Source organism: Triturus cristatus, chromosome 11 (assembly GCF_964204655.1).
Source record: "Triturus cristatus chromosome 11, aTriCri1.1, whole genome shotgun sequence".
Classification (NCBI taxonomy): domain Eukaryota; kingdom Metazoa; phylum Chordata; class Amphibia; order Caudata; family Salamandridae; genus Triturus; species Triturus cristatus.
Genome location: NC_140594.1, coordinates 389,499,450 through 389,571,538, shown reverse-complemented (window position 1 = coordinate 389,571,538; position 72,089 = coordinate 389,499,450). Strand labels below are relative to the sequence as shown.

General features: G+C 47.4%; 1 protein-coding gene across 1 annotated transcript; it reads right to left on the bottom strand.

Moving 5' to 3' along the window:
• Positions 1 to 48,476: 48,476 nt before the first annotated feature.
• On the bottom strand, positions 48,477 to 56,268 carry LOC146784249 (transcriptional regulator protein Pur-beta-like). The gene has a single exon (XM_085634826.1). It carries the CDS (start codon positions 55,507 to 55,509, stop codon positions 54,595 to 54,597), a length of 915 nt encoding a protein of 304 aa, XP_085490952.1. The 5' UTR covers positions 55,510 to 56,268; the 3' UTR covers positions 48,477 to 54,594.
• Positions 56,269 to 72,089: the final 15,821 nt, after the last annotated feature.

The window sequence follows — 72,089 nt, the reverse complement described above, 5'->3', positions numbered from 1 at the left end:
AATAAGGATGTGTAGTAATGTATGCAAAGCAGCAGGCAAGCTGCAGTGTGCTCATGCTAACTTAGTGAAAACGACAAAGTCCCTCTGGGCCACGTGACACTGCCACCATCTTGGAGTAAGGCAGCAGTCACATTAAGTTCTGCTTCTTCATTATCCATTTATTGATCTGTTGCAAGCATCATTTTTTGTTGGACCAGCGTTTTTCATTTTTGTTTCCATTTGGTTACAGACCAATAATGGCGGGAAAAGTTATTTGTCACACTATCTTAGGTACATCACATGATGCCTCGTTTTATAGTTGGACATTACATCATATATAACTAGGTGGAAGCACTCATTTTTCATACCACTCAAAATAGATTACACGTTACGATAGAGAAAATCAACATGGTCACACTTTTGCTCATTAATATACCGTTTCTGTGAAGAACAGACTAGAGGCTTAATGCGGCACCACATAGGTTGGGTTTATAACACATTGAACAATAGCAGATAAAGAGGACAACAAGAATACTTAACGTGATGGGAGCCGCACGCACCCATCGACAATCTTATCCATAAGTTTCTTAAGAGAAACTCTAAACAATTGACCATGAGCTCTTTCGAGAACCACGTTGGCACGTTTTGGTTTGGAACTAACATGTTCCTACTGTCTACGCTAATGTTTTCCTGCAGGTTTTCCCCGTGTTCTCATATGGTTACATATGTCATATTTACTGTATTGATACATCATCAGAACCCCTACACCCTACCACCATTAGGTATGTCATATAGTTCACCTGGATTCCCTACCCTCTGTACAGTACTTACGCTGATGTCACAGCTAGGTTAGTACTGAACAGCTAGTTAAAAAAGCTGTATTTTTAAATATATCCAATCAATTGCTTTAAAAAAAGATGGTGTTTTTGACTGTTTTGAGGGAGCCTTTAATCGGGTGAGAATGTGATGGCCACTGCATTATCAAAATGGTCATGTTTTACCTGACTGCTGCGTGCACAAGAATGCAATTTTCTCTCCTTAATGCACTTCTTACAATTGACCCTGGTACTCAATGGAGCTGGGAAAACAAGTTATTGGTCTCAACGGAATGACAATATCAAAATATCGTGCATGCAGGATACCTGGATAACACTATAAACATCCAAAATATCCTGATGGTTTTGACTCCGATACTTCACCTGCTCAAAGGAGGTGATACTATATTTGATATACAGCTTAATGACACTGTCACTCCCAAGAGCCAGGTAAACTCTATGTATATATTTAACATGATTTAGTTTAGATTTCAGATTACTAATTGCCTTATTGTAAACTTACCACACGGGGCTCCAATGTCAGTCAGTGATGACATAACCTATGACTCTGTACAGTGTGACAACTTACAACAAAAACAGCTTATTATTAATCACATACATTATATACTGGATAATCTTTTGATTGTGCTGCTGAAATGTCTTTACAACACTTACAAACCTTTAAGCTACTCTCAGACACCACTCACCATGCACACTCACCCACTGTTTACTTTGCAGTCACCCTGACATTGCGCTGGCAGTCAGATACTCCTCACCCACCACTCACACAGAGCTGACTCTGCACTCACACACAATTGACATACCTCTCACCCAGCACTTTCATTCAACTCAGCCCAAACTTATACTATTGACATACTGCTCACCTTATACTCACACCTCTTACCTTGTACAGTGTAACATCTCTCACGCTGTACACTCACACAATTCTCAGTGACCACACATCAATCACCATGCATTGAGGTACTTTCACCCTGCACTCAGACACAACCTTCATTCATGCACCACTCACCCTGCACTCATACACTGCTCCCACACCTCTTAACTTATTATTAATCCCATATGTGAAATCTAATGCACTTACCAATGATTGTTTTTGTTTTATTTGAGCCAGGGTACCCCCGCCCCTTAATATATCAAAGGACTCAAGAACCAGGTCCTAAAATGATGGCTGCAACTTTTCCTTCGGGTTGCGACAGCCGCGCCTTTTCCATCAGGTTGCAGCCAGCCATCGCAACGTGGTGTGAAAAATACATACATTTTGAGCCTTAATTCCTCCAAAAATACTGAACAGATTTACACCAAATCACAAAAAAAAGCATGGTTTCTGGATCAAGATCTACCTTTCTTCTAAATTTTGAGTAATTCCATTAAGGAGTTTTTGAGGGATAACTGCTCAATTTTCCTATTGAAAATTACATGGAGAAAAAGCGTTCTGGGACCCCCCCCACCCCTTTTTTCCTTAGCCCCTGCTTAATGGATCACTCAGAAACAAACCAGGTAGTAGATGAATTTTAGGTAGATGATACTTTTTTGGGAAAGTTTCTTGAAGATTCATTAAACGACACTAAAGTTATTAGCAAGCAAAAATAATCAAATTCCTAAGTAAACGTGATCTAACGTGACAGACATACATTACCCCCCTAACTCACCTGAGGCATGGAGTCGGCCAAGTTAACTATCACAGATGATGAGTGTTGCCATTAAGAAAAGGGGTTTCTGGTCATAAGTATAACTATGATCTGCATATCTATATTTACAGGGCATTCTCACTAATGATTCTGTTATGATATTTTAACAGAGTTTGAACATTACCTAACTAAATGTAACTGGAGAGGAATACAATTAAAACACTTGCAAAAGCTCACAATGGCATCAAGCAAGAAGAAAAGATTAGCAATGCCAAATATAGAAAATATTATAAGGTGATACAAATAGTTTTTTAGGAGTCTCCTCAATGATCAGAAACAAGATAGGGAGATATACAGTTACAAAAAACTGGGATTAAAAGATACACATCTGGAACATCATCTACTCTACACACAGGTCAAAATCATTTGCTTCTCTGCAAATGCCTGTCTTTTTCACTCCAGACCTATTTTCTGGCATTTGGATGCAAGTGGCTGTCAGTCCTGGAGGTAATGACCTCAAAACATGTTTGATAATAGACACATTTAAGTAATTTGAGAGGTAAACAATAACATTTGGACTAAATGAAAAAGATTCTAAAATGCAAGCATTTGGGTTCAACAACACACTAGGCTATCCGGGAATTAAACTATTTTTGACATAATGCACATGAGGCCGCAAACGTACTCAATTATACTGATTAACAAACATGAAAGAAGACCACGCATGACACATTTGGAATCCATAGCACAACATTATCCTGAGTGAGGTGTAGGTGCTCTATGTGTAGATTGGTGTAATGTGAATTAGTGGTATTACAAATAGCTAAGAGAACCCCAATTAAATGTCATAGGCGGGTTCTCTTGTTATGATTAAAAGGCAATGGATGGCTGAATGTAGAAATAACTGTCGTGTCCAGCTCATAAAGTAGTGGGTGTAGGTCAACATGTTTCTTGCCTCATGTGTCGTTATCGATCTGGGCAATTCTTCAGGACCGGAAAATGAAACCTAATCTAATTGCAGTTGGAGAAAATGTATGTACCATTAGCAAAAGGTACCTCAATCCTGCAATCAAATCCTCACAGTAAAGTATGCCTGAGGGAGATCTAAAACCTGACCTAAATTCGGTAAGCTACTGGCCCCTTAGGTGATAAAAGAGACCACGCTATTTGGGGAACAAAGGCTTTCCAGTGCGCTGATTCAGCGGTGACCTACCCCTTTTCTGACACCCTGGAGGTGCTATTGTTCCATACCATTGTTTTCACATTCAGCCAACCATTGCCATTTAATCATAACAAGATTACCCAGTAATTAACATTACACTAATCTACACAGAGCACCTACAACACACATCAGCATCTCTTGCTCAAAAGACCTCCAGCAAAGAGTCCCCTCGGGGGGCCCGTTGGGGATTGCAGCACCGGACCAATAAGGAGCTGCCAGATAATGCAGCATGACACCCACAGTGGTGAGTGAGGGCTCTTGCTTCTGAGCAATCAGCTCCTCAGATCTGTTGTCTCAGTTTCCCTGACCTAGATCCTCTTGTCCTTCCCTTCCCCCAGGAACTCCATACTTTTTGTATACACTGGAACCTAAGGGTCATGCTTTAGTTCCAAATGTCACATACCAGTGACAACAGGCACTTCTGAGGGCCCAGCGATAAATTTAATGTTTTGAGAGATATAAAAAACATACTAGCCCATTATACATGACAGTAATCACAAGCTTAGATCCATGCACATATTATGCAAAGGACAGAGGATTGTACTATTTTAAAAACACGAGATATGCAGACAGTATGCGAATGCAATCTCCACAATGTGGGAACACATGCAACAGCAACGACATAAAAAAAAACTGTGCCAGAGAAATGCAGTAGCACAGGGAAACACTCCTACACCCACAAAAAGAGGTGAAGTAGGCCCACCCCCAAATTCTCCCAGAAAAAGGAAAAATCAAAAAGTGAGGTAGGGCACAGAAGTGAAGAAAAGAATCTTGGGAAGTGGAGATGGCCGGCACCACAGAGGCGCATTCAATCGAATCCTTGTTTTAGGATCACAGCCTGCCTCCATGGCTCACTTTGCTTTCCACAATAAGAGATTGATAAACAACTTGCAATCAGAAGCGAAGGGGACATAAAATTAAAAACAAGCATTGGCATTGCCAATAGGTCTCACCTTTGGGGCCTTATAGGTGTTTAGCCATGCAGCACATTATCCTGGGTGCAGTGCTGCCAGGAATTGAAGAGCTACACGATTACTACACAGTGGGTCAGGCAGTCTGATTCAGGAATACATGCTTGCCTCAGGAAACATTTATAGATACATTACAAGGCTTTTTAACGCACCGACAGAAAGACAAGTGCCTCAATGCAAGTCAACAGAACTATAACATTCTGTGTGTGATTGCATCACTAGAGTACTGAACAGTCTGTGACAAAAGCAGTGAAGTACTTTCCAATGGCAGAGACGTCTCATCCTTCCTCCCCCAGGCCTCTATTCACCAGGCGCCTTTCTCCAGAGTTTTCCATTAAAAACACTGCTTGCACCATCCGTTTACCAGCAACCTTCTGATCCCGCCCTCTATCTCAGACCATTGGGTATATGAGCATCTGGACATAGCAACAAGAAAATGCTCCAATTTGTCAGGTAGTAGGGCAATAATGTGGTTACTTGCTAATACATTTATATCCAATTTTCAAATGAGCGCCACATCGGTTCTTTTTTGGTGAGACAAGGCGGACTATCTAGTCATACCCACCCATATGTGTTCTTAAATTTATAAAATCAAGCATTCCAAAATCCGGTTGGAAGCCCACCATTCTAAAATAGCTAGGTGGGACTAAAAGTCCAAAAAAGTGTGAGATGGGTCAGGAAGTGGCTCACATAAGCAGCACCAATGGAGCTACTGGTAGGTACTCACCAGTTAGCTCACTCTGTCATCACTGGTACTGTCCTGACAGAAAAGAATGTGACCTAGCTCCTAATTGAGTGTAAAGTGAAAGAGACGGGTGTATCAAATAAAGTGATATGAATCTAACATCCTAAAATCTAAAGCCCCGTCGTGCAAAAGAGTTCGCGCTCTATAAACATGCCCCCAAAAAAGAATCTGACATTGAGCAATGTAACTAGTGCTCATGTAAAGTGCTACAACACCTTCGCTTCACTCGAGTTCACATTATATAAACGAGCATCAGAGCAAATGCAAAGGAAGTTGCCAAAGCATTTCCTTTAACTGTGATGCAAGGTTAAGCTGCTGAAGGTCAGGTGACTGAGGCTCGCTAAAGCAACAAGGCAACGCTGGAGGGGTTTGGGGGAATCCGCACACTTTGAAGTCAGAGAAACTTAGAGACGCCCTTGAAAACAGCACCTGACATTTTTCATCTCGGTATTTGATGGGGAGCCGAAGCTGAACCAATGAAGATGGGCTAAGTGACCTGAACAGAATTTTGTTTTAAAAATAGTTCTACAAATAAACACTAAGGCATAATGTTAACAGTAATTAGGTGTTGCTCTGTGGGAGGCAAGCAAACACAAACAAGCATTGGCATAGCCAATAGGTCTCGCCTTTGGGATGTTATAAGTATTTAGTTATGCAGCAGGTCCCAAAGGCGAGACCTATTGGCTATGCCAATGCTTGTTTTCTTTGAGTTCTGGGGCTTGTAGTATTGTGTATTCCATTATAAAACAGGACTATAAGTCCCAGAATTCAAAAGAAAATACCTGGACTAGACCTAGGACACTTGTCAGCCATGCGGAGTATATACTGCAATTATAGACCTGACTTACACTGAATGTAGTGTCTGTTTCAGGCAGGAAGTCAATCGCCCCCTGGGCCCCTCCCTGCTCTGCGGGGCGTGTACGTGCGGGGAAGAGGCAAGGACCGAGGCCTGAAAGGGATTTCTCATCAGCAACAGCCAGCACCCTGCGGCGGGCAGGACCGTGGGTCTGTTACCGGAGGCCTGCGCCGGGCAGGGGAAGCCGGGGTCTGTGCAACAGGGGGGAGGACCGTACAACAGAAGAGAAAACACAGGGCAAGGTGGAGGAAGTTGGGGTGCGGTGGTAGGCATAACAAGAAAGAGAGCAGGAAACTGGGGTAAAGGATGGGAGTCCTAGGGTGAGAGAGAGGACAGCAACACGTGCGAGGGATGGTCGTAAATGCAACAGAGGAAGTGTAGGAGGCGGGCCTGACAACACCGACCGCAGGAAAGAGGAGAAAGTGCTGCGAAGGAGGTGGGCATGAAAACACAGAGCAGAGGAACGCATAGAGGAGGGGCTTACAACAGAGAGGGGGGAGGCAGGTGCAGGAGGGAACCTACCAGGGCAGAGGCTGCTGTGGTAAAACATCGTAGGGGCATCTGATAAAGGAAGGGCACGTCAAGAACCACGCATAGCATATGTCTTTTTTTTAAAAACAGATTTTATTTGTCAAATTAGCACATGAAATGCAGACCTCTGAATCCCAGAGGCAGCTGCCGCATGTAAGATACAAAGAATTGACTCTGACCATTTGTCATTGTTAAGGACAGGAGAATATGAAAGGCAATATAAATAAAATCAAGTCCTGCAAACAACCAACTCCCCAACCTCCCTCCCCACCTCCCAGCACACCGTCTCCATATTCTGGAACAACATAGTACTGACCCAAGCTGCCATCAATCTACACCAGAGCGAAACATCCACAATATCATTGTCTACTAAGGAATCACAGGCCATACATAAGGGAGTGCAGGGGGCGGGAAGACCAATCGGTCACTCTGGGTCACAACCCCGGTCACCCCGCGGCGGCTCCAGCTCCAGGCCACGATAATCCGTCCAGCGCCTCCAGATCTTATATTGCTTCTTAGGGCACCCTCTAGCATCAAAAATGGGGAGCTCGAGGCCCAAACTGAAGTCGAGACCATTTTTCCAAAGCGAGACCGAGGGGGCAACCACCGCCTTCCAGGCTCTAGCTATCTCTCTTCGCTAAGGTAAAGCCTAGGAGCATGAGATGTCGCTTATAGATGTTGCCCCCGATCCCCTCCATCACATGAAGGAGAACTAGTTTCGGTGAGTGAGGAAGCTCCCACCCCAGAACTTCAGAGAGACAGGTCAGTACCCCCCTCCAGAAGCGTGCTAGCGCTGTGCAGTGCCATATAGTATGTTATGTTATGTTACGGGGATTTATATAGCGCGCGATTACCCAAGGGTGTCCTGGCGCTACCCATTATTCCTAAAGGAGGGGACAAAAGCTTTCACACTACCTATTAAACAACCAGGTTTTCAGGCTCTTCCTGAAGGCCAGAAGATCAGGGCACATTCTAAGATAGGGCGGAAGGGCGTTCCATGCCTTGGTGGTTCGCAAAATGAAGCTTCTTCAGCTCCAGGAAGCCTTCCTTATCCGTGGTACTATTGCCAACCTGGCTTCCATTGACCGTAACGTCCTTTTAGGATGATACCATTGGATGTTTTGTTTCAGGAACTCCGGGCCCATGCCCTGAAGTGCCTTAAACACAATACAAAGGGCTTTAAAACAGACCCGCTTCCTCACAGGAAGCCAGTGCAGTTTGCTAATTTCTTTGGAAATTGGCGCAAACTTAGCTGTACCTGACAGTAGCCTAGCTGCCGCATTTTGAAGCGTTTGCAGTCTATTCATATGGCATTCCTGTAGGCTCAAATATAGACCATTACAATAATCAATCTTGGCCATCACGAGAGAAGTAACAACTGTACGTTGACTCTCAGGCGGTAAGAAGGGGAGGATCTTTTTGATCATCCTAAGGATAAAAAAGGTTGCTGATGAGATAGAATTAATCTGGTCACCAAAATTAAGCTTGGCATCTATCAAGATTCCTAAGTTTTTTTATGTTCTTTTAAGACGGTGTGGGAAGAGAACCGTGAGTGGTAGGCCAAAAATTAGGAGTCCAGAAGTTTACATCATTCCCAAACAGGATGACCTCTGTTTTACCTGAATTCAATTTAAGGCAGTTGCGAGACATCCACGTTCCCACCGCTTCCATGCAATCATGGAATTGTTTCCCAACTTTCAAATCCTGACCTGGCTGTAGTGACACAACAATCTGTGTATCATCGGCATAGGAGGTCAGTTTAAACCCAAATGAACTAATCAGTGAGCCAAGAGAGGAAACGTAAACATTAAAAAGTGGGGGACTAAGAGACGACCCCTGATGCACTCCACAAGGCAAGGAGAAAGGCTTAGAGTGAAAATTGGCCAATGCTACTGTCTGTGAACGATCTGATAAAAAGGACTTTAAAAGCAGCCAGACTTTCCCTTGAATACCACAATCTGACAGACAGTCCATCAATAAGCCATGGTGGACCGTATCGAAAGCTGCCGACAAGTTCAGCAAAACCAAGGCAGCCTTCCCTCCCCCATCTAAGGCCTCCCTAATCTCTTCTGTTGATTTTATAAGTGCTGACTCCGTGCTGTGACCCTCTCTAAAACCGTATTGCGTGGGGTCCAGCACTTTGTTATCCGGTAGAAAGGCACTTAGTTGCCTATTCATTTCAGTATTTCGTATCAGGGTCCCCTCTTCATGCCCACAGCGGAGACACCCCGGGGAAGCCACCAAGCCCGCCCTCCAGAGCCTAACCCTGGTAAAATAAACCCAGTGGAGGTATTTAAATTGGATAAGCCGCAGGCACACTGCAATGGCCGCCCCACGTGGGGAAGCCAAAGCTTCCGTCCAGTCCTCTTCTTCCATCTGGCCCACATCTCCCTCCCAGGCCTCCCTCAGACGCTGCAAAGAGGGGGAACAGTGCGTAAACAGAGACTGATAGATTTTGGAGATCTTGTGGTCTAGGAGATCCCCCATAAAAACCTTAGCTTCCACCGGACTGAACTTCGGCAGGGAATCCAGACCCTCCAAGCTGGGAGCGATGGCATGCCAAAATTGTAAATATTTTAAAAACTAAATCTTTGGCATCTGAAAAGCCGTCTGGATGTCTTGAAAGGATTTCAACACCTTGCCATGCATAACGTCCCCCAGGGTAGAGATCCCGATGTTATCCCAATTGCGAAACCCAGAGAGACTCAGCAGCTGCGGAAAACGGCCTTTGTGCCATAACGGGCTCTCCCTAGTCAATCTATTCCACCAGCCCATCTTACGCAATGCCGACCGCCCGATCTGAAATACAATCCGTGTGGCCGATGGAAGGAGACGCCTCAATGGAGCAGAGTAAAGAATAGTGTGTAGGGAGTGGTCCTCCATACAGCGCCGCTCCACAGCGTATGCTGGGTCTGCCCCTGTCTCCATACAGCCACTCGTTTAAGACAAGGAGATGCGATGTAACATAATAGGACCAGATATCAGAGGTAGCCAGCCCCCCGCTATACGTAGATAAGAAGCACGTCTGGACCGCCACCCTCACCGCTCCACCCTCCCAAAGGAACTGTCCCAGAACTGAATTCACCTGCCGGAACAACCGCGGGGGAGTGACACCATCTTAAAAATAGTTGACCGGTCGTAGATGGACAGGGGCATGTGGGACCAGGTCTTAATGTCCTCGCGCACCCACTCCTATATAGGTGCAAGATTACGCTCCCAGGCCGTGGCGGAAGAATCGGACAAGTACGGAGGGGGGCTAGGTGGCGCTACACCAAGATGGCCGCACTATCGTGAGGCTCCTGCCCGACCGGGCACTTCAACATCCTTCACTCCATCCTGCCCTCACTATCCTGCAAACAGACCTCACTGGAGTATCCAGGGGAGCCTGCTGGTCACGGCGGTGTACTTCTCGGCGTGCTCCCGTGCTGGAGGACGGCGCTGTCGGCTGCGTTCTGTCCGGCGGAGGCTGCTCCCTGCGTGCTGCCCGGAGCCTTGCGGCGACGCGGACTGCTGGGTCCCGCGGCTTTGGGGCCTGCCTTGGCCTGGTGACGCGGCGGCTGCCTGGTGACTCCGGAGCTCGGGGTGAGTGGCTCTGCCGTGCGGGCTGTCGGAGGACTGCGGAGGGGGCCTGACCTGGAGCCCCGGACCTGACCGCGGCCTGCTGCCTGGTGCTGTCCTGGACTGCGGGCGCTGGGCGAGGTGAGGAGCGCCGCCATTGCCGCCTCTCGCTCCCTGCCTGCCACGTGACATCCTTCTGCGCCGGACCGCCCCTGGGCTGTAGGAGGTCCGGCTGCCTGTCCGGTCTGCCGAGATTCGGCTGCTGTACCCTGCCACGTTACGGGGCCCTGAGCTGGGAGGTACCTAGGGCCCCGGCTGATCACCGCATGGGGACTGCCCTCTGGAGCCCTGCTGAAAACTTGTTCTTCCCTGCGCCGCCCTCCACTCCACGGGGTGGCGAGCGCCTACCTTGGCCCTGTGGGGCGCACGCTGATTCTCCCGGTGGCGAGCTGCGAGTGTGACGTGGCCTGCACTCGCTCCTGCTGTGGGGGGACCCTGGGATTGCTCCGCGACGGAGGGCCCCCTTACGCCTGACAACTGGTAGGCCCTCTGGCCTAGACCCTCCTGCCGACCGCGGTCTACTGCCATCCCCCCCCACCGCTCTTGCTGCCTGCCTTGCTGGGTGCTGCCCCGCTTGCCCTCGCGCCCCCTTCGGGGCCCTGGATGCCTTTCCTCCTGCCTGTGGGCTCTCTCCTGCACAGTTCACTGCTGCCGGGGGCTGTGGCCCGCCTGCTCCCGGGGGGTCCACACTACTAGCGCCCCCCTCTGGGCTGCGGACCGTTGCCCGTCCCCGGTTGGACTCCGCGTGGTGTTTTGGGACGGCGCTCTCCCCATACCTTAGCCGGTCTTCCCTTCAGGTGCGGTAGCGAGTGGTGGGAAGGTCCCCCCCCATCGGGGCGCGCCATGGGACGCAATGACACCCGCCAGTCCCGGCTGCCGTTTGAGACCAAGAAAACCCCCCCTCCGCCGACGCCCGGGGCGGATGGCGAGCCTTCGTCCGCCGTGGCCCCTGAGGAGGACTGGAAATCTCTACTGCTTGGCATGAAGCAGAGCCTCTCGACTATTGACTCCAAGATTGACACCATTACTACCCGACTGGACGGGGTCGTGGCCAAACTTGATCAACATGACGCCCGCCTTCAGGAGACCGAGGAGCGGATCTCTTCCTTGGAGGATGGCGCCACCTCCGCAGGCAAACAGATATCGCAAATGGACCGTCTTCTTAAACTAATTGCGGACAAGAACGAGGACTTGGAGGCCAGGTCCTGTCGAAATAACGTCCGCCTTTTGGGCCTTGCGGAGACCACCAACACGGGGAAAATGGAGGCCTACGTTGAGAACCTCGTGATTGAGTTATTTGGGAAAGACTCCTTCTCCCCACACTTGATCGTTGAGAGGGCGCACAGGTCTCTGGCGGCTCGACCTCTGGGGCCCCTCCGCGACCCATTATCGCACGATTCCTGAACTACAGGGATAGAGACGCAGTGCTCCGCCGAGCACGGGAGATAGGTACAGTGCGACACGGCAATGCGACATTATCATTCTTCCCTGACTTCACTGCATCAGTACAAGAATCTCGACGCAAGTTCACTGCCGTCAAAAAGAAACTACAAGCCCGTGAGATCCCCTATGCTATGCTCTACCCTGCGAAACTGAAAATAACTCATCAAGGCAAACAACTCTTTTTTCAGCAGCCTCAGCAGGTTGAGGACTTCCTTAAGCGGCATGGGAGAGCAGAGACTCGAGAGAATGAGGCGCCGCACCGCTCCAGGTCGCCCTCACCAATGGGACAACAGGACTGATCGCACTCGCGGTGGTATCAGGGTAATGTACACATGCAGCTCCAGGACTCTCCCGATCCAACTACCAAATGTACCGGGTGAGGTAACCCTTTATTAATATGCATGTCTGAATGGGTGATTGCTTACTTCAGTGCTCGGTCACCCACCTCCGTCCCACGCTAAGAGCGCGGACTAGTCGTCTGGACTCTTGTGGGTGAAAGTAAGGAGCTGGGTGGCAGGTTGGTCGCCCCTAGATACTACCCCCCCTACGGGCGAGCCCCTATACTCCCTCCCCCCTAGCGGGGTAGGGGTGGATGCTTTACTATTTCCTTTTCCTGGGTTGGTTTTGTTAGGGATGGGGAGGGATGGGTGGGACCAAGATTCCCGGCCAGTTGGGGTTGCCGGTGTGGGAGGGACTCAGTTTCTATGTTACTGTTCTCGAGCCACTGAAACACGAGTGATGTCTGGGCGGAGCGGGGAAAAAGGGGAGGTACCTAGAAGGGTCCTTTTTGATTGTCATGCTTATTTCATTGTGTTGTACCATGCTGTGAACAACTATAGCACATTACGGGGCCGGGAGCAATGGAGGATGTAGGGGACACGGGGCCTATGCAACAGTTTAAGCTGATCTCCTGGAATGTTCGAGGGCTAAATGACCCGAGAAAGAGACGCCAGGTCCTGGGGTACCTAGATAGGCAGGGAGCGTCCATTGCCATGCTTCAGGAGACGCACTTACGGCCTGGGGGGACCCCTCATTTGCGTCACGCTGGCCTGCATGCAGGGTGTTCTCGTCCTACTCATCTTATGCTAGAGGCGTGACGGTGTTGGTACGGCGCGGGCTGGGTTTCATACCAGCGGGAACCGAGGTGGGTCCCTGTGGCAGATATTGCATGATTTGGGGGAGGCTCCACTCTCACACTATACTGTTCGCTTGCTATTACGGCCCCAATGTTGACGACCCGGCGACACTTCTGAATATGTGGGGGAAGATACAGACACTAGGCATATCCCATGTAATCCTGGGTGGAGATTTCAATGCCGCACTTCGGCCCGCCATGGACCGCTCACACCCCCAGCCGTCCCACTACTCGCATACCCAGCGCGCCCTGGTTACTTTAACTGACGAACATCGGCTGACTGATGCCTGGCGACACCTCCACCCCTCCCTTCGGCAGGGCACGCACTACTCTGCTGTACATTCCACTTGGGCCCGCATCGACTATATATTTCTATCTCCCGGCCTTACCCCGTGGTTGGTCGAGGCGAATCACCTAGCGCGCACATTCTCCGATCACTCCCCGGTGTTGGTCTCCCTGCGCGTTCCCCTTGATGTGTCCCCATACCTCAGCTGGTGCCTCAACCCTGCGCACCTCACAGACTCAGTGTTCCTTGCAGAAATGGAAGATGACATCACAGACTTCTTCACCCGCAACACTGGCTCAGTCACCGAGTTCACTACTGTATGGGAGGCTTTTAAGGTTACTGTGAGGGGGTGGTGCATAGCGAAAGGTGGGGGGATCCTCAGGTGCCTGCGCGGAGATGTGCATCGACTGGAGGCTGAACTGCTGCTACTAGAGCGTGAGCAGGCGCTGAACACACAAGACCAGGGGATCGCAGCGCGCCTCAGAGAAAAACTGAATGAGTATACAGACGCGGCTGCTAAGGAATGCAAATTTCTGGGGAAGCCTTATGTTGCGAGGGTGTACGGAGAGGGCGACCGACCCGGCAGAGCACTGTCTTCGGCGGTGCGGCAGCCCCGCTACCAAAATTACGTGTCCTCTCTGCTGGATAGACATGGGGTCCCGCAGAGAGACACATCTGCCCAGCTCCGCGTCCTTACGGATCATTACATTGGACTGTACACCTCCGGTAGACAGACCCCGGTTGCACTCCCGGAGTACCTCGATGATACCGCAATAGCCTGGTTGGGTCCATCCCAGCAGAAATTTCTGCACCACGAACTGGAGCTGGACGCGATAATGTCCATGAAGTCAGGCAGGGCGCCGGGCTCGGACGGCTTGCCGATAGATTTTTACAAAGCCTTTATCCATGTCCTTGCCCCTATTCTAAAGCAACTGTTTTATTCTGCCCTTGAGGCGGGTATCCTACCGGGGACGATGCGGGAGGCCCTCATCACCTCCCTGCTGAAGCCGGGCAAACCCCCGGATTACTGTGACTCGTATAGACCCCTCTCTTTGTTGAACGCAGACAGTAAGATACTCGCGAAGGTCCTCGCAACACGGCTCAACTTGCTGATGGAGCGCCTTGTTCTTCCCGACCAAGCCGGGTTTGTCCCGAATCGGTCGACCTCCCACAATCTTCGTACCCTGCAGGCGGTGATGCAAGACATCGACCCCCACTGCGAGGCGGCTGCGATCTTCCTGGACGCCACCAAGGCGTTCGACTCCCTCGAGTGGGATTACTTACTGGCCTTGTTGGAGCGGATGGGAATTCCCTTCAGCTTCCTGGACTGGATCCGGCTGCTATACCGCCGCCCTAAGGCGGCGGTTCTGCTCAATGGATCCCGATCTGCCCCATTCCTTATTCACAGAGGAACTCGTCAGGGTTGCCCTCTCTCGCCGGTCCTCTTCGCCCTCGCTATTGAGCCGCTTGCGGCCAAACTTCGCCAGCACCATAAACACCGCTCTCTTATGTACCCGGAGCGACAATTGCTCATTGCATTATATGCGGACGACATGACGCTATACGTACATAAGACGCGAGACAATCTCAACACATTGCTGCGGGAGGTGACTAAATTCGGGGCCATAGCGGGCATACAAATAAATTGGGCGAAGTCTGCATTATTTCCCCTGACTGACAATACCACAAGGTTCCCGCTAGATTACCCCTTGCTGTGGGAGTCGGACGAAATAACTTACTTGGGGGTTAAGGTGACCAGGAACCGGGACGCCCTTCTTAGAGCAAACTATGGTACGGTCATGGACAAACTCTCCGACAAAATCTCGCAATGGATCCATCTTCCGCTGTCCATGGCGGGACGCATCTCCCTGATCAAGATGGTAATACTTCCCAAATTGTTGTACCTTTTCACCAATATACCATATAGCCCAGGGGCAAACTTCTTTCGGACCCTCAATTCCCAGCTGTCCCGCCTGGTTTGGGGCAGGAAACAGGCCAGGATCGGGCTGCGCACACTAATGTTGCCCTACCATCAGGGTGGGCTCGACGTTCCGAACTTCCAACGTTACTATGACTGTGCCCAGGGCCACTTTGCGGTGTACTGGTTTCACCCCCCCCCTTCATGGCACACCTGGCGGTGGAAGACGGGTATATGAGACCCGAGAAACCTGCCGGGTATCTGTACACGGAGACCAGGATGGGGACTCGTGACCCCACCACGGTAGATTGCACCGTACAGGCCTGGAAGCGCATGGCAGATTGTATGGAGGTTAAGTTTCTGTACTCTCCACGTATGACTTTGGCCCATGATCCCAGACTCAGTATTACCCGCGAGGAGCTTGGACGTCGGCTGCTCACACGACTGGCGATACATACATGGGGCGACCTATACCACCAGGGGACCTTTCGTGCTGCGTCCCACTTCTTCGGAGACAACACCCCGTCGGCGATGGATACATTCCTATACACTCATCTCCGGCACAATATTCGGGCGGTCACTCCTAATTTCCCGGATGAGCCGGACGTCGTGGCGCCTTTGCACACCCTGCTCCAGGCGACCACCCCGACACACGTGGTCTCGATGCTATATAAACATGTACAGGTGGCGCCTTCTCTCCCCCCTCTTAGGGCTCGGGCGGACTGGGACAGCGATCTGGGTGCACCGATGACAGACGCCCAGTGGGAGGAAAGCTGCAGTCACACCAATGCTGTGACGGGCAATGCCCGCCTCCGCTTGCTACATTTTAAGTACTTACACCGTCTTTACTTCACTCCGGCCAAATTGCATCGCTTCGGACTCCGGGATGATGATCGCTGCCTTCGGTGCCGTCAGCCTGGAGCGGACTTCATACACCTGGCATGGTCATGTCGGCCCGTGGCTGAGTATTGGATCGCGATCTTCGCGGCCCTGTCTATAATGGTTGGGATGGACATATCCCCGTGCCCAATGACTGCCCTTCTGGGCCGCTCCTGCCCCTCGTTAAGGGCGCACCGGAAATTTTTCGCGTTGGGACTATTACTGGCTAAGCGTCATGTGGCGTGCAGATGGGGTCGGGGGCGTGGGCCCAAGTTCAAGACCTGGCTGGCCACAATGTCGACCTGGCAGGAACACCTACACAGCTATGCTGACCTTCTGCCACACCGATCCCGTCCCAAAGACCTATGGGGACCACTCACGACATATCTTCTGCGCTCTCAGGCCTCGACTGACGGTGGGGGGGAGCTTAGGGAGGACTCGGAGGGAGACGTGCCACCTACCCCGCGCGGGCCAGGGTCTCCCCCCCCGGATGGTCGGGGCTGATGCATCACCTTGCCCCCGCTTACGCTCTCCCCTTGCACCACACTCCGCGCGCAGTGCCCCCGTCCTGCCCTGCCTTGCTGCACGCTTTCGGCTGTGTCTGCGCGCTCCGAGTCGGATGCGCGGGATGGATGACCGGAGGCCTTCTTGCTTCCCCTGACCCCTAACCAATGAGATCCTGTTTCTTTAATGGACGGTGCGTCATGGCGTTCTAGATGGCGACACTATTCTCTGGCTCCCTGACTCGCTCACATTACCCCCCCCCCAGCGCGATCGACCTGGCTATACGGGGCGGCGCTGTGCCGCTTTGTGCGCCTACTCCATTCTCCAGTGCGCCTTGCTGTGCAGCGGCCCTGCGCCGCTCAGTCCTTTCCGCCACATGTTGGGTATGGTGGACACACCCTGGGAGGGAATTGAAGTTTGATGTTTTTGTGGCTCCTAAGTTGGTTATTATAGATAAACGAAACCTCAACTACTCACTGTCGACTTTGCACCGTTTTGTCACAACACGTCCTTGCATTTCTGAGCGGTGAATGTTTTATCTCGCTGCCGGCCCTTCAGGGTTGTAGGCGTTCAAGCTGTGTTAAATTATTGATCATCGTCATGCAATGTTCACTACTCATTATACTGCACTACCGCTCCTGGCCTGCTCATTCAGGTTGTAGGTGACAAGCTGTGTAAGATTTGATTGCGCCCAATAAAGGTTTTTCAAAAAAAAAAAAAAATAATACACAATCTACAACTCTGCCTTGCCTGTTGGCTCAGATACCACTGATTCCTTCTTGTCTTCAGCCCACTCACCCAACATATCCCCTGAAGAACGATCTGAATTAAATGGTGCTATCACCCCATTCGAGATCCAGGCCACACATGCCCTCGCCACAGGGAGGATCCTAGGTCCGGACGGTCTTCCGACCAAATTATACAAGGCTATGCCCCACTCTTGGACCCCGCCTGCAGATGTACGATGAAGCTCTTCAGGCTGCCTATTTGCCAACATCACTTCGCGAGGCACTGTTCATCTCGCTGCCCAAGCCAGATCGAGACCACTCTGTCCTAGGTTCATATCAACCTTTTGCACTACTCAATAAAGAATATAAAATATTGGCCAAAATATTAGCTGACCATCCGGCCCCTATTGTCCCTGCGCTTATTCGCCCTGATCAGAATGGTTATGTCCCGGCCCGGAACACTTCCCTCAACCTGCGGAGATTCTTTAGGATCATGGAGCATGCCCCCTGCACTTGGCCACGTTATGGCTGCCTTGTGCGGGGTTTAGAAAAGGGATTTTATACCTCAGAATGGGCCTTTCTGTTTGCAGTCCTTCCCAATTATGGCCTGGGCCTCAGATTTAGTCGACTAGTGAAACTACTCTACACCCACCCTCTAGGGAGAGTTAAAACTGGAGCCTGGATTTCTGACCCCATCACGATCCACAGAGGAACCCGACAGGGATGCCCACTGTCCTCTTTTTCGTGGCTTGGGTGTCCCGCTAGGAGACGTTCTGCACTCGGACTCACTCTATGCCAACAACTTACTCCTATACCTACGGGACACACATGCAATTCCTCCAGACACAGCGCCCATATTTGATACAGGCCTCAAAAAATCCAATCGCAACGTCAAGTGAGATTTTATCAGGTCAAGCTATTTTTAGCATTTAATCATCCCTGCTGGTGAGTTAACTTAAACTGGAAGGAAAAGGTGTTCTGTTCATTCAGAAAGGGAATGAGCAATAAAGATTTCTTTAAATCTTGATTTTGTCTTGACACATTTGCTGTCTGTTGAAGGACAGAGGTCAAATGTCAGTTAGTCTTTTTACTAAGGGTTGCTTATCTGTTCCTGGAAAATGGTTGGTGCTTTTTGTCAAGTGAGTTATCTGACATTAATTGTGAAACAAAAGGCTGTAAAATGTCAGGTTTTTTTCTAACACAGCATTTAAATAGCTTGTAAATTAATAGTACAATTATTTTAAAATGTATCAGGAATTATGAGAACTTTTTTTGTAATTCAGAAGTTTGATGCAAACAAAGATTAACATAGGTGCAAAACAAAATCAGAACACTTTACTTGGTGATGAGCAAATGACACATATTTGCAGAAACTCGATTTCCAGACATTGTACACATTGTATATAGTTTTAAAACCATATGTCAGTGGGAAATTGTGGGCATTTTAATGTAAAATCTGCTGATTGCAAATGACAGTGTGCTGCTACTTTATGTTTTAGTTATGTATTTATTAAATGAGACAGTTTAAAAAAAAAAAAAAAAAAAAAAGAATCGGACAAGTACACCCCCAAATATTTCATGCCCCCATGTACCACTTGTACAGACGACGCCCAAGAACCGAGCTCGCCCTGACCTCCCAACACCCACGGAGTGGACTTCCGAGGGTTCATATATAAACCGGACGTTTCCCTGAAGATCTGCATGATATGCAACAACCGAGGGCCTGTTCGTTCCAGGTTGGTAAGAAAGAACAAAACATCGTCAGCATAGAGGGCGATGCGATCAGACAGTCCATGCGCCCATTCAAACCCGGACACTTGAGCGTCCATCCGCACCCACGCCGCCAAGGGTTCCATTGCTAAGGCAAAAAGATGTGGGGATAGTGGACACCCCTGTCTGGTGCCCCACCCAATATGGAGTGCAGAAGAGACGAAGCCCGCTACTCGCGCCGAGTATATAACAGGGTAAAATAGGACATGAAACGCGGTCCGAAATTCGGCCGCGGCAGGAGCGCCAATAAGTAGACCCAACTCAAGGAATCGAACGCCCTGTCCATTTCTCTGACGGAAGCGCAGCCTGTTCCCCCAGTCCCTGGATCGTCGAGACTGCCACATGCACCTACCTAATATTGTGGCGGGTTGCACGCTGGGGCATAAACCCAGCTTGGTCCGGGTGTACCAGCAAGGCTATATGAGGGTGAAGGCGGTTCGCCAAAGCTTTAGCTAATATCTTAGCTTCCACGTTCAGGAGGGAGATGGGGCGATACGAGGCGTGATGTTCCGGCGGTCTACGGGGCTTATGAAAAACTACTATCTCCGCATGTCGCCAGTCGCTGGGCAGACACCCCCGTTCCCTGGCCTTCTCAACCACGCTGTGGTAGTGGGGTCCCAACTGCAAAAAATATTTTTTAAAGAATTAGCATGGAAAGCCATTAGGGCCTGGGGCCTTGCCAGAATTAAGATCTCCCAGGGCTGCCCCCAGTTCTTTGTCAGTGAGCAGGCCCTCCAACTCCTCCCCAACGGCATCCGAGAGTGCCTTTGGTGGAAGATAGTCCAAAAAAACGATCAATGACTTCCGCTGGGAGGCATTCCGTAGGGGCATATAATTGGGCATAATACTCTGCAAAACTGTCGCGATAGCCGACGCGCCCCACACAGGGAGCCCATCCAACCCAAAAACACCCGGGAGGGCCTGGGGGCAAAGCGAACCTTGACACAATCGGTGTAGCATTTTACCAGATTTGTCACCCCATTGGTATATCCTACTACGAGTAGCAAACCAGGCCTGTCGAGCCTCATTTAAGAGGATATGAGGATATTCCTGCTGCACCAGCAGTAGCCGACGACGAGGCAGCCGCCCGCCCTCTTCCCTGCTGCGCGCCTCCAACTCAAGAATAGTAGCTTCCGCTCGAACCAAGGCCTCTTTACGCTGTCTTCGGGCTGCGGCGCAAAATGAGATGTCCACCCCCCGAATGGTGGGCTTCAGGGGCCTCCCAAAGAGTCCCAGCACCTGAGACCGAGCCCACGTCAGTGGCTTAATATTGATCAAGGGCATATTCCATTCGTTCCCTGTAGTCCTCCTTCTGAAGATTCCAGACTGAGAAGCGCCATCGGAATGGCCAACAGGCTCCCCCAGCCCGTATAGTAAGTGCCACCGGAGAGTGGTCAGAGAGTCCGCGCGGGAGGATTTCGGCCACCACCACTCTGCTGTCAAAGACCCCTGGGATGAACAGATAATCTAGACGGGAGAAGGAACCATGGACTGCCGAGAGATACGTATAGCCCTGTGTATTACCATGCATCCTGCGCCAGGGGTCTACCCAATCAAGACCTATCACTAAGGAGTACAATTTAGTAGGATGTCTGGTCTCACACAGACCCCCCGACCTCCATCTATCAATGGCCATATACATCACATCATTCCAATCCCCTCCCACCACCGCAAGGCCCTCGGGTATATCTGTACACAGAGTCAGAATCTTTACGGCTCACCCCCAGGAAAGAGGCGGGGCATAGACACGCCCCAGTACAAAAATCTCACCCCCTACCATGCCCTGCACAAACACGTACCTGCCCTGAAGATCTCCCCATGTTTTAACATGTGTGTATGCAACCCTACGGTGTATTAAAATAGCAACCCCCCTGGAGCCTCTCACAAACCCGGAGTGAAAGACCTGTGTAAATCCGAAGCGCTGGAAGTATACTGCCTTAGTCTCCATGAGGTGGGTCTCCTGCAACAATAATACATCAGCGCGAGCTCGCTTGGCTGACTTCAGAATTGTCCCCCTCTTGATCTTGTCTAGCGCCCCTCTAACATTCCAGCTAAAACCCTCACAAGACCAGAGGCCGCCCGTGCACTAACAGACATTCGTACTTCGGGCAGATCCTATGCAGTACCATGGCAGCAACAAGGATCGTCCAAAAGACGTAACAGAGTCCAAAACACAAGTAGACAGTACAGCAGCCCCACCAACCCCCCCAAAAAAACCAGAACCCAACAACTCCCACCCCACCCTGTACCTCCAAAACAATGAAGTACCTGTCGCGGCAGGCAGAGCAGGCTGACCCCAACAGGAGGTCCCACACCTCACCCACCAACGGATCCCCAAGTCACAGCCCATTGTCAAGTGGCCTCCTCTCCTTCTGTGGAGCCCCACGGAGAGACTGGCCAACATACAAGCCCCTCTGGCCCGTACAGAATACTCAAATTTGGAACGTTACATGGTCATTCTGGTGTCAGTCCGCTGAGACACGTGGCCCTCCCGGGCCGCGGGACCTGCAGACTGTGAGCGGCGCCTGGATTTGGAGCGTCTGCCCCCTCTTCCCCTCGGTCCGTGATGATTCCGGGCAGGCCCACTTGAAGAGAAGTCGTATTCTCTTCCCGGGGGAGAGTGAGGAAGTAGCCGCACAGTTTCATCAGTCCAGTGAAACACCTCCTCCGGTGTGTCAAAGAAGTAGGTGCGGGACCGATATACTACACGCAGCCGGGTCGGATCAAGCAGAGCATAAGGGAGCTTGAGTTCATGGAGGCAGGCCTTGGCAGCTAGGAATGACTGCCGTCGCTGTTGCACCAGCTTAGTGTAGTCCGGCAAAATTAAGATGCGTGAGTTGAATAGCAATGGTTCCTTAGCCCAGGCTTGTTTCAGGATGGTGTCCCTGTCGTGGTAATTGAGGAGCTTGGTGATGACAGGCCGCTGACGGGCACCCGGGGGAGGGGGGGGGTCTTCTGCATCAGAGCCCTGTGTGCACGTTCCACCACAAAGCAAGTCGAGGGTTCAACACCGGGGAGCCAACCCTCGAGCCAGTCCGTAAGAAATCACTCCATATTCCCCTTTTCTCATTCCTCCGGGAAGCCAACAAAGCGCAGGTTGTTGCGTCGCGCCCTCCCCTCCGCGTCTTGCACTCTCAATACTAGGCCCCGTTGGGTGGTATCGAGTGACGATGCTTTCTGCTGCAGTGTGGCGACCACATCTTCCACGCCTGAGATTCTTGTCTCAGTCTCTGTAATGCGGGCTACCGCATTCCTCAGGTCCTGGTGTAAGTGCATGACATCAGAGCCAACCGCTCCGATCTTGGCTCTCAATGCGTCTCTAGATTGCGTAATGGCGGCCATGAGGGTCACATTATCTGGTATAGAAATTTGAGACCCCCCGGGCAGCGCCGCTGGAGCCCCCTGGTCCGTGAATTTATCCATGGTACTCTGTTTGGTAGAGCCACCGCCGGGCTTGTCTCTAGTCATAGTGGCCCAATCACTGCCACCGACCCCGGTCTGAGAACCCCCAGGATGTGAATATGTAGCTGTTCAGTTTGAGGTTGGGGTCCCACGCCCGATATCGTCCATGTGGAGGCAGGCCGCCCCCCAAATCGCCTTTCGTCTGGCCGGCCCAGCTGAACCCCCTAGAGGCACCCCCAGATCGGGGTACCCCCCTGCCGCCTGACACGGCCGCCGAACCCCTGGTAGTTCTATCCCCAAAGAAATCACAAATGGGAAGGTGCTGGGGCCCCAACAAGAAATCAAGGGCGCCGACCCCAGCGGCACCCCCCACCGCGACCCGGCCTGGCCGCCGACTTCCCCAAGATGCCACACTGGTCGTGCCAAGATCAGGAAGATTACCCCAACCCCAAGTGCTCTCGCTGTCCGGCCGGCAGCCGGCCGATGCGACTGGGTAGTCCGTGGGGGCTGGGAAGGGAGCACAGTGGCTACTCTGGCTAAACCATCATGTAGGATCATCCCTTTTCCAATGCCACTCCCTCCGAGGCAATGCAGCGGAACTCACGCGTTGGGCGCCCGATTGTCCCGGAAAGCCCCCACTCCACAAGGAGCTGTTCAGGCAGAAGCTGTGGCACTAAGATGGCAGCCAGCCGGCCGTGTCCCGCACTCCCGGCGTCTCCACCACTCGACACCGCGACCCGAGAAGGCCGGCCGGGGACTGCAGGACCATCAATGTTGAGGGGGGGCAAGCCCCGCTCCGCAAACCTCATCCGAGGCTCCCACCGCCGCTGGCTCAAGGCGCACCCTCTCTGTGGCCGCGGCTGCGACCGGGCAACACGGCAAGGAAATCTAGGCGACATCGCGGCTCGGGATACGGCTGCATCACAAGAAGGCCTCCGCCGATCACCGCACCTCTGCCTGTGACCCTCTGGTGGCACCAAAAACCGACTCCGGGGATAATTTTCAGCAGGCAATGTGGACGGGACAGCCCAAGGACTCAGTTAAGCGCCGAAGAGGCAGGATAAATTAAGGATCAGTGTGAGGCTGGACGGAGCGCGCTCAGCTCACGTCCGCCATGCTGGCCTGACAAGCCGCGCCCCCAACACTTGCCTGTTTTTGGAAGGAACCAAAGCAGAACTATGAACTAACTGATGGGCGAAAGCTCGCATACTTTGAATGCAGAGTAACAAAGTGCTTTACTACTGCAGAGAGACCCTGAGGTGTACGGAGTACGGTTGCAGCACGGCACTGAATTAAGGGGAATACACGGCTTAAGCAGATGGGTGGAGTGATGCTATCAGCCGAGTGCTAAGGAAGTGGAGGGCAGAGATGGAGAGCAATGAAAGGGGAAGTGGGCTACCGGCAGAGTGGCAGAGGAAGAGAGGAACGGCTGAGAGGGCCGAGAACGCGAGAGCTGGCCGAAGTGTTGAGAGGGTGCGGCGAGCAGGCAAGACCTAACAAGCCCGGGAGTGGTGCGTGCACAGTCTTCACTTTTCAAGCACTGCACTCGTGCTTGTGGCATGCCGCTGCTCGCTCCCGCAAGGTGGATGCTGCCACAAGCACGAGTGCAGTGCTTGAAAAGTGAATACCGATGGCTAAAGGCCCTCCTAGGGCAGCGCATGTGCGCTGCCTAGGCGAGACCTAAAAAGGAGGGACAAAGAGAGTAAGCATGTTTGAACAATCAAAGGGACGAATAAAAAGGCAATGGGCAGGCTATAAGCCCACAGAGTGAAAACCGCATGTCTCAAAGAGACAGCGCTTGGGCTGCATAGGCTCGACCTAATTATGGTACACTGTGGTACGAAAGTGAGAAGAGAACCTGCACAGACAACAAAATTAAAAAAAACATGATACTGAAAGAAAACAAGACCTAGCCACCCTATTATTCTGATTACATTTGGGAACCCCATTGTTATGGAATATTTGACATGTATTATTAGACATCTGCCATACAAGTAGGAAAACGACTATAAACCTGGACTACTCATGTCCTCAAAGGCTGTAGAGCAAAAACTGACATTAACAAATATACTATGATAAAAAAGAGAAACATGTATCAGTAGGGGTGGGGACCTCCTGGCATATATATTGCAAAGTTTCAAAACTGTATTTATACAGAGCTATGAAATTTGGAATTTGTTTGGGGATGAAGCCCAAAAGTTTTCCTGGCTTTGGTAGCATCTACAAATATGCTGAATATCTACATCTACCCACCCCTGTACTAGTGCAACTTTTGTGTTTTAATTTGTTTTTTTAAACGAATTTGGGGAATACACATTACATCTCCACTCTCAAAAATTGTATTCAAAGACACAGGAAAAGTCTTAGGCACTGGCAATTTACACCTGAGCAATTTCAATACTTCAATCAGATGATCGAAGGGACACCCACTATTTACTCTGGGTGGGACAACCTGAAGCAGTAGAAATATGGGGTTCCCAAACAAATCGTTGGTCCATGCAAAAAGTAGAAACGCTCAATATCATGAAAGCAGGCGACAACCTCCACTGATCACGCACTCCACCCCCCCTTCTCAAGTTGCTATTTTATCAACATAATGTAAACTTTCCATTTTAAAAAGAAAATTACAGCACCACCTCTTCCAGAAGGAGCAGATTAAGGATACTTTGGGATTGTTGTTGACGTATCCTCTCATTTACAGCATTACTTAAATCCACGATTATCGCCTCTACCTTACTATCTTGATTTGGTATGGTGCCAAATGGCTCTTTTGGAAAGAAACCAGCAAGCTTAATAAGCAGGGGTAATGAGCTGAAGGATTAGAGCGGAAAACAGACTTTGGAATTTACTTTATTTGCACTTTAATGCAAACTCTGAGGAGGGGAGGAAGGATGGCAGCTATCAGGTGCTGAAATTAAAGCTGGACTGCATTTTATGTACAGTCAAAAGGAAACAAAGCACAGCAGCTCTTCTGTACATATAAAGCACTAGGGCATTTGAATATCTGACTTTCTTACATTTTGATTTGCCTGTCTTTTTGTGCAGCAACACCATACCCAGTAAATACCATTAACACAGAGTACAGTATTTACCAGTTGTGGTATTCGCTTCGTGTTGAATGTGATTAGCAGAAACAACGCTTTTTACATTAATTACCCCATGTGTTGCCTCTTTCTGGGTATTTTTACAGTTTCATATTTGCTTGGTCTTTCCAAGTTCATTATAAATGGGCAAATTACCCGAAGAGCAACCTGCCCCACAAGTCCCAGCCTCGACACAACTACCCATATCGATTTGTGTCAGAATCAGGATTATCACAAGACTTTTCTGCAGTTGTAGGTTTATGGGTTTTTGCTCTTTCCGTTACTCTACAAGCTGCTTGACCCAAAACAAGGAAATACAATCACTGATGTGGCATAATTTTAAACCCTTAAATGTGTCCGTTGGCCACACTCCCTCCCCAGTGCATCTGTCTGCCATTGGCGGATACTGGGGAGAGTTAGAAAGGACCCTCTGGGGCTTTGCAACAGAGGGTTTCCTTAAATTTTCTGCAGCTTGGGAAGAGGTTCCCAAGCAGCCCAAGTGTTTTTTTACTTTATTTATAATGACGATCAGCACACAAGGCGCACAGGCCCCATTGCATTCCTACAGTGAAAGTAAAACAAGCTGATGGGGTCCTTTTACTTTCACTGAATCAGTGCTTGGGGGCATATTGGAGCCCCTGAGCAGATTCTCTCAGAAGAGTTATTATTGGAAAGGGGAGAATCTCCCCTTTTCAATGGTACCTCTGCCCAGTAGATCCCTGCTTGGAATCTTCCCAGGACAGTGATCCCCAATCAGGGATCCACCCACTAAACAGGGATAGGGGGAGCAGCCCCGTAGGCAATTAACCCCCCCCCCCCCCCAAATTTAATTTTTTTTCAATTTAATTCTATATAGTTTGATCAATTAAAATCTTACAATATAGTAACAATAAATCCTACTGTAAAAGTCTGTTAGAAATGTAATTAAAATGTAAATAAATAAGTCATCCTTATTGTTAAATATAGCAGACTTAATAGTTCTGACTTCATAATACAATTTACATGTTATATACATCCTATATTACATCTCAGTTAATCTTGCTGGTCTAACTCTGTTCGTTTTAATAATAAAAACTTTACAAAAACTGAGTACAGTGTTATGTCATCTGAATGCAGACATCTTATCAGTGCTGATCTACAAGTCTGAATTCCTCAGGAATTAAAATGCCGCTTGAGTATAGATTTTCTTTCAGCTTTAAGAACATACACAGCAAATGATTATATTCTCGTCTCCCGTTTTGCATAAGCGACAGAGCATCAATTCCAGTGTTTGGAGCCAAGGCAATACGTGACATAAGCCAGGGAAGACACCAAAACAAGCTTTTAAAAAAAACTTTTTTGCTTCCAAGACCATGGAGTTTCTAGATATGATTGGATTCTCAATTTTCTATACCCATTCATTAATGATCATGCAGGCTTTCTATTTGCAAAAGAATCTTTATCAAAATAGTGATAGATGTTTTATTTTATTGATAGATTTTTTTAAATTAATCTGTAGCTACTGGCATATCCCAGATCGAATGCGCTGCATATGCATCTAAAGCAGCTTGTAAATACTTCCATAACTGAGACTTCTGATTTGTTTTTATTTCCTGCCATAACAGATTGTACATTTGATTTACATTATCCATTTTCATTCTTTTCCATACTTTTATAAATTGGCCTTTTCGTGCAATTAGCTGATGATTATAGAGTCTTTTCCACACAGTGCTTCGCTACTATACGTTAGCATTGACAATAATTTTTGACGATATTTCTTTTAAAAGCGGTAGGTAACTCGGCCCTCCTTGCTGTTAATAGGGTGTTAGCTCTCCTTTGCATATCAACCTTATGTGGATGAAATGTTCCTTTATCGTCAAATAGTACACCTAGATATTTGTATGATCGTACTTGTTCTAATTGCAACTTATGCTTATAGTTGACCTTAGATTTTTCTTAACCTCCATGATTTTTGTCTTCGTTTCATTAAGAACCATTCCATTCGCTCGTGAATACCTTGATATCCGATTTATCAGGCGTTGCAGCCCGACCTTTGTTTGGCTTACTAGGATAACATTGTCTGCATATAACAGATTTGATATCTGAGTACTAGCTAATTTTGGAGGGTAGGTATTCACTTCATCCATCGCTTGTGTTAGATCTGATAAGAACAGATTAAAAAGCAATGGGGCCAAAACACACCCGAAATGGTCAGTCTTTCTGGGCCCTCCCCCCTTTACCGGTGCAGAGAGAGGTAATCACCCCAGATATGCCCCCCAGAGGCAGGTGGGGGCCTACTAGAAAGCAGGGACTTGAATAAAAATATAGAACCAGGGCTGCCCACCTGGGCATGACCTTGCTCCTACCCCTTATGTATAGGGCAGCAGTCTTTCTGCCCCCCCAGTGGTGCAGATGGGGATGATTACCTCTGATCTACCACCAAGCCCACAAGATAACAGGAATTTCTTTTCATTATACAAATATAAGGATGGGGGGCTACAGTCTTCCTGCTACCCTTGGGGGACAGGTGGGGCTATCTACCCCCAATCTGTGCCCAGGGGAGCAGAAACCCCTTTAGGCGCTACCAGAAGTGTTTTCTTTATTAAATAATATGGGGTTGTGGGCTGCCAACCCTGGGCATGGCTATTCCCCCACCCCAACTAAATGGGGCACTTGTCTTCATGCCCTCCTCTCCTACTGGAGGAGATGGAGATAAATACCCCCGATCTCCCCCCGGGGGTGGGGGGCAGAAATCCCACTATATGCAACAGTAACTGATCAAACCAAGGTCAATAAGAGTCCCCTCGCAAGAGGTCCCGTTGACTGTGAATTGATCTGCTATTGTGGCAGGCACTAGGCCCAGCCACATAAGTGGTGCAGCGTTTGTATCTACATAAGTGAGTTTACGCTGGGTCATAAGAATGCTATGAATTCCTGCAGCGTCTTGAAACTTCCATCACAGAAACGTGAGAAGAATGTGTGATTGCAGGCAAAGTTTGAGGTTTGCAGGGTATGTGAGTAAGAGAATATCAAGGGATTCAAACAAGGCACACCACCCTGAAATCCCCTGGTTGTCTAGTTTTCAAATAGTTACAGGTTTGCTAGATTACCCTAGGAGCCAGCTGAGAAAGGGCCAAAAATCACCGCACCATGCAAATAAAAAAGGGTTTGTTTTGAGTGGAAAAATTTGATGTATCCATGATACATTTTGGGGCATTTCTTGTTGCTGGTTGTTAGACCTGGCACCATTGGCGTGAGTCTCCCTTCCATTTTTCGCTGTGTCTCCTCTGTTTTTGCTGGTTACAGATGCTCTGGGCACTTTGCCAATGCCATTCAGTGCCACAGCGCGAATGCTCCCTGTGTAAAGTTGACATGTGAATTGGTATATCCATGATTGACTTATTTGGTTTACCTGTTAGTCCCCAGTAGCGTGGCCTGTGTGTGCCCAGGGCTGGTAAACCAAATGCTGCTGGTGGTTTGTAAAGTGTGTCTCAGACCTGCCACTGCAGTGTCTGCGTGCAGTCCAGAACTGCCATCTTGGCTGTGAAGTGCACCCACTTCCCAGCCCCTGAACCTTCCCTTGGCATCATGTAAGCCACCCCTATGGTAGGGTGCATTGTATGTGTAAGGTAGGACATGCTCTGATGTGTGTAGCATGTCCTGGTAGTGAATTACACCCAATTTTCACTACTGTAAGGATACCTGTTCTTCATAGGCCAGAATGGGAGGTTTGGCTATTACATTCTATAGCCCTAACTGACCCACAGAACATGGTAGAAAAACGAATTTAGTATGCCTGAGCTCAGAATATTAAAATACATATTTTAGTGAAGTTTATTTTTATATTCTGTGTTTGAAAATACCACTTTTAGAAAGTAGGTATTTTCTTGCCTAAGCCTTCCAGTGTGCTCTGCTATTATGTGTATTGGCTGTCTGGTTTTGGAGGGACAGGGCACGCTGAGTCAGACCTGGGTTGAATAGAGAGATCTGCATTGGAGTAAGGGGAAGGGTAGCTCCTGGACCTGAATAGGGTTGTGCCTGGCAAGGTGAATGCTGGCTCCACCTCCCACTGTGCGTCTGATGGCAGAGCCCCTCTTTCTGAAAGGAAGGATGCAGCCTGGTAAACAAAGTGCTGCAGGGCTGGGCAGAACTGGTTCTGGCTGGGTTCAGTGACTTGTAGCTTCGGAGAACAAAGAATTGTGGGGTATAAATATCTGTGCCCCAACCCCTACAATTGGTATTGCTCCTGAACAACAAGAAGAACCTCTCTCCGTGTAGCTGAAGGAATCTGCAGGAGAAGACTGTCCTTGTGCTTGTGTGCTGTTTTTTGGACTGGCCTGCAGTGGTTACTACTGGACTTGGAAGAAGAGGAAAAGGACTTTGAAGGAACTTTTATTTTTGCTACAGCAATCACCCAAGGGCTAGAAGAGAGCTAGCCTCCTGCAGGAGTCTCAGGCACATCAGACTCCACCACCAGCCTCCTGTTTCCTCCCAGCGAGGATTTCTATCTGCAGGTGAGGCCCCTGTGAGTTTCAGGGCCTCTAGTTCTACTGTGGAGAAGAGAGTGCTGAAAATTGTCGCTAACGCCCGTTAGCGAGCCGCTGCAGAGCATAAGGAAAATCGTCGCTCTGCTGCCGCCGGGTGCTCACGACCGGAGATCATCGCATCACCTGTCTGCGGGCCTGAAAACGCTCGCTAACCCGAAGATTATCGCATTGCAGGTTTGCGGGCCTTAAAACGCTCGCTAACCAAAGATCATCGCATCAAGTTCATCGCTTCACGACATCGCAGAGCGGACGTCGAGCGTTCGCCATTTTCATCGCATCGCATCAGGATCGTCGCTCCCTCACAGAGCGCCATTTTCTTTCATCGCAACAAGATCGGCGCATCATCCTCACTTCGTGGCAATGATTTTATCGCATCCCTGGCTTAGCGTGCAGAAGTTTGTCACTTTGTCCTGCCCACAAACCAGCGCATCATCCTCCCTTGCGGCAAGGATTCAACGCATCGCTGGTTAGCGCAAGAGAAATCATCGCTACAACTCCTTAGCGACATTTTTGTTGCTTTGCTACAGAATCCAGGTATCTTGTGAGTAAAAGGGTCGCAGAGACCACTGCCCTGAACTGAACTCCTCTTTGCACACCTTGAACTATTTTTGCAGCATTTTAAGAGTAACCCTATTTTCTAGTATTGTGGATTTTTACTGTTATTGTTCTTGTGTTAAGTCTACATATAAAGATACTTATTTTTTATAACTACTTGTGGGGTGTCCCTTTGTAGTGTTCTTCACTGTATTACTGTGTATGGTCATAAAATGCTTCACACACTGCCTCTGAGATAAGCCTAGCTGTTCATGCTACGTTACCACAGGGTTGAGCAGGGGTTATCAAAGGGTGTAGTCTGCTTACTCTGACTTAAGAAGATGGGTCCCTACTTGGACAGTGGCCAGCCATTGCCAACTAGAGACCCCCATTTCTAACATTGGTGGTCAGCGGTGAGGATCTGGACTTGCATTTATGATTGCATACAGTAATTATAGTGTACACTACTAGTGAGTGCAGACCATAACATAACCGCATAAGTTTTTGAGGTTTCTGTTCTATTTTTGATTGATATTGCCAGTTATTGCTACAATGGGCAAGCGCAGATCCAATGCCTCTGAGGATCTCTCCTGGGAAGAAGAAAAATTAGAAACCTACAATGCCAAGCAGCTCAAATTTTTTTTGCAAACGCTTCACAGTCCCTATCACAGGTCTCACTAAAAGGGAAGAGTATTACAAGGCGCTGAAGGCCTGGTTAGAAGCCAGGGATGCCCCTTGGAATATGGAAGAGCCTGTGGAGGGGGGGGGGGAGAATGCTGGAGAGCAGCAGGATGAAGTGGTAGATTTGGTAGGGAATAAAGCAGTTTCCAGCCCGGGCACTAGTGTGTCCTCAAGGGGTCTGACTCCAGAAGAGATGGAGGACAGGGAGAGAGATAGGCGGCATAATATGGAGATGGCTAAGCTTAAATTGGATGGTCAGAGGGACCTAGAGAATAAGAAGTTAGAATTTGAGATGATGAAAGTGAAACTTGAGCATGAGGGAAGTTTGAGGGAGTTGGAGATTAAAGCAAGGAGTATAGAGATCTCCCCCTCTGGTGGCAGCATACCAGTAGTGCATACTGAGAGTAGAGTGTATATACCCAAAGAGGTTATTAAGGATTTCCATAAAAGTGAAGATTTTGGGCAATGGTTTGCCGCTTATGAATTAGCTATGGTGTCCCACCGGGTCCCTGAGAAGGATTGGGGAGCGGGGTTGTGGGGACGCTTTGTGAGTGAGGGGAGGGATACCTTGTTGGACCTACCCCCAGAAAGTAGAATGGTTTATGCCCACATGAAAGAAGCTTTGATTACCCGCTATGGTTTGACCCCTGAGTTGTACAGGCAGAGATTTAGAACCTGCAAGAAGCTAGAGGGTACCACCTGGGTTGAATATGTGTCTTTTTTTTGCAGAGCAATGGAGCGCTGGGTAAAAGGTAGCAAAGTAGAAACTTTTGAGCAACTGTATGATTTGATTGCATGGGAGCATTTATCTAGTAATTGTTTTCCTGAGCTACGCCAGCATCTGATAGATTGCAAGCTAACTAACCCTAGGAAGCTTGCTGAGGAGGCGGACCGCTGGGTGAGCACCCGGGTTCGCAAGGGTCCAGTGGGAGACTTCGCCAAAGGTGGGCAGGGTCCCCAGCAGAGAGGTGGGGGGGACAGGGGTAAACCAAGGGAGTTCCACAAAGGGCCCCAAAGTAATTCCCAAGGGAACCAAGCAGTGGTGTCCCAGCCTCCCCAAGATAAGAAGCCAGTGCCCCCAACAGGTAGGCCTGTTCAGAGGGGACCCCTTACTTGTTTTAAGTGTGGCCAGGTGGGCCACAGGTACTTTGATCCACAATGTCCCCAAAGGGATACTCCTGCACCACCCCGCCAGCTTGCTAGTGTAGCCCTGGGAGGGGAGGAGATGGGTGCCCAAGGTGGGTGGGATCCTGTAGAATTGACGCTTGTCTCACTAGGCGACTTTGAGATGGTCCCTAAGCCTGCACTGCCTGATAACACTAAGAAGTACAGGCAGTGGGTGACCATCAATGGCCATAGAGTGGAGGCTCTGAGGGACACAGGAGCCAGTGTAACTGCTGTCAGCTCCCGGTTGGTGTCCAAAGAACAGGTTGTTCCTCATGCATTCTACCCAGTAGTTTCCGCAGACAACTCAGAGAGCCAATGTGAGGTGGCTCAGGTTCCTTTTGTGTGGGGGGGGTCTCAGGAACTCTTCAGGTGGCTGTGAGGCCCGCCATGCCTGTAGACTGTCTGTTGGGAAATGATTTAGAGAACTCCCTGTGGGCTACGGTGGAGAGGAAATCTCACTTGGAGATGTTGGGTCTGCCTGAGTGGGCGTGTGCTACCACTCGGTCCATGGCAGCCAAAGAGGGTGTTGAGAAAGACCTGGAGCCTGAGAGTATGGCCCAGGTCCCTGCCTTAGAGAGAAGGGGCAGGGGGCGCGGGAAGCCGGCCCCCTTGGTTCCCACGGCCCAGGAGGGAGCAGACCCTGAGGGGGATGCCCTGAAGCCTACCGGGGAACAGAGTGCCGACCTGGGGGACCTGCCTTAGCTGACCCATTGGCAGCAGGAAGGAGGGCCCACCAGGGAGGAGTTTTGTGAGCAACAAAGAGTTTGCCCTTCTCTTGAGGGTATGCGGTGACAGGCTGCAGCCCAGGCAGCAGGTGACATGTCTGGTTCACATCTGATTTATTGGGAGAACAGTCTCCTGTTTAGCGAGCCTAAGGCTGCTGAGCCAGGGTCAGCCCGTGTGCTGGTGGTACCCGAGTGCTTCAGAGCCTTTCTACTGGGGTTGGCTCATGACATTCCATTGGCAGGACATCTGGGGCAGACCAAGACTTTTGAGAGGCTGGTCACCCACTTTTATTGGCCCCAGATGCGGAAGAGCTCAGATATGTATTGCAGAACCTGTTAGACTTGCCAGGCAAGTGGGAAGAGTGTGGGGGGGGGGGGGGGAGATCAAAGCCCCACTCCAGCCCTTTCCAGTTGTGAGTACTCCATTCGAGCGAGTGGGCATTGACATTGTGGGGCCTCTGGACCCCAAGACAGCCATGGGCAACAGGTACATCCTGGTCTTGGTGGACCATGCCACCCGGTACCCTGAAGCCATCCCACTCAGGACAGTGACGGCCCCCATGGTGGGACGTGCACTGATGGGGATCTTCTCCCATGTGGGGTTCCCCAGAGAGGTGGTGAGCGACAGGGGGACCAACTTCATCTCCCAGTATATGAAGTCTCTGTGGAAGGAGTGTGGGGTAACGTATAAGTTCACCACTCCTTACCACCCCCAAGGAAATGGTCTGGTTGAAAGGTTCAACCGGACCTTGACGGGCATGATCATGGGCCTAGAATAGTCCCTGAGGCGTAAGTGGGACGTCCTCTTGCCATGCCTGTTTTTTGCATACCGTGAGGTGCCACAGAAGTCCTTAGGGTTCAGTCCCTTTGAACTGCTCTATGGCCATCCGGTAAGAGGGCCTCTGAGTCTGGTCAAGGAAGGCTGGGAGCAATCTCCCAGGAAACCTCCCCAAGATGTATTTAGCTACAAATTGGCCTTCAGGAACCAGACTCGGCGTTTCAGAAAAATTGCTGCGGCAAATCTGGAAGCCAGCCAGGAGATGAAACGTTGGCACGACCAGAATGCCACTCTGGTCGAATTTCAACCTGGTCAGGTTTGGGTCCTGGCCCCAGTGGAGCCTTGTGCACTCCAAGATAAGTGGACCGGTCCATTTGAGGTGGTAGAGCACAAAAGTCCAGTTACCTACTTGGTGGACTTTAAGTCTCCCAGGAATGTCTTACGGGTCCTGCACGTGAACCCCCTAAAGCTCCACTTTGTGAGGTCTGAAGTGGGCATGCTTCTTGCCACAGATGCAGGGATGGAGGAGGAGAGTGAGCCTCTTCCTGACCTCCTGTGTGCAGGAGAAGGATGGGTCAGTGGAGGGTGTGGTCCTCTCCACCACACTGACCCCTGAGCAGCAGAGAGATTGTCACCAGCTGTTTGGGCAATTTTCTGATTTATTTTCCCTGGTGCCTGTTGTCACTGATTGGTGCGTCCATGAGGTAGACACCGGGGACAGTCCTCCTGTCAAGCACAAGGCTTACAGAGTGACTGACAGGGTCAGGGCCTACATTAATGAGGAGGTCTCCAAAATGTTTGCCCTAGGGGTGATTGAGTCCTCTAGCAGCCCTTGGTCCAGCCCAGTGGTCTTGGTAGCAAAAGCTGCAGCGCCTGGTGACACTCCAGAACTTAGTTTCTGTGTGGACTACCGAGGTCTCAATTCGGTCACGAGGACCGATGCTCACCCCATCCCCAGAGCTGAGGAGCTCATAGATCGGTTAGGGGCTGCCCGGTACCTCAGCACGTTTGATCTAACGTCTGGGTACTGGTAGATCGCCTTGACTGATGGGGCAAAGGAGAGGTCAGCATTCTCCACACCAGATGAGCACTACCAGTTCTGTGTGATGCCCTTTGGGATGAAGAATGCCCCTGCCACCTTTCAGAGATTGGTCAATCAGGTGTTGGCTGGACTGGAGGATTTCAGTGCTCCCTACCTGGATGACACTGCAGTGTTTAGTTCCTCCAGGGAGGATCACTTGCACCACATCTGGGAAGTATTGATGGCGCTACGCAGAGCAGGCCTCACAATCAAGGCCAGTAAGTGCCAGATTGGGCAGGGTTCTGTGGTGTACTTGGGACACCAGGTGGGGAGTGGCCAGGTGGCACCCCTACAGCCCAAGATTGAAACCATCCTGGCTTGGGAGCCCCCAAGGACCCAGACCCAGGTGAGGGCCTTCTTAGGACTCACGGGTTACTACAGGTTTGCAAGGGGTATGGCAACATTGTTGCACCCTTGACTGTGCTGACTTCCAAGAAGCGGCCAAAGATTGTGAACTGGACTGACACCTGTCAGAAAGCTTTTGATGCCCTCAAGACTGCCATGTGTACAGCACACTCCAGGCGCCCAATTTTGCTAAAGAATTTATTGTCCAGACGCTTCAGAGCATGGGGTGGGGGGGCTGTTCTGTCACAGATGAATGAGGAGGGACTAGACCAACCTGTAGCCTTCATCAGTAGGAGGTTACTTCCATGGGAACAGAGGTGGAGTGCAATTGAGCGTGAGGCATTTGCTGTGGTCTGGGCACTGAAGAAGTGGAGTCACTTCCGGGTTCAGACAGACCACAGGCCCCTCAGATGGTTGATGTAGATGAGGGGTGAGAATCCTAAGTAGTTAAGGTGGTCCATTTCCCTACAGGGTATGGACTTCACGGTGGAACATCACCCTGGTACAGAACACGCCAATGCTGATGGTCTGTCCACATTTTTCCGCCTTAGTGATGAGAACTTCCAAGGGGATGGGTAGTTCGCCCCACATTTCAGCTGGAGGGGACGCATGTTAGACCTGGCACCATTGGCGTGCGTCTCCCTTCCATTTTTCGCTGTGTCTCCTCTGTTTTTGCTGGTTATAGATGCTCTGGGCGCTGTGCCACTGCCATTCAGTGCCACAGCGCGAATGCTCCCTGTGTAAAGTTGACATGTGAATTGTATATATCCATGATTGGCTTATTTGGTTTACTTGTTAGTCCCCAGTAGCGTGGCCTGTGTGTGCCCAGGGCTGGTAAACCAAATGCTGCTGGTGGGCCTGCAGCGCTGGTTTGCGCCACCCACAGAAGCAGCTTGTAAAGTGTGTCTCAGACCTGCCATTGCAGTGTCTGCATGCAGTCCAGAACTGCCATCTTGGCTGTGAAGTGCACCCACTTCCCAGCCCCTGAACATTCCCCTGGCATCATGTAAGCCACCGCTATGGTAGGGTGCATTGTATGTGTAAGGTAGGACATACTCTTATGTGTGTAGCATGTCCTGGTAGTGAATTACATCCAATTTCGTTTTTCACTACTGTAAGGCTACCTGTTCTTCATAGGCCAGAATGGGAGGTTTGGCTTTTACATTCTATAGCCCTAACTGACCCACAGAACATGGTAGAAAAACGAATTTAGTATGCCTGAGCTCAGAATATTAAAATACATCTTTTAGTGAAGTTTATTTTTATATTCTGTGTTTGCAAATACCACTTTTAGAAAGTAGGTATTTTCTTGCCTAAGACTTCCAGTGTGCTCTGCTATTATGTGGATTGGCTGTCTGGTTTTGGAGGGATAGGGCAGGCTGAGTCAGACCTGGGTTGAATAGAGAGATCTGCATTGGAGTATGGGGAGGGGTAGCTCCTGGACCTGAATAGGGCTGTGCCTGGCAAGGTGAATGTTGGCTCCACCTCCCACTGTGCGTCTGATGGCAGAGCCCCTCTTTCTGAAAGGAAGGATGCAGCCTGGTAAACAAAGTGCTGCAGGGCTGGGCAAAACTGGTTCTGGCTGGGTTCAGTGACTTGTAGCTTCTGAGAACAAAGACTTTTGGGGTATAAATATCTGTGCCCCAACCCCTACAATTGGTATTGCTCCTGGACAAGAACCTCTGCCCGTGTAACTGAAGGAATCTGCAGAAGAGGACTGTGCGTGTGTGCTGTTTCTTGGACTGGCCTGCATTGGTTACTACTGGACTTAGAAGAGGAAAAGGACTTTGAAGGAAATGATTTTTGCTACAGCAATCACCCAAGGGCTAGAAGAGAGCTAGCCTCCTGCAGGAGTCTCAGGCACATCAGACTCCACCGCCAGCCACCTGTTTCCTCCCAGCGAGGATTTCTATCTGCAGGTGAGGCCCCTGTGAGTTCCAGGGCCTCTAGTTCTACTGTGGAGAAGAGAGTGCTGAAAATCGTCGCTAACGCCCGTTAGCGATCCGCTGCAGCTGGAAAGCGTAAGGAAAATCGTCGCTCTGCTGCCGCCGAGTGCTCGCTATCGGAGATCATCGCATCACCTGTCTGCGGGCCTGAAAACGCTCGCTAGCCCGAAGATTATCTCATTGCATTTTGCGGGCCTTAAAACGCTCGCTAACCAAAGATCATCGCATCGAGTTCATCGCTTCACAACATCGCAGAGCGGACGCAGAGCGTTCGCCATTTTAATCGCATCGCATCAGGATCGTTGCTATCTCGCGGAGCGCCATTTTCTTTCATCGCAACAAGATCACACACGCAATAGGCTCGGCGCATCATCCTCCATTCGCGGCAAGGATTTTATCGCATCACCAGCTTAGCGTGCAGATGTTTGTCGCTTTGTCCTGCCCACAAACCAGCGCATCATCCTCCCTTGCGGCAAGGATTCAACGCATCGCTGGTTAGCGTAAGGAAAATCATCGCTACAACTCCTTAGCAACATTTTTGTTGCTTTGCTACAGAATCCAGGTATCTTGTGAGTAAAAGGGTAGCAGAGACCACTGCCTTGAACTGAACTCCTCTTTGCACACCTTGAACTATTTTTGCAGCATTTTAAGAGTAACCCTATTTTCTAGTATTGTGGATTTTTACTGTTATTGGTCTGGTGTTGTCTATATATAAAGATACTTATTTTTTATAACTACTTGTGTTGTGTCCCTTTGTAGTGTTCTTCACTGTATTACTGTGCATGGTCATAAATGCTTCACACTGCCTCTGAGATAAGCCTAGCTGCTCGTGCTACGTTACCACAGGGTTGAGCAGGACTTATCAAAGAGTGTAGTCTGCTTACTCTGACTTAGAAAGAAGGGTCCCTACTTGGACAGTGGCCAGCCATTGCCAACTAGAGACCCCCATTTCTAACACTGGTACTAGGCCTACCCACACAAGTAAGGTACCATTTGTATTGGGAGACTTAGCAGAATGCTGGGCAAAAGGAAATGTGTGGCTCCCTGCAGATTCCAGAACTTTACATCACAGAAATGGGAGGAAATATGTTTTGTTGGTCAAAGTTTGAGGTTTACAAGGAACTCAGGGTAACAAAACCTGGTGAGATCCAGGCATGTCACCCTACCCTAGATTCCCTCAGGTGTCTAGTTTCCAAAAAGGCACAAGTTTGCTAGGTTTCACTAGCTGCCCTAGAGCCAAAATCCAGTTACCCACCTTGCAAAAAAAAAAGTCAGTTTTCAATGGAAAAATGTGATGCATCCATGTTGCATTTTGGGCCGTATCTTGCTGCGGGTACTAGGATTACCCACACAAGCAAGGTACCATTTTTAATCGGAAGACGTGGGAACATATCATAGAAGAACATTAGTTATTACCAGCTGCATTTGTGCCTGCCAAATGTAATGCTAGTGTGTAATATCAAGAAGACGTAATTAAAACTTTCCCCTAAATCTTATGCTGGTGTGGGTACATACAAATTCTGAGATGTGCAAATAATTACTGCCCCTAAACTCCCCATCTTATACCCATTTCAGAAATACAAAGGTTTCCCTGCTACCCATTTTTCACTCTACATATTTCATCATATCAATTGGGCTAACCCAGTACACAATAAAAAAAAAACATTTTATGGTGGAGCTCAGTTGTTGGCTCTGGATACCCTGGGTTCTTGGACAACCTACAAATTCTATATATCCCCACAACTAGAAGATTCTAGCAAACGTAATGGTATATCGCTTGTGTAAATCAGCCATGGTGACAAGAAGTTACAAATAAAATCCTCACAAATTGTACTTTTTCATAATCATTTCCAATAGTTATTTTACGTTTCCTTGGAAAAACCTTGAGATCTACCCACATATGACCCCTTGCTGAATTCAGAATGTTGTCTACTTTTCAGAAATCCATAGCTTTCCTGGATCACCCATTGGTTTCATCGTATTTTCCATCACAAACTGGAAGTTGGTCAAAATCACTGAAAATGGACTATTGCTTTGAAAAATGCCAAAATGTTTGTAAAAGGTTGGCTTTTTTTCCAGCTCTGCATGTTCTTGGAAGATGGTGACTAACACAGCAAACTGTTCGTTGAAGCCATTCTTGGGGGTCAGGGGGAATTAATCTTATCTAGAGCACTTTTCCCCTATTTTTCCGTAAGAACTCAAAATGTAGCTATATTTGGTCTGTTTTTTAGTCACCTCCAGGGCCATTCACAAACCCTGGGCACCTTTAGAATCCCCAGGATTTTGTGGAAAAAGGAGGCAAATTTGGGATGGTTGCCTTATGTGGAAAAATGTAACGAGCCCCAAGTGCAAACTACCTCAAATAGCCCAAAAAAGGCTCCAGTCAGAGGAGAGGCGGGGGAGTGGCAGCAGTTAAGGGGTAATCTAGTTTGACAGAATGCACATAACATGCAAAAATAAGACTTTTCTCTCAGCTCTCGATATATTAAATGCTTCCAAAGCAGCAGCTATGGCATGATTGAATATTTGGGCCCAGTGAACCGCAAGCTAAAAGGGTACAGATCGAAACCTCGAATAAGTCTATTACAGATGTAATTCTCTAGCTACCACATGAAGAAGATTTTTATGGTTTAAAATTAGTTGTTAAATTTCTTTTTTTTTAATTCAAAGCAAACAGGGTTGGGTTGGCTTCCCCTTCTAAATGTGTTGGACACCTAGAAAGGGTTGTATGTTGAAACCCACAAGACTGATTGGCTGTCTAGTGATCAGCATATGGATTTGTCATCTACTGTGGTAAAGAATAACACGGAGAAAGAATGACGGGTCGACAAGTACAACTATGATCGTAAGCATCGTGTGGGAAATGTGAAGCTAGTATGGGTATTGGGTTATGTATCAAGTGGGCTGTCAGGACCAAGAAGGCACAGAGTAAAATCATTAAACCACTTCAAATTACCAAGCTTTACTTGAATGCTGCTAAGTTAAGTGATGGTAAAAAGTAGCATTTTAGCCAAATGAAGTAAAATTATGTTGTGGAAAGAGGAGTGTGATGTTTTTGGTGTTCTCCATAACTGATCATGGCTGTGGGATTATCCTTACTGTAGCCTAAAGTAAGTTGTAAAGCATGAAAACATGAGTCCTGATGGTTCCCGTTCAAATCAGCATGAGGTTGGGGCAGATGAAAACCACACTTCTGTTCAAACATTGAAACTCACTAGGAGTGGTAGAACAGCTGCACAACCAGGGTAACGGGTTTGTGGGTTACCTTTTTCATATATATGGTTGTACAACTGTTACAATAACCAGAGTTCCACTGTTTTGTGCAAATATTTTTGGTTTTGCTATCAATGTAGAGTGATAACTTTCATTACAATGTTTTACTGTATTAAAGGGAAGAAGTGGGGTATGTTCTTGTGCTGCCACAAGGGACCATTATGGTGTAGAGGGGCGGAGTAGGCAGTTGCTGCTGGGCTTAGGCTAGGAATTGGAGTAACCCTTTATGCTCAACACATTTGGTACTATCCACCTGGAATCTACTTATTGTCACTTCGCCTTCTTCACACCAAACCTACATCTTTTTTCAGCCTACCGACTTCCCACATCACAAGGCAGACACCTCTGCAGGGCTCGTAAAATACACTCACACTGTAGATCAATTTATTCAGGACGAGCTATTTTTAGAGACTACTCGCCCTTTCTGGCAGCTGAAAGTCCTCTCACTTCAGGGAAGACAAATTGACCTCGGTCTCTGAAAGCAGAGCAAATGTGACAAGATTTAAAGGCATCTTTATTGCTCACTAAGTGAAAGAGCATAAAAATTCCATTAAATCTTGTTTTCTGTCACATTTGCTGGCTTTCAGAGACAGAGGCAAACATCAGCTTATCTTATTACATTTATTTTTCTTTCTATGACTTAAGTTAGAGGATTTTGTAAAGTGAACTGGGTGACAATTAAACTGTGCAAAGCATGTTAAATGAATGGCTGTAAGAAGTCAGCTATTTCAGTATTGTGTTAGAACAGTGAACTGTTCAAACATTTCAAATATATTTCACTAATTATGAAGGCCCATTTTTGTAATTCTTTAAACAAAATTTTTTATAGGATCAAACCAAATTAGAAAATTTTATTTGGAGGTGCTATTTTTGCTGAAACTCAGCTTCTAAAAATTGTTTATGCACTATTAATCAGTAAAACTAGAGGTCAGTGGGAAGGGTTTGTGGCAATTTCAATGGAAAATGCACTACTACGCCATACTTTGGTAATATATGAAAAGGGGGCTTTTAAACATGAAATAGGAATTATAACTGCTCCTGCCCAGATGGCAATGCTATTAGTGAGTTAAGAGGCAAGCCAGAATCATGTGTACCCTATATATGGGCTTGAAACTTGTTATCTATGGAGATAACATTTCGTTCTAGTAAATAAAAAGTTTTTTAGGACAGCAGAAATAGTGAACTTACTCATATTTGAAGGTGCTCGCTTAGTTGATAATAAAGAAAAAGGCGGCTCCATAACAAAATATTTGCCTAGGATCACACAATTAGAGACAGGTCAAGTACATTAGTTAGATCGAATAGATTATTAAAGTTACAAGACCTGCAGGTCTCGTAACCTTTTTATGATTTTTTTTTAGCCCAGCTCTGGTACCACAGGCATGCTTTGGCTGTACTTCTTACTATTCTAATACTTTCTACAGAAGGAAACTTTGTTATTTGTGCTTTAGCACTAGTTGTGATATCTTTACAGCAAATCTGACCAGACATCGGGTGCAGCAGAACTAAAACACAAGACATATGGTTGTTGGGAGTCCAGCAGGGGGGGAATGTCAGTCAAGCCACATTCGAGATATCCCATAACTGCATAAATGGGAATGAATCCTTGACGCATTGTTTTAATGGGTTTCCTGAAATGAATATAGATTGGTTCTGCTCTGTCCCGAGGTTCAGGGTGCTCCAGAATTTGACACCCAGTACTCCTGATTGGCAGCTGTGCATTAGGAATTTTCAAACTTGAGTTTGCCTTGACCATTTCTGAAGCTACTAAGTGATCTACAAATAAACCATGACAGATACTGTACATGGAGGGTACATTGCCAGGAGCAAAAAAATATTTGGTAACCCCAAAACTCAAAATGGGCACTAAAACCATTTAACTACTCTGAAGGTAAGCCACTGAGCAAATATAAATCATCCTCAAAGCACACTTATCAGTTCACATTCCCAAGATGTTCGCTGCGTTCCCAGATGACATGCATTTGTAAGTTTTAATCAGGCATGTGTAGGTGCCTAAGCAGAGGGGGGGGGGGGGAAGCACTACATTTGGGAGTTAAATGGCTGAAGTTCCAGTCAAACCAAAGGGAAGGATTCTACATACATCATTTCAGCCATGATCACTGCTTTCAATGTGTGTTGCAGACAGAACTCATACTTGTCTGCAACAGATTGCATTCTTGCCAGTGCCGATTTACTTTGAGACATATTAACAGCAGCCTGTACTGCTGTGCAGTATGCCTTAAAACAGCTCAGAGAGGTGGGGATTGAAAGCAACCCGTGCCTCTGGTGAGAGGATGTGGTGTTACAGCCAGAGCTGTCAACTCGGGAACCAGGTTCGTCAGTTTCACATCCTGTGATTCTTGTAAAATCTCTGAATGCCCTTGCCTAAAAAATAAATGCTTCCTTGTGTAATGTAACTGGTGCTCATGTAAAGAGCTCCAATACCTTCGGGTTGTGTTGGTGCTGTATACATGCTGAAAAAGCAAAAAGAACTTGTCTTGGATGGGTTTCTGGCCCGGTCTTCTTGCTCAACTCGTTAGGTTAGTAAAACATTTTTTTTAAAACATTTTAAGAAAAAACAAAATACACTGCTTCACAATTGAGACGATCTCAAAACGTTTTTTTCCTCGGTGTAGTGGTTTAATATTAGGGAGGGCTCAGTGAGAAACACAAAGCATGCAGCTGCAGCATCTGGCCACAACTGAAAATTAGAGAAATCGTGGTCTCTGCTGAACATTAAGTACCCTCTAGTGGACCATCACTTTAGGGAGCATGAATTCTAATTTTGTTTCAACAAATTATTGAATCTAAGGTGCATCCGTTTTTTTTCGGTAAAGCTCTCAAACCTCTATTTGATGTGCAGAAACCAGTTTTATATTTTTTTGGAAACAATGAGACACTAGCTTGGCCAACCCATTTGTTTTCATGCCGCTTCCTCATGACCTGCATGGTTTAAAAAAGCAGTGTGGATATGACCGAATATTCCGTAAAATCAAATATATTGGATTATCACAAAACTATCCTTTAGTGTTGCAAACTACAACACAAGAACAACTCTGGAAAAAAACACTGGCAGTGATCATATCTAAACATGCAGACTGAAGATTTTATTTCCATCACAATTTCAATGCTAAAGTTAAAATTGTTCTAACAGTAACGAAAGAATACCTCATTGAGGATTCGCAATGATCACAGAACAGTCCTCGGCACCCGTTTTAGGGAATTGGCACCAGGGCCACTATCCCCCCCTTCTTCCCACACAATACTAGTGCTTAGATTCTTAAACATTTCTTGTACCACAGCCAAAGTGAATTTGGCACTGCTTCCATCCTTTAATTGCAGGACTGAATCCAGTGTCTGGTCTGAAGAACGGCGTGTGGGAGCAGGAGTGGTTTTTGCAGTGGCAAATTTGCCTGCCCTCCCCGCCCTTTTTAAATGCTCCCAGGAAAAATCTGCCGGTCTCTGTTCATCAGTCTGGCTCTCTTCGCCCTCTCACTCTTCTCTCTCTCTCACCCTTTCTCTGTTGTCTCTCACTATCACTGCCTTTCTCCGTGGCGCCTCCGCTCTCCCTCTTTTCCTCTGCCGGTTTTCCCCTTTTTAAGATCCTTCCACATTAGGGTGTCCCCCCCCCCCCCCCCCCCACACACACACACACACACCACTCTTTAATTGTTCCCGATTCAGAGGAAGCCAGAGGTGCTTATTGGAGCCCTCAAGAAACTGGCACAGTCAATCCTCGGGGTCCATTTGACATTGTTTTTGCAGGGAGAGGGCGTTAGGAAAACGGAAATTAAAAGTGCATGTCTGTTCAGTCTCTTAGCATTACAGAAGGTGCCATTGAACCCCAAACGTGCACACTGACCTTTGTGATTTGGGTGGCTCTCACTAAGTTCTGTTACCCAGAATCCCTTGCAAACCTCAAACTGAGAACGAAAAAACTTTTTTCTAAATTTGATGTTTGCAGGGGATTCTGGGTAGGAAAACAGGGGGTCCATGCAAGCCATACCTCCCTGGACTTCCCCCGGGGTCACCAGTGTTCAGAAATGTGTGGGTTTGGTAGGTTTACCTAGATGGCTGTCGAGCCAGGGGCCAAAAACCCAGGAGACGCCCCTCGCAAAAACAGGTCGTTTTGCGATAGGTAATTTTGATGTCTCCACAATACGTTTTGGGCTCTTGCCCGTCACGGGTGCTTGCCCCATCCACACAAGTGTACCACCATTTTTAACGGGAGACTTAAGAGAATGCGGGGTGGGTGGAAGTTTGTGGACCCATGCAGATTCTAGAACTTTCCATCACAGAAATGTGGGAAAATTAGGGTTTTTTGACAAAGTTTGAGGTTTGCAAGGGATTCGGGGCAACAGAACCAGGGTTCGAAATCTACAGCTAGAAACTGGGCGGGGGGGGGGGGGGGGCGGGGTTTTCACTGTAAAAATGTGGTGTATCCACGTTGCATTTTGAATAGTTACCTGTGGTTGGTACTAGGCTTACCCACACAAGTGATGTACCATTTTTATAGGGTCACCGAATTGTATATACCGGGTACCCAACAAAAAACCATTGCACGAAGCTGCTCAGTTATTGGCTCTGGGTTCCTCGGGTTCTTGGTAAACCTACTAGTCCTATATATCCCCACAACCAGAAAGGTAAAATGTGATACTTTTATAGCGCACTACTCACCCTCAAGGGTCTCAAGGCGCTTGTACGAATACCGCTGTGGAACCCATCCTGGCTTTCCCTGTGAGGCGTCCACTCCTAGGCACCCCCAAGGTGGAGGCCAGGCATCCTTAGCGTTGTGGGGGCCGTTGTGGAGATTAAGCAAGCTATTGCCCAGAGTTGCAGAGTGGGACTCCATGGTTGGAATAGGCACCGAGGCGAGAATTATCAGGTCCGTGGGATTTTTTGAGCCCAAGACCCGCCGAGGCGGGGAATTGAACCCTGGTCCCGGGCTAGACCTCTGCATCAGGGTCTGCCACTCTAATCATTGAGCCACACTTCCCCACAACCAGAAAGGTCCAGCAGATGTAACGGTAAATTACTTTCCAACATCTGTCATACTTAAAAGCAGTTACAGGTGAAAACGGTGGCACAAATGGCTGTGTTTAATCAACTCTTTCAATTTTTCTTAATTTAAACTTAGTTTCTATTTAAAAAAAAACATTGAAGGATCTATACAAACGATCCCTTGCTGAATTCAGAATGGTCTACTTTTAAGAAATGTATAGGTTTCCGGGTTCACTTATAGCTTTCACACCCATTTCTACCACTAACTGGAAGGTTGAAAGCACAAAAAGTAGCAAAAATAGGGTAGGTCCCTGTAAAATTACAAAACTGTGGAAAAAGATTTGGTATCATGACAAAGGTCTGCCTGTCCCTGAAAGCTGGTGATTTCAGCACCACAAACCCTTCGTTGATATCATTTGCAAGGGGGGGGGGGGGGGGGGGAAGGGGGGGGGGGGGAAACAGATGCTCTCTTCTGCAGCACTTTTTCTCCATAAAAACAAAATTGCTTTATTTTCTTAATTTCTAGGTCCCCTTCAGGGGGATCCAAAAAACTGGATACCTCCTTTAAAATCCTCATGTTGGAAGAAAAGGAAGCAAATTTGGCGTGGATACCTTATGTGGACAAAATGTTACAGGGGCCTAAGCGCGCACTTCCCCCAAATAACCAACCAAAACAAAAAGGCTTAGCACAGGGGGTTCTGGCAGCGAAAGGGTTAAAGGGGAAGTAGTTGCCATTCTGTAATAGCCTCTAGCAGCCCCGTTACAGGTAATTAAAGTGTTCCCTTTTGCAGCATGAACCTACAGTCAAACGTTCTGTAGATTGTAAAGCAATACGTCCCCCGTCCCTCATGGTTTGGGTATGAAGAATAGCAGTTATTTTTAGAATCTTGTGGCCCACTGTAGCTTCTTTGCTGGAGTATCCAGAGTGATGCTTTTTAAATGCGTTAAAATATCACCACTCTGCATACGCTCAAAGAAAAAATTCTGAGAAAAACTGCAGTCATTTGTATCCAGCGGGCATGGTCTGGACCTAGACCCTTGTATTTTGTTAACGGAAGAATAACCATAGCTAATTATTGTGCTCAATCCATTATACAAAATTGAGAATGCAACTGGGTTATGAAACATCTTGGAACAATCAAAGGAGTAGGGTGCTTTTGATATCCCCATCGTCTTTATCAATAATTATTCAGGAGTGCTCTCTTTACACTTCAAGTATGAAATGTGAACATGGTGGCTGTGAGACAAGGAAGAACTTTTATATCCGACTGTTCCTTTTGTATGGCAAGGTGACAGACACTTAAGTCGAAGTAAATGTTGGAGATGCATCTAGGTATAGCTGCCACACCATGGGTTTGTATATTTTTCTTAGCCTGACTAACCAAGCGATGGTAACCTTCAGCCTTTTTCAGGGTTAACCACTTCCTAGTTTCGTTAGGAAAAAATAAATACCAAAACAATAAAACTCCAGGAACTAAGCTGCGACGTTCCATAACATGGGGTTCCAGTGTCTGATAAGGTTATAAAGCAGTGTTAAGATGCGCATTTTACTTTGGGCAGATGTGACAAGTGAAAATCCGGGTCTTTTGAAGGGCCTGCACACTATGTAATTTTCTACATGTGCAATTAATCTTTATGGTTGCTTTGTGGGAAAGCTTGCGCTCAACTCAGTGGGCCCAGTACTGGTCATGGTAACAAGTCAATGACTACATCTATAAGCTTGATTTTTTTATTTCAAAAGTTATGTCAGATGCCAAAAGTCTGATTTATTATCGAAAGTTACAAGAAAAGGCAGTAGAACTTATTTGTTAGGCACAGCATTCAAGTCAATGCGACCTTTAAAGTTTGATATCAAAGTGTTACAACCTTTGGACAGCAATATGCACATGAAATAAATGGCACACTACTGCAATAGGCGAGAGATTTTCCTAATGGTTGCATTTCAGACAAACCTTGGGGGCGGACTACCTGCACTGTCACGTTGGTTAGGTCACAGGAAGAGGGGTTGTATATAATTCTGCCAATTGTAATGCTACACGCTGGTAACTGTATGACCGTGGTTTGCATTGCGTGAAACCTTACGCTCCACATAGTAGACCATGGTCGGTTGTGAAAACAAGACAATTTTACAGGCATCGACTGGGGTGAGAATGCAATCATGTTAAAAACCAATGTAGATGGTTATTAAAACTCTTAAAAAATGTAGACTGGGAGTGTTTTTCTTTCAAGGAATCTAGATTACTGCAGTGGGCACGTGTTTTAGCATTGGTTATTTGTTATGTATTGATAAGTACCTAGGTCAACAAAACAGTTTAACAAAGAGCACACCTGCTCTCATAGCACACAGGTTTGCTTTTAGCAGAGGTATGTTGGGCACCCGAAATAGTATGTGCAGTTGTGTAAATAAATAAAAATTGCGGGGCACTGTATTATAAAACTTTCACTCAATTGGATTCAAAATCACTCATCCCTCCCATATCATAAGCATTTTACCACAAAATATGCTTTTAACTGTTCGCAAGCCAAAGACTGTAAGCAGCAGTGCTCACAGAACAAGCTTCAAAATGGAACTGAAAAGAAACTGAAAATCAGATACCAAGGGGCATCAAAATGATGAAGTAACTTGCTCTTTAACTACTGTGTGAGACCATGCCCTAGTCATTGGCATGCCCAGAACCATGATGTTCTGTTGACTTTTCTCTAATATATGTGATATGAAGGACCATGTGATACGAGTTAAAGGGCAGCACGTGCCAAACATTGCTTTCTGAAAAAGACCCTCAAAATGAAGCATGCAGACAAGAACTGCGAAGTCAACAAGTCAATGGAACAGGTCTATATGTAAAAACAATGACAGAAAAAAAACTGTTCCACGAAAAACATTCTTGTTGCCTTTAACAAGAAAGGACAGTTACTTTATTTGAAGGCAAAGGAAAAGCTTGAATTCTTATGACAATCTATAGCTGGTACAAAATGATCAACAATTTAGGTGCTTGCGTGGCCTTCAACAGCTCGTTTTAAACTACACATCAACATGCTGTAACATGGGAACGTTACAGGAGAAACGTACTTAAAACTCAAACGGAAGTTGCAGACTTACGCCTATATGGGCACAAGTATTTAAAGGACCGTATTGAAAATATTAAAGTATGCTACTCAGACAAGACGCTGTGCTGCTTGTATCAAACGTCTCAATGAAACTGGATAAAATGTGCAGGTAGTCCAAAAGCTATGGGGTGTTTCGATGAATACCCCACTCATTTGTTTAAAAAAATATATATCAACAAAAAACCTTCCACCCAAGCCTAACTGGTCTTCCATCCTAGGTCTGGTCAACCAAATTGTTGCTTTACTAACATTCTTTTGTTTGAGGGATTGTAAAATAAGATCAGGATGTGCACAACTATCCACAGATGGTGTTACAGGATGTATCGTTTGATCCTTGTTCTTTAAAGAACTACAAGATTACTCAACCAAGTGAGCAAAGTTAATGCCATATATGGCAGCACGAGGACATGATTGTGTGCATATCTCCCTCCGTGCACAAACTATACACATGGTAAAAGCCACTGGAGATAGACTGCTAGGCCCTCACAGGCCAGCCTCATGTAGGTCAAGAGCCTGCAATCTGAAACCATCAGACCGCTGCAATGAAATGTGAATGTTCATAAAAACACTGCACTATTAACACAAATGAAAAACGACATCAGGATTAGAGCAAAATACATGTCTTATATTCTCTCTTTTTTTTTTACTGCCTTCAGTTTTACATAACAACCCAAGCAGGGGTTTTGTGCAACTCTTGCAAATGTCGAAGTCACTGTGCACAAACTGGTCTGGAGATATAGATATATATATATACTTTTTTAAGAAAGGGAGGGAACACAAGGACAGTTCTCCGTCACAAAGAAGTGAAAACACGCGAACAAAAATACATAGGTAAATACAGCAGGACATTCAATAACAGCTGCCTTAAGTACAAAATACAGTACAAGTACACCGATGTAATTAAAACATCAAGAAATACTATTGCTCCCATAGAATTTAGGAAACGTTCTTTGCAACGGAGAAAATTAAAAATTAACTAAATAGATTTTATTTTTTAGAACGGCCCATAAAAGGAACACCCAGGTTGGGAAATATAAAGTGAGACTGTTTAATGTGACTGAGGCGTACACACTGGTGGCTGAAACTTTAAAATGCAACATTTCCATAAAAATCTGCAAACTTGCCTTTTTGCTTTTAATGTAGTACACTTTCCTTTTACCGGCCTCCAACAAAAATATCCAGCCACAAATGCATACCAATATATTTGTGTATATAGTTAGGAAAAAAGCACACCAAAAAATGTTTTATTAGGGCCCTTCTAAAAATTCATAAAATAAATAAAGGCAGCTCAAAAACGCGTGCAAAGTGTTTTTAAATTTCTTTTAAAAAATAAAATACTTAAAAAGGATTAACCAAGAAGATTTAAGTTCCCCTTGGGCCAAGTGTTGCACCAATAACATAACCTGACATTGTGAAATGGTAGCGTGATGCATTCAGTTCAAGTCTGTCAGGTCCAGCACGTCTTGGACAATACTCTGATGAGGTGAGTGGTAACATTTTAATAATAGATAATCCAGTTTAAAAATCGGAGAATCTGAGTTATCTGTTAAACAAGCAACTAGGAGGCCGGCAACTCAAAGGTTGATCAAACTTGGGAAAAGGGCCATGTCAGGCAAAATGTATCTTTTCCCTTGTTCCATCAACTTCCCGGAAATACCGCCATGGTGCAGACTGCTAGGAAACCTAATTTCCATAAAGGGCAACTCGCCTTTAAGTCAGATTATACTTTGAGCCAAAAATCATAACGTAAAGGGGAAAAATTTCTTTTGGGCCGAGTACATTCAACAAGAGACTATATAAATAATTTTAAGTCACAAAGCTAATTTAGCTTCCTTTAACGATGGACCTTCGGTTCCATCATGGTAGATGTTATCCAACGCTTGCTGGCAACAGGTGAGAGTCTGAGGTACTGATATACGGATCGCTTAGGTCTTTAACAATCCTTGTAAAAGAGTAGCTGACACTGGAATCGTGGACCTGAGGTTGCGTTTAGAATTGCTAGGAAAAGAAGTCCAATACTGTAAGCTGGACTCAAAGTTCTTACATCCTACAGGATCTGTAGATAATCTTTCACAGATAAGACATTAATCCACGTTTAGCCTTGAAGTCACTTCCCCCAAAAACGTTTTTTTAATCTCACTTGAGCGATGGTGTTTTTCTGAATCACGTGACCACCCAAAGCATGAAAGGGCCTCTTTAAACACCATCATGCACCAGGTACGATTTGAGACAAATTAAGTGTGGCATCTTATTCTGTTAGAGCAATTGCCTCCACGGAGATCTTTAGTAAAGCTCGGGTATCAACGCCAATCAAACCAATTATAGAGTGTGCTTGAACTTTTTTTTAACTTGCAGTTTTCACTCTACCATAAAAAAAAAATTACCAGCTATGCCAGGAAGGTTCTCATTTGCTAATGTCTCTTCGTTTGTGAAGCGGACAAAAAAAAAAAAAAAAAGTGAGGGATAAAAGACGTTGGTCCAGGTGGCCAAGTACTCCCCGTTCTTCCTATTAAGTTTGTGTTGCACGCTGAGCCATCAATACCAAGGAGCGATCTCAAAAATGCAATTTTCTCAATAACAGGATCACCTTTTCCAATAGTATCACAGCCACTGAACAGACCTCAATTCGTGGTTCTCGTAATGAGCAGTAAAGGTCCAAAAACAGAACAGGTCATTCCAATTTGGGCAGCTTGTCTGAAGACCCAAAAAAAAGCGTGGTAAGCAGGAGCGGAAACCAAAAAAGTGACATGCACCTATAAAGACCAGCCATGAAAATGTCCACTAGTTTGAGGGCACAGAGGATAGTGTTCCGATTTACAGCAGATGAGAATACATGTGACATCCTTTTTTTCTTTTTTAAAGTAAGCTCTCACCAGAAACATGCAACACTGATCGCCATCTCTGGCATCAGCTGGTGAACTCATACAAGCTGAGCAGTGGGTTATAAATTTAATTTCAGCTCGTTTTATTTTTAGCAAAAGTTTCTCAGCAAACATTCTGAATTCCTGCATCCTCATATGCAGGTCATTTATCTATTTCCATAATGCCACTCTATTTTGGGGGAGTTGGGTGTGCAATTTTCCATCACCAAATACTTTTGCTTTTTTCATATTAGCCTCTTGTATATTCTGCAATTCTCTTTACCACGATTTTCAAATAGGCAGAAAATTGCAATTGACTGATTAACAAAGTCTCTCTTCCAATTACGAAGCTGCAAAATGTCAGTTGTTTCAAATGGACTCTCCACAGGGAGACCTCCCTCAAACAGGTATTTGGTTGAAATGAACTGTAAATTATAATTTTATCTTCACTCCTCCAACGTCATACAAACATGGCATTCATTCCTCATGATTCGTTATCTTCGGAAAAAGAAATAGTCCAACGCTCAAAGTCGATGTAAATACTGAATATGATCAGACTGCGGCAGGACTGTGTGCCAAGTAGAACTTTTTTTATTGGAGGATAAAAAGAAATCGTGGTCTCAGGAGAGCAGCAACCACAAAATGTGTCCCAATTTTAGAAATACTCAACTGTTGATCCAAGGAGGCAATGCAGCCCACAATTAAATTGTCTCCAGTTCAATCCGAGGACAATCAAAATTAACACATGGATGCTTAGTCTCCAACACACATTAAACAATGTTCTATTGAACACCTGCCTGTTTGCATTGGAGCGTGCCCTTCCTTGCCACATTGCTCAGACTATTGTCGACACGAAGAACTGGGCCACCAAGTCTTAAAATATGAGCCACACAGGATGTTCATGTCCTGACCATATAGTCATTTGTTGTTATCTGGTGCACCAATGTAGGCTTACACCTTCATACTGACCGGTCTCTGAAGAGGAAGCTCACAAGGGACCACACTGAGGAACCGAAGCAACTCAAATTCAAACACCTTTCAGGAGACTGTTCACAACCGAGCACATATGTTCGTTTCTACAGGGAGGCCTTAATATACATTATACCATGTACTGGATGAGTTGAATGCACTGCACCATCGCAGCTGTCTGGGCCTTGCTTAATCGATCAAACTTATTTTTAAGTCTCAGCCACTTCAACTGGTGGAATAATGGTTGGCATCCAGTGAAGATAGATCTTGACCCTGGTCAGATGGCTTTGGTGGTGGAAGCCTGGGCTGAATTATTTCCAAACCAAGATTGGTTGAAGACACTTCTGATCATATTGCCAACTTTACGGGTGAAGGCGTCATCTGTTTCTGCGCTGCGTTGCTGTTTTTCTCGCCAACACTCAGGCTGATTGGAGTTGCATTGAGCTTTCTCCCTGACATGTGCATGATAGCTTGACTGGCTTCTCTGCTCAATGCTGCCAACAACCACTGTAGACGAGTCACCATATCGAATGATTTAACTCTTGACTGGCCATTCGTTGGTTACTTGAAATATATTGAATTAGCACTCAAATCCAGTTGGAATTCTTGCCCCACCACCCGCCTAGACTGAAGCCTGCTTCTCCCAGTCCATGGTTGGATGCCCGATTCTGAAACGGTCCATAAAGTGTGCATGCTTGTTGCATCTGATGCAGATGTCCCACCTTATCTAATCAGGCATATTCTCCCCTCAATCTGATGAGATCACCGATATATCTATACACGGTCGTGTCCACTCTGCCTCGCCTACGTTTTTAAGTGGTCTTCTAGGCGTCAGGTCAGTCTTGCCAGGGGTCTGGTATGTGGTGAGAGGGGCAACACATGAACTGGTGTACATGCGGATTATCATTCACTACTAAAAGGGCATCAGTTCAGTGATGCGTTTTGAACCGGGTATGGGCCAAGGTTATCCCTTCCAGAAGCTGGTTGTGCAGGGAGGAGTGCGTAGAACGGCAGTACAGCCATTCGTGCCTAGACCGTCTTTCATGTATTAGTGTACATGTTTCTGGCTTTGTGTGGCTCTGAAGAGGAAAGTAGGACTTCAGCGTCACTGCGGGTCTTGTAAGAAGTTCACCCCCCTCCTAATGCAAAGTTGTGCTACTGTCAGCTTTGCTGTGCGAAAGCGTGGGTTGCGAGTGGCTTACTGGACGTTAGGAGGCAGTGTACGTCAGGGTTTGGGGCCATCGGTCCAATTCCTCTATGGAGAAGAGGTTTCACTGTAATCATCCATAACCACACTTTAGGAAGGTAACAACTGTCTAGCATCGAAACATTACTCAAGTGTGTTCCATGGTTAGCCTTGTGTAATTTAAAGGGGACGTGATTATTTGTTAAATTAGGATGGGGCAAAGCTTTCGGCATTGTAGCGTTAACATGGGCCCTGGGCGTGCGGCGGCGGCTTACGGTAATCACTGACAAAAGGGAGCCACTGTATTCTTATCACCTATTGGGTTGTGTGCAGTAGTAGATGGAAAGGGAAGGTCAGTTATGTTTTTGGTGTCAAAAAAACGTATTCATTTGGGAAAATGTTAGTCGCTATGTTGCTATCTGTAAGCGAATCAGTCACTCGTTTTTTTTCTAAATGTGGGAGGGGTTGTTTTGTGTCAGCTGTCTGTAGAGGTCGTCCTTTTAAGTATGCCTAAATTGGGTGATTAACAGCCAAATATTGGTTTGGCTATTCCCGTAATGCATGGCCAGAATTTTGTCAGTATCCAGTCTCCACATTTTTAGTGGAATCCCAGTGCAGGACTGCCCCCCCCCCCATTATACAAAAAAATATGGCTGACCCCTAGCCACCCGAGTTCCTTAAATGCAGTCAGTCGCCCCTGATCCCCGACCCGTCAATTACCTTAGCTGTCACTCACTGGAAAGACTGGTCGCCACTAGCTCCCCAGTGCGACCGTATCCTAGCAGTCTTCATCGTCCTCTTAAGTCTCGCTCCCCCCATCATCGGTCCCCGGATTCTGTCAGTCGTCCCCTCCCACAACAGTAACCATCACGGGCCCCATCAGTCGTCCTCAACCTCCTCCGTCTCACTCTCCTCGCCCCTCTCACCTCGGCCCCCTCCTCCCCCTTGCCTTTCCTGTACGCCCTTCATCTCTTCTGCGTAGCGGCAGAAGGCAGCACCGAAGCGGGCCCAAGCCTTGAGTGGCACTGTGATGGAGTTGCGATATGAGGGCTTAACCTCACTCACACGAAGAAATACGCCGTACTTGTTGCAACCCACGTCGAAAAAGAAGCGCTTGGCGTCCACAGTAAGCGAGGTGCCCTCTGGCAGCGGCTCACCGGGCCCCCCTGGGCCTCCTCCTCCAGGTCCTCCTTCCTCTTCCTCACCACCGTAGTCATCAATGAGTTTAGCTAGAGCATCGCGAAACTCGATGAGCCCCTGGGCAGGCAGGGCAATGGTTTGACCACTTTGTGGACCCTGAGCGCCGCCGCCTCCAGGTCCTCCAAAGCCACCTCGGTTGAGGGTTTGCCGAATGCGCAGGAAGCGGCCACGCTGGTTCTCCTTCAGGTCCAGGTAATATTTACGATTCTCACGAACCAGGAATTCGCTCTTGAGGGCACGACGGGGTCCGCCCTCTCCCCCTGCCGCAGCCTCTGCCAGTTGCTCAGGACTCGAAGGCCCAAGCTGCGCGTAGTGCTCAATGAAGTCGCCAAGGTAGTCGCGCAGCTCTGCGGCTACAGCCATGGAAAGCGTGAGCCTACTTTTGGAGCCGCCAGCGCCCACCTCTGCCACCTTCAGGAAACGGCCTTTGGCGTTCTGCTTCACGTCTAGATAGAAGCGCTTGTTCTGGATATCTAAACGCTTCGAAGCTAGCTCCTGGGTGTCCAATCCGGCTCCGCCCGAGCCGACACCCCCTCCACCTCCGCGGTCCGAGCCGCCACCTCCTCGCTCAGAGCCGCTGTCCCCATCCGCCATCTTGGGTTCTGTCTCAGTATGGAGGGCTGCAAGACCGCGCAGGCGTGCAGCAAATGCAGGCGTCAGACGTGCAGCGTTCTAAGCAAGCGACGCTTTCCACTGAACTGGGGACGCTCAGTGGCCACGCCCCCAATCTGATCGCACCTTTTTCAGAGACGCCAGTCTGTCAAAAGAGCACCTCTGACCAAGTCCTTTACTTAGTTTACTTTGATGGGCCAGCAGGCTACAGCCTCTCCTTGAGTAGGGCCACTCCCCCAGAATCCTCCAACTTCTGTGCGGGTCAGTTCGTTCAATTCAGTGGTACCACGCCCCTTTTCTCGCGTCGCTATTATCAGGCCAGTTTCATTGCCTACCGTTGCCACTGACGTTTCTTTCCTTGCCTTCTTTCCGCTTCCCGCCGTTTGCCCTCCCTCAACCTTCGCCGCCTCCTCCCCGTCCTCGCGCCGCTCCCGCCCGCGCGCTAGTCGCCTTCTGCCTCCTTCGCTCTCGCCCCACACTCTCCCCAGGCTCCGCCTCTTCCTCCTCTGTCAGAGTGTCTCGGAGTGGATTATGGGGTGTGTTCTCGCGAGATTCTTGGGCTTCTCTAGCAGCTTTTCTCGTTACTCTATGATAAAGGACGATAACAGCGGAGCTGGGCTAGACATCTGTGGTGTTGTCCGGGTGCTATCGAGATGGGGCCTCTGACACCCGGGTCCCTACACGTGGACAATAACACTCGGGACACAGAGGTGTGCTTGTTCCATCACTGCTGCCGTGGCCATTCTGACTACGTGCACGCATGACGTCATATTTATTATCTAGGTATACACACGTGATCTGACGCGCACGCCGTTGCGTGCCACGTCAGTATCAGTATCGCGACATTACATTCCCCCCCAACACGCGAAAACAACAACAAACAACCCAAAACATGTGACTGCATCTTAACCCTTTCACCGCGGCGGGAATTCCGCCGCGGTGCGGGGGGGCAGCGCGGTGGCGCTGTGCTCATGACGGAGCCGCTCCGTCATGAGCCACGGTTGGGCTGTGCTCATGACGGAACGGTTCCGTCATGACTCCGCCCATTTGCGTTGTCCCCCCGCACAGGCGGGGAAACAGCGCCGCGCAGGCGGAGCGGCCGCCAACGGGCGTGTCATGACGGAACCGTTCCGTCATGAGCACACGGCAACCGTGGCTCATGACGGAACGGTTCCGTCATGAGCAGGGAAGGGGTTAAACACGAACTACAGGTACCTCAGTAGTCATCAGCTCTGCGCTAGACATTTGCAACTCTAGACCACTCAAACAAAAACAGTCTTACTTGACGTAGTCTCGTAAACGACGGGAGGGCTCAGGGTGCGGCCTCAGGTCATATCGCGATCCCCCACAGTCCGGCACGACACCCCGGCCCCTACTCACAGAGTCACCATCTGCGCCACCATCTCCATCCTCTGGCGCGCCAGCTTTCTCGGGTGGCGTAACCTCTGGCTGGTGGCCTTGCTGCGGTGCGACAACTCCATGATTCAGGGAATCCGCTCCTCCACTTGCATGGTCCGCATGCTCAGCAAGTTCTAAGAATCTCTCCTCTCGTGGCGTGTGCCTCGGGGGAATGTTTTGACGTCTTTCATCCGTTCCAGGGGGCACTGGAATTTTCTTGAAGTATGAAATGTTCCTCGTTATCTTCTCGGTACCTTTCCTGGCTGTCACGCACGTGCCCATGACCTTCTCCACTGTCCATGGTTGCGGTTCAAAATTCAAACGAAACTTGCCACCTGGCATCCGATTTCGGATCAGCACTCGGTCACCTGGGGCCAGGTGTGGGGTCACAGCACGCCGTCGGGCATCAACATGAGCAAAGGCTCCACGTCGGTGCTCATCAATGGCACTGTCATTGGGAGTTTCGGGCCTCCACTCTGGGTGGTGTGGTATGGTGTCGGTGACAACCCGCCCCATCAGCAGATGTGCAGGTGCCACTCCCGTGGTAGAGTGGGGCGTCTGGCGATAGCTTCGGAGAAATGTAAAGATTGCGAGTTCCACAGACTGGTTTTTCTCGTGGGCAATCCTTATCACTTTGTTGAGTGTCCTCATGAAGCGTTCAGCCTCTCCGTTCGCTTGAGGCCATCGGGGGGTGATTCGCCGGTGATGAACTCCTAGAGCCTGTAGGTACGCCGCGAAGTCCTGACTCTGAAATGGTGACCCATTGTCGGTTCTGATTTCCTTGACTATGCCATGTGTCGCCATGATTTTCTCGAGCTTCGGGATCACTTCCTGGGCACTCAAAACGGTTAGTATTTCCACTTCGGGATACTTTGAATGATCATCTATGGCAACCAGAGTGTGCCTTCCGTCCGGCAGGCTGCCAAAATCGACGCTTATCTTGGACCAGGGCCTTCTGGGCCGAGGTTCCATCACAACAGGGGCTGGCCGTGGTACTTCTCCCGTTACCTGACAGGCATGGCATTCTCGAACGGTGGCTTCTACTAACTCGTCAATGAGAGGGAACCACACTTTGGTGCGGAGCCTTGACTTAGTCTTGACCATACCTTGGTGACCAATGTGGGCCAAGTCCACCACTCTCTGGGTTAGGGACGTCGGGATGACCAGTCTGTGGCCCCTCAACAAGCATCCAGTGTGGTCTTCCATCAGTTCAGTTCTTACATTGTACAGGCTCTCCATTATTTGTTTCGCCCGAGGTGTCAAGCTTTTCCACTCCTCTCTGGCCCTGTTCCAGCTGTTGTTTTGGACCGCCACTCTCGCTCTTTGCAGACATTCATCTTCACTGGTGGCATGCGACAAGCTGGTCATGGACACTGGCCTGGGACACGATCGCGCAGTGATGCAGCGGACGTACTCTTCTGTTTCCGCCGCCTCCTTCATCTCTTGTGGAGTTGCTTTGCGAGGGTGGCGAGATAGGTAGTCTGCCGGGTTCCGTGCGCCCGGTTGGTACTCGATCTTGCAGTTATAATTTTGCAGTTGCAACATCCATTTTTCGATTCTTGGCGGCGGCTTAGTGGACGTGCCCGCAAATAAGGATACCAGCGGCTTGTGGTCCGTGGCCACAACGAATGGTTTTCCGTATACGTACAGGTGGAAGTGATGACACCCCCAATGAATGGCGATCGCCTCTTTTTCTATTTGTGAGTATCTCTGCTCAGTCTCTGTGAGTGACCGGCTGGCGAATGCCACCGGGGCCCATTCCTCTGCGCTTGTCTTCCTTTGTAGCAGGACTGCGCCCAATCCGACTGGACCGGCGTCGACGGCAATTAGTGTCAATTTGGCCGGATCGAAGAATGCCAACGTCGTGGCTTCTGAAAGCGCCTGTTTGATTTCCTCGAACGCTCGATCTTGGTCACTGTTCCATGTCCAGGGGGTAGACTCTTTGGTGAGCTCTCTTAGTGGCGCCGTGAGGTTCGCCAGGTCCTTGATGAACCTGCCGCAGTAGTTCACCATCCCTAAGAAGCTTCGTACCTCCGTAATATTTGTGGGAGCGGCCGCTTCCTTGATGTCCTTTACCTTATCCGGATCCGGATTGACGCCATCTGCCGAGAAGGTGTAGCCGAAGAATTGGATCTTCTTACACAGAAATTCTCACTTCTCACGATGCAGTGTAAGGCCTGCGTCTCGTATGCGTCGTAGCACCTGCACCAGCCTCTCATTGTGTTCCGCCACGGTCGTGGCATGCACCATGATGTCATCGCTGACGTTGATCGCTCCGGGGATTCCTGCGATGAGTTCTTGTATCACGTTCTGGAACACCTCAGCAGCGCTCGACACTCCAAAGCTTAACCGCGTATACCGCCTTAGACCTACATGCGTGGAGAACGTGGTGATGTTCCGGGACGCTTCGTCCAGTACTAGTTGGTGATACCCAGAGCGTAAGTCCAACTTTGAGAACCATTTGGCGCCTGCCATTTCCCCGACGATGTCATCGATGGTCGGAGTGATATGTCGCTCCCTCTTGATGGCAGCGTTGGGGAGCCGCATGTCCACACATATTCTGACAGCGCCTGGTTGTTTAGGTTTCCTCGCCATGACGATTGGCGACACCCACGGGGTCGGTCCGGACACCTTCTCGGTGATTCCCGCCGCCTCTAGCTTCTTCAGCTCGGCTTCCACCAGTGGCCTGAGATGAAACGCTATGCGGCGATGCCGGAGTGCTATCGGCTGAACAGTGGGGTCGATGTGTAAGTGAACCTCTTTACCTCGGAACTTGCCTATTCCGTGAAAGATTTCCTCAAACTCCTCCAAGGTGTGGTGTATTGACTCTTGGTGTACCCCAAATGCGAACGTTACCACTCCCAGATCTTCTGCCGCTCTGCAGCCCAGGAGCATGCCTTGCCCATCTTCGGTAACATAAATATTTGACGTGATTGACCGCGTTCCATGGGATATCACAGTCCTGAACTTTCCCCGCACTTTTAGCGGTTCCTCCTGTCCATATGCGAACACCGTGATCGTCGATGGGTGTAGTGTTGGCTGTGGGTGCATGGATCTGTGCATCGCAGCGGCCATGATATTGATGCTGGCTCCTGTATCTACTACCGTGGTGACTTCTTGCGACCCTACTCGGACGCTGCATTGCGGCAACCTCCTAGTCCTGCGTACCGCCGTGCCTATCATGTGTACTCGGTGTATCACCTTCTCTTCCTCCTCATCATCATCCATGTCGCTGGCCACCGGGCCTCCTTCCTCAACCGTGTTTACGGCTTGGCGGGGCTTTCGGAATTTCTTTGACCGGCACACTTTCTCAAAGTGGTTGAAACGCCCACATCCCATGCACTTCCTCCCTCGTGCTGGGCACTCTGCCGAGGCGTGGGGCGAGCCACCACAATACCCGCAGGACTTGGGTTGATCTTGAACGGCCGGGCCTGGTCCTCTTCGGGGCCATCTCTGTTTTGGCTTGACTGCCACCACGTTAACTGGCTCTGTCTTCACTGGCGCCTGTAGGGCTGCTTCCATGTGCGCAGCGCGCGCTTTTGATAGTTCTTTCGTCCGACCCATTGTCAATATGTCTGTTAGGGGCTTACCGGATTCCTCCAAGATCCTTTCCCTCAGCTTGACTGACGCGCACCCTTGTATTATCTGGCCTCTTATCTCCTCCGTCTCATCCCGAAACCCGCAGGTGGCCGCTAGGTTTTTGAGACGAGCGTAGAATTTGTCGAGCGACTCCTCAGGCAATTGGCGTGCTTGGCGGAATATGAAACGTTCATAGTCGCGATTCGCCATTGGTTCGAAGTACTCGTTGAGCGCCGCTATCAACGTCGTGTGCGTCTTGGGGGTGTTTTCCGCAAGCGTCTTCACTATGTTGTGAATCTCCTTTCCTCCAAGGTGGATTATCATTGCGCGTTTTTGATCTCTTTGAACCTTCGTGGCCTCAAAGAAAATGCGCACTCTATCTTCCCAGTCTCTCCATCGGGCTGCTACTGCTGATGGGGACCCCTCTACGGAGAATGGCTCGATTGGCGGGATGTTTGCCATGTTGCGCGTGCGCTGCTTGCGCCGGGCGAGACCTCCTCCTGCCCTTGACCGTGATGGCTCCCAGATATGGCTCCCACGTGGGTGGCGGGACCTTCCTCACAGGCTGGGTGTGACCTTCCCCCTGGTGCTCCCCCGGGTATGGCAGGAATGTGAGGATCTTCAGAGTTCTTCCCTCGTGACCTCTTGAGCCTTCCTTACAGGCTGGGTGTGGTGACCGTCCTCTCCCCTCAGGCAGCACGCAATCAGGCCATCCACACGACTTACTGGCACTGAGGAGGAGGGTCCAACAGCATTCCAGGCAGCCTCGGGCTGGAGGCAGGGATTTTAAAGCGCTTCGCGCGCTACGGGCAGGCAGGGGGGCGGGGCGCACGTGTTCAGCAGCACGCTGGGGGCGCCGAGGCAGCAGTCGTCCCCACGCGTCTACGCCGCCAATCGGGAGCGCTCCAATGCGCTCGCGCTCTCCCACCACAACACAGGGGGCGCAGAGACTGCTGCGTGTCTCAGCAGGGCACGAGCACCGCGAGCGAGGACCGCTCACCAGCCGCCACACCTACTGGACGCATTAAACGAAACGAGGGCACGCCCACCCTCGTCGCCACTTTGTGGTGTTGTCCTGGTGCTATCGAGATGGGGCCTCTGACACCCGGGTCCCTACACATGGACAATAACACTCGGGACACAGAGGTGTGCTTGTTTCGTCACTGCTGCCGTGGCCATTCTGCCTACGTGCACGCATGACGTCATATTTATTATCTAGGTACACACACGTGATCTGACGCGCACGCCGTTGCGTGCCACGTCAGTATCAGTATCGCGACATTACAGACATCTATATGGAAAATAAGGGATATATGAGCAAGGCGAGGCGACATCTATATGGAAAATAAGGGATATATCAGAAAGGCGAGGCAATAGAATTATCGCCGCTTTTGCGGCCGTTTAAGTCCGAAAAGCGGCGATAATTTTATCGCCTAATTAGCAAGCTCAGCTAACGCGTGTAAACTTGCGTTAGTGTAGGAATTGCTAACGCCCAGCTTTGCATCTCTAATGAGATGCAAAGTGGGCGTTCCTGACATGACAGGAGAAATGTCGCTAAGTGACATTTCTCCTATCATCAAGCCCCACGCTATGAAGCATAGCGGCAAGAAAAGTAGCGATAACCCCTGTTATCGCTACTTTCCTTACGCCTGCTTCAGGACTGACTTAGCCATGATATCCTATGGAAGGTGGATATCATGGCTAAGTTTGTGAGTCCCTATCATCAAGCTAACACCACATTGCGTGAGATTATCGCTGGGTTTCCAGCGATAATCTCACGTTAGGCAGTTAGCGTGAGGATTTTTATCGCTTTTGAGATAAGTGTTGCTAATAGCACGCTATCTCAGCGATAAAAATCCACGCTAGCCGGCGATAATTATCCTAGCGCTAAGTGCGCTTAGCGATAATTATCCCCGGTTGTTGCTGATATGCCCCAATGTTCTTTCTGAGATAGTATAAATCTCCGGAAAATGTTCTAAAAAATTGCAGTGAAAATTGGTTGGAAGCTGCTGCTGGAGCGGGTAGTACAACATTTTGTATACCCCCCATTCTGCATGGTTATATTAATCTGAATAATCAATTAATTGTAATATTGTTAATTCGTTTGAAGTGATAACTCACCAACTATATTAACAAAAGAATTACACGTGGGAATTGCACCTTGCATGGCTATATTAATTGGAAACTAACTTGAGTACGCATATTAATAGTAGGAAACTAGAATATTGCATGTTATGTGTTGCTTTGGTGATGTATTTGTGATTTGTGCTTTATTCAGTGAGTATAAACCGCTCTTGAGTGTTGCTTCTGCTAGCTAAATACACACACATATGGGTATTAGCAAGGGGATAACATTTTATTAGCCATTTCCATGTTTTAATTACGTTTTTGTGTTTCTTTTGCTTAAGTTGACCATTTCGGCCTATACAAGATGGCTGAACGAGACGTTAAACGTGACTGCCCTGACAACACGAGGTTCTGGGTGAAGTGCGCAGGCGTCACCGCCAGTGGCCTGGACCTGACCCCGGGAGAACATGTACCCTTCAAGGACGCTCCGGGAACCCATCCAAGACAAAAGACAATGCTTGATTTAAAAACCGGAACCAGCAAGTGCGATGACTTCATTTTGTGGACTATGTGAGAACTTCACCTCACGACCCCAAGTTGACCAATCCGGACTCTCTAAACCCCGGTCTTGATACTTTTTGATATTATTTTCATTATAAAAGTAGGTAGGAAATTAGGATAGTATGATACGCTGATCGCTTGCTCTTCTTTGACGAACTCGATTTCCTGACGTTATGCTGACGGAGAGGACGGTGACACTGCTGGACAGCTGTTTTCCTGAATCTTTGAGAGACTGAATTGCGGCCTAAGTTTGCTGAATAAATTCTTCTTTGACTGATTGACTTAGAGGACGACTTTAGCCAGAATAGGTAAATATTATGCTCTGAAATGCTGATGATGATTTCTAACGTTTCTTGCAATATTTCTTAGATAAAGAATATTTGATTAATTGACAAATGTGTGGTGTCGATTATTTGAATAAGAGAACAACAGTAAAGAAGTAATGTGTAGATAGACGAGCTTTATTCATTAAAATCATAGATAACAACTAAATGATCCATCTCCTTATGAGAGGGATATCTTAGAGTCTGAGGGCAATGTGTTTAAGGGTAAGGTAAAGGTATTCCTCTCATGTCAGCGTTGGGAAGCGTATTTTCCCACAGAAAAACAGATCAACGGAGTGTAAGTATATTGGTGTCATGGGCCCCACCAATGAATGTATTTGAGCGAATTGGATGCCGAGGTAGTTGGTCTGTGCCGAAGGGGGAATTTGACGTTCCTCGCTGCAACAGTTTTCTGGTAGCAAGACCATGTTTTTTATTGTTTTGGTTCGGTGATTATTGCTTGTAAATAGCTTATTGATTATTGGTTATTGATATTGATTCATGTACTAACACTCTATGTTGAGTCGCATTGCGTTTTATGTTGTTTGCACGGCTTCTGGGATGTAGGAAGTCGGAAGTATGTAACGGTTCCGTAGTAGAGCAGAGGTAAGCGCTGTTCTCGGGAAAGACGGAATTGTTGTTATCCTGTAGGTACACAGGAGAAACGTGTGACGATTGAAGTTGCACGACGCATTGTCTGGGTTCGATTCGGTGACATCATCGTGTGTTGCCATTATAGACATTTTCTGTGTGAGAGAAGAGTGTATGATAGCGAAGGTTACCTGTGAAATTCTGGTCTTCGGTACCAAGGATCCAACTGGCATTCCGATAGCGCTTATCACTGGAAAGGTAATAGGTACTCTCTGAGCTTGTTAGAAGGACAAAGGAGAGGTAAGCGCTGCTTTGTTAACGTATGTCACAATTCTGTAGTAGGACAGACTGTTCGCTGTTCTCGGGAAAGACAGGATTCTGTGTGAATGTACTACTTTTTCCTGTGTGAAAGTGCGTGAATGAAAAGGCATTCGGGTTAATTGTGAAACTCTGGGTTTATTTCTCAGGAGCATTGGGTCTCCAACTATGTGTCTTAAATACTAGAGAAACGGTTAGCTAATGCTTGTTAGCAGGGTGAAGTAGAGGCATGTGCTACTTTATCAACGGAAGTAACAATTCCGTAGTAGGGCAGAGGTAAGCGCTGCTCTTGGGAAAGACGGAATTCTCGAGAGAAAGGTCTATTGCTATTCTTTGGTTAGTGAAGCGGACAATGGAGACGTTTTTATGTTGTTACTAACAGAATTGTAAAAATTGAAACAAAAAACTTACTGAGCAGATTTGTAAAGGAGGGGTAGACAGGAGCAGGAGCTGCAGCAGCGGCTGCTGACGTCAGAACGGCCGCGCTGGGATTGGACAGTCGGTCAGAAACGTAAAACGCTCCAGATTGGTGCGTTAGTGTACGCCGCGCTAGGAGTGGAGAAATACAGGGTGACGTAAACGCTCCCTATTGGTGCGTTAGTGTGAGTCGCGCTGCGATTGGACAGAGTAGCGGTACAGTTGTAGGGAGAAACTAGTGAGACACGAAAGAAAGGAAAATGTATTACGATTCACCAGAAAAAGAGAAAAAGTCATGGTTTGGTAAAATTAAGAAGTGGTTTAAGAAGGACAAACCGATCATAACTAGGGAAGGACAGTTACTTCCACCACCGAAAACCTCTGCATCCTTAATGATTGCGAAATATGGATATCATACCTGTATTTGGTTAGACAACTGGGTTAAATACACTGAGAAAGACGGAGTATTGGCTCTTCCAGAGCATGGTTCATTTAATTTGGCAGTTTTGAGAAATTTGAGAGAGAAAATGATGAATTTAGAACCGAGACCTAGACCGACTCAATTTGAGGCTTTGACGGAGTGGGAAGACGAAATGCATGACCGAGAAAGACAGAGAAATGGTAGAGGATATAGGTACCCGTTTGGCAGATCGTACGGACTTGAGACGCATGATGATCGAATGAGAAGGTGGCGAAATGCGAGTATGACTGAGGGTTTGTTTCCCGTAAGAACTGTAGGAGAGAATGAAGGACGAAAGTGTGTGGAAAAGAGGCATAATGTGGAGTCAAGAGGGTACGGAGTGAATGAGTCCGAGGATGATGTTCTTGATGATATGTTCTATAAGAATCCACCTCCATACCGACCAGAACCAGAAATATTAACCCCAAGTGCCCCAATAAAAGAAACAGTACGAATCATAAACTCGGAACCAGAGTTCCAAGATTTGGGAAGAAACAATCCTATTAGAGAGGTAGAAAAGAAGTCTGGAGGAAAATTGGATGGAGAAAATTCAGCAGAATTAGCAAAAACAACTCTAGAATTAACGGAGAAAATACGAGAATTGACTGAGAATTTGGAAGCAGTAACTGTACCTGTAACAATAGGTCCAGTAATGCCTATTTTTGACTAGCAGAAAGACAGCGAACATTGTTTGACAGTCCCTTATAAAAGTAATAAACCGGTTGAACAACCGAGAATGAGTCAGAGTGAGAATCCATGGAGACAGACTATGAGTATGATTGAACCGAATTTTTCAAATAATCCATTTGTAGGTCAAAACTGTGCAGAGAAGTGTATGACAATGATAGAGACAATGTCAGAAACTCAAAAAGATTTTGGACAAGGAACTGTTGAGAAGCCAGTAGGACCATTTACAGAGGAGTTGAGTGAATGGTTGAGAAGCTTGCAAAAGAAAGACAAAGAATCCCAGTCAATAGAAGTAGCTAAATTACGAATGGTACTGGAAGAATTAATAGTAGGAACTATCCCGACAGAGAAGTTAAAAACGTACCAAGATGAGGAATTGTTATTTCGGTGCAAAAGTGTAACATGGAGAGCAAAAAGTCTTCATGAAAGATTCGAAGAAGTGGCAAATGAAATGGGTATTGATATTGAAAAGGTAAAAGCCCTACAGAAACCCTATCGAGTAGATTGCACCGAAAAAGACATTGAAAACATGAATACCACAGGACGAATAGGTCAGATTAAGGATATCATTATTTTGTTGAGAAAATGGGGAGATGTGGACAAATGGAAGAGCAGATGGTATCATAAGCGAGACGAAGTTTCAGACCAAACGTTTTCAGCTTATCCTGTGAGAAAGAGAAGGTTGTGACAGAATGCCCTATGAGAGAGATTCCAGGAGGAGGATATGTACATGTCCCATGGACTAGACAGGATATTTTGTCATTTACGAATGACTTCCCTCGACTGCGTGAAAAACCCGTCGAGTGGTATAGACAGGTGGACAGATTTGTGAAATTATCCAAAGTATTGTGGATTGATCTGAATAGCCTGTTTGACATAATAGTACCAGTAGATCTATGGACAAAATGTAAAATAGTAATAGATTGGCCGACACAGGAATACCCAAGGGATCCTAAGACAGGAGCTCCAGACCCTGAGGTAATGAAGAAATACGAACAGGTTATGGCATTCCTGAAGAACAAGGTACCCCCTAAAGAGACAGATTGGGTGAAAATTGACCAAACACATCAAGAAAGCAAAGAATCAGTACATGCCTATTATGAGAGGTTAATCTTAGCCTTTAAACAATTCAGTGGAGATGAAAATTTGAGTGACAAGGATTTGAGTCATTTCGTATACAGATTTGTATATGGTCTTCGTCCAGAAATTAGTGAAATGATAAAACCGCATATACGGTAGATTGGCAAAATAAGAAAATAGACGAAGTATTGAGACATGCTAAATATTTCAGTGATGAAATTGAGGCAAAACAGCGAAAACTAAAAGAGAAGGCAATGTGGGCACAGGTAAAAGTAGCAGAGAGACAGGAAGCACAATTAGTGGAACAAGCTGGGTCAAAACAAAGATTTAATCCTGGGAAAAATAAAGGGAATATTGAGGAAGCTAAAAATAAATTTCCGTGTCATAATTGCGGTAGGATAGGGCATTGGAAATCCGAGTGTAAGAATCCACCAAGTACTAATGATGAAAATTCATCCTTGAATCCACAGGTGCAGAATGAGGTGAGTGGTCAACTGCAACGACAACAGCAGGGTGTAACACAACAGAATCAGGTGCCAAAACCACCTTTTCCACAGAACAAAAATTGCCAGAAGTATAGTAAGGAGAATGGATTCTACAACGAAGAACAGGTAAATAAGCCGCAACGCGCTAGCGCTGCTTCGCAGTATTGGCTGCAACGTGATTAAAGCGATTCAGAAGAGGGTTATTGATGGTGCCGAAGGGAGGAAGAAGAGTGCGTACTTGGCGCAACTCTAGAAGTAGACCAGACAGGCCCATTTGTAGATGGAAAAGTTAATAATGAAAATATTACTTTCCTAGTTGATACTGGTGCTACTCGATCAACTGTTAGATCAGCTGATGTTAAGAATCTTCCTCTCTCGGATGAAACGATCCAAGTAGTTGGGGTCTCCAACAGACAGATTAAAACTTACCTTACAGAACCAGTGAAAGTTAGTATAGGGAAATTTTCTGAAATGCACAGATTCGTAGTGTGTGACACTAGTCCTGTGAACTTGTTAGGTAGAGATTTATTGTGCAAGATGAATTGCACTATATTTTGTACTCCAGATGGAATAGCCTTTGAAACACCAGATGATGATGTGTTGTATAAAATGACATTGGCAAACAGAGAGAAAGAGGTTACAGGAACCTATGCTGTATTCAACCCTGACGAACTACCAAAAGAATTGAAACAATCAGTAAAAGCAGAAGTTTGGGACTTCACAGGAGAAGATGTAGGATTGAAGAGGAATGTAGATCCAGTAAAGATAACCGTAAAAGAAGGAGTATGTTATCCAAATGTCCCACAATATAAATTGACCCCTGAAATAATCGAAGGAGTTACTCCTGTGATTGAGAAAATGATAAAGCAAGGAATTTTGAGAGAAATAATGAGTAGCCCATGTAATTCACCAATAATGGGACTGAAAAAGCCTAGTGGGAAGTTCAGAATAGTGCAAGATCTGAGAAAGATAAACAAAATTGTTGTACCATGTTGCCCCATTGTACTGAATCCATCTGTGATTTTATATCAGATCCCTCATGACGCAGAATGGTACACAGTGATTGATTTATGCCATGCTTTCTTTTCCATCCCATTGCACCATGACAGTCAGCAAATTTTTGCATTTCGTTTCGGTGAGCGTATTTTGGCGTGGTGCCGAATTCCACAGGGGTATACAGAAAGCCCCTCAATATTTAATCAGCTATTGATGAAGTCTTTGGAGAGTCTAGAAATGCCTGAAAATTCAGTACTAGTCCAGTATATCGATGACCTACTTGTGGCATCGAAAACTCGTGAAGCTTGTGAGGTAGACACGGTAGCTTTGCTGAATCATTTGGCAGATGGAGGATTAAAAGTGTCACCATCGAAATTACAATTTTGTAAGAAAGAAGTCCAATATTTGGGACACAGCATTGAGAAAGGACACAGGAAAATAACCATAGACAGAATCAGGATCATAAAGAGAATGAGTCCACCAATGACCCAAAGAGAAGTGAGAATGTTTCTGGGAATGGTTGGATATTGTCGTCAGTGGATAGGCAATTTTTAATTTATTGCAAAACCTTTGGTACGATTGACAAGAAGTGATGTGAGAGATCCAATTGATTTGAACAAAGAGGAGTTGGCAGCCTTCAAGAAGTTAAGAGAAGGATTGTGTGAAGCGCTTGCATTAGGTATGCCTGACTACAATAAGGAGTTCGAGTTGTATTGCAGTGAGAGAAATGGACGTGCACTCTCTGTTCTAGTACAGAAGCATGGAAAACTGAGGAAACCAATTGCATATTTTTCATCCATGTTGGACCCAGTAGCTGTAGTCCTTCCTGGGTGTCTGAAAGCAGCAGCTGCTACATGTCGAAGTTTGGAACAGAGTGAAGGAATTGTGATGGGATATCCTGTGAAAGTGTTTGTACCTCATGATGTGGCGATTCTTTTAACAAGGAGTTATACTCAGTATATGACGCACAGCCGACTGACTAAGTATGAAAAGGTCATTTTGGGTGCAACAAATGTGAGTCTAGTGAGATGCGTGAATGTGAATCCTTCAACATTGTTGCCTGATGTAGAGCATGTGGAGGTAAGAGATGAAGCTGATCATGATTGTTTGGATGTACTTGATTACTGTACAAAACCAAGACCTGACATAAAGGATGACCCTTTACCAGAAAGTGATTATGTCATGTTTGTTGATGGATCTTGTTTGAGAACAGATGATGGAGTGCTGAGTGCAGCATATGCGGTGTGTACAGTTGCAGCTGTGATGGAAGCATCATATCTGAAAGGAGTAAGGTCGGCCCAAGTAGCTGAACTTATTGCCCTGACCAGAGCCTGTAAGATTGGGAAAAGTGTGAGAGTAACTGTAATAACTGATAGCCAATATGGCTACGGGGTGGTCCATGACTTCGGCCAAATTTGGCTGCAAAGAGGTTCCCTGACCTCAAGTGGGACTCCCATTAAGAATGCTGAAGTGGTTGGAAAGTTGCTTGAGGCAATACAGCTGCCTAGGCAATTGGCTGTGGTAAAATGTGCTGCACATAGTCGCAGTGGCGATTACATTGCCACTGGAAATAAATTCGCCAATGACAGGGCACAGTATTGTGCACAAAATCAGAATTCATTCAATCGGGCAAAATAAAAAGAAATGATTTCTTGTTTCCCAATGTTTACTAACACTGTGGGAACATGGGATGAGGTAAGACAATTGCAGGAAGAAGCAGAAGAAGAAGAAGTAAAACGGTGGGTAAAAGCAGGATGTGCACCAAGAGAGAAAGATCATGTGTGGGTCTATCGAGATGGAAGACCAGTTATGCCTGATAGCATGATGTCTGCCATGGCACGGATGTATCATGGACAGGGACATATAGGGAGAGACGCCATGATTAGGTCTTTTAGATGTCTAATTTGTCAGCAGTACAATCCCGGAAGAAAGACAGTGGTGAGTCTAGGAACAATAGGTCGAGAGGGAGGGTCTTTCCCCAGAATGCAAGTAGATTTCATTGAAATGCCTCCTTGTAACAGGTTGAGGTATGTTTTGGTGATGGTGTGCCTATTCTCCAGGTGGGTAGAGGCGTTCCCAACAAGAAGAATTGATGGAATGACAGTGGCAAAATTATTGTTGAGGGAATTTATACCTAGGTTTGGGTTCCCAATAACAATTGAGTAAATAAGGTACCACCAACCATTGCTGCTCCTCCACGCTATACTTCCTTCAGATAGCCTATACATTATACCTTTTCTGCTGGTATTCACGAGTGAGACAACTCACATGACAAGTGAGAATATTATCACTTTAAATTTCCTTCACATCTCTTAAGACTAATTGTGTTGATAACATCGGTGTTTAAAACGTTAGTCAGTGGTTCTATCTGCTTTTTTAGCCTCATTGCCTTAGGAGCATTGCGTTATGCATAAACCACTGGGTACTGATGATGCCTGGGGATTTTACTGATTAGGGTGAGTACCCTTTATTATTCCTGCTGCTACACAGGGGCTTAGAGTCACTTTAGCTCACTGTGGAGTTTTACCACCTGTTCACTTTTAATGTCGATTCTAGCACCATAATTATCACGACACGTGTGCTATTAATGAGGAATTAGAGTCACTCTGAGATCGTACCTAGGTTGATCATGTACTGTTGTCTTAATGAAAAGAAATTTCATAAAAAAAATAAATAAATAAATAAATATTTTTCTCCCTATATAGGTAGATCCAGACACATTAACCTAGAAGCATTTTAACAGTGAGTAAATAACATTACCACGTAAATCATGTGTAGACAATCATCTATTATCTGGTCCTGAAGAATCGCTCGGATACTTTCCCACCAGCGAGAAACATGTCGACCCACACTTGTTAGAACAAGGGTACACACTATATGAGACATTACACTCAGACTAGTGCCTTGCTCTTATATTTTTAATTAGGGTAGGAGACCCCCAGAATAAAACTGCTTACCTCGGCACTCCCAACCCTATTTTATCTCACTTCATCTACACAGTATTGGCCCAATACCCGCACATCATCATACGGCTATTGGATAAAAAGATCTCGGCCAAAGAGCCCCTAATTTTAGGGAGCCCGTCGGGTATTGCACTGCCGACCCGACGAGGAGCAGCCCAGATGATGAAGCATGACACCTGCAAGGGTGTGTGAGGGCATTATTATCCAAAATCTTGGATTCCCAGTATATTTCCACACCATTGGAATTATGGGATCCGTGTCTCCTGTGACTGTTTAAATTCTGACCCATAAGGAACAGCATAATTTCCTTTTGATCTAACGTTTATAAGGGCACTCCTTTATGCTGGACCTTCTGCTCCTCTTTGAGCAGTAAAAGCCCCTTAAGGATAAAAGTACACAGAAGAAGAAACTGTTTGGTTCCCAGGTGGGGAAAACCAAGGCAAGTCATCTTGACTACAACAACAGCTGTGAAGTGTGCTGGATTGAAGAACTGGATCCATGCAAGTCATACTTTGAGAATTCCAAATCCAGTTGATTGTAAAGAAAAGGAGTATTTTGATGTGTCAGAATCCAGTACTGAGTCAGATGACGGAGAGCCAAAAGATAAAGAAGGAGAAAACTCTGAAAGGGGGGAGAC

Coding starts and splice junctions, on each gene's coding strand:
- LOC146784249 (XM_085634826.1), bottom strand. CDS start 55,509: ATGGCGGATGGGGACAGCGGCTCTGAGCGAGGAGGTGGCGGCTCGGAC.